The sequence below is a fragment of the Vicia villosa genome, linkage group LG4, assembly GCF_029867415.1.
Source record: "Vicia villosa cultivar HV-30 ecotype Madison, WI linkage group LG4, Vvil1.0, whole genome shotgun sequence".
NCBI classification, from domain to species: domain Eukaryota; kingdom Viridiplantae; phylum Streptophyta; class Magnoliopsida; order Fabales; family Fabaceae; genus Vicia; species Vicia villosa.
In genome coordinates this window covers 73,680,201-73,752,289 of record NC_081183.1, presented here as the reverse complement: position 1 = coordinate 73,752,289, position 72,089 = coordinate 73,680,201, and the positions used below count along the sequence as shown (strand labels likewise).

The following is a 72,089-nucleotide window of genomic DNA, read 5'->3' as shown; positions in this document are numbered from 1 at the left end:
GAGATAGTTGTTACTTTATGTGATCTTGAAATGTATTTTCCTCCCTCGTTTTTTGACATAATGGTTCATCTAGTCGTTCATCTTGTGAAAGAGACACAACTGTGCGGACCAGCTTATATGAGATGGATGTACCCTGCTGAACGTTATATGAAAATATTAAAAGGGTACGTGAAAAACAGAAGTCGACCGGAGGGTTGTATTGCCGAGCGATACGTTGCTGAAGAAGCGGTTGAGTTTTGTACTGAATATCTGTCAAATGTTCAATCAATTGGACTCCCCAAATCTCATATTGTCGAAAAAAAAGAAGGAAAAAGGCTAATTGGAAATAAAGTTGTGACAGTATCAATGGTCGAACGGGATCAAGTGCACTTGTATGTTCTGCACAATGAGATTGAGGTTGAGCCGTTTGTTGAAATGCACAAAGTTGTTCTCCGAGATTTAAATCCAAATAGAAATGAGAACTGGATAGTACGAGAGCACAATCGAAGTTTCATACCGTGGTTTAGAGATCATATTTATTCAAAGTATCGTTCAGATCCTGCTTCAGTAACAGAAAGGTTGAGATGTTTAGCCTATGGTCCATCTGTAATTGTACTTTCTTATAGCGCATACGCAATTAATGGATACACATTTTATACCAAAGAACAGGATGATAAAAGTACTATGCAAAATAGTGGTGTTACCTTGGTAGCTGAAGCTATGCACATATCAAGTGCGAATGACTTAAATCCGAAATTTGCAAATTTGTCATATTTTGGGGTTATCGAGCGCATTTTGGTGTTTGATTACGCGAAGTTTCAGATTCCTGTATTTGGTTGCAAGTGGGTTGAAAATAATAGTGGCGTACGAATGGATAAGTCAGGATTTTTGCAAGTGGATCTCAATAGGGTAGGGTACAAAGATGAGCCTTTCATTCTAGCCTCTCAAGCTAAACAAGTGTTCTATGTCAATGATCCGACAAGTACGAAATGGTCTATAGTGCTTTTATCTAACAAAATAGTTGATGAAAAAATTGAAGATCAAGGTGATATTGGTGTTGGCATTGAATCTTGTACAAGACACGATCAAAATGAGAATGAATCTTGTATTAGAAATGATCATAATGAGGGTATTTGGATCAATCCAACCGTCCGCATTGTTAAGAGACGCGTAGTACACAAACCTACCAAGAAAAGAAAGAGACGTTAGTGATAAAGGTAATAGTATACATAGTCCGACTAATTTGTTTTATTCAATTTGGTGCATATTCTCGTTTTGTACATAACTTTTGAACCATGTATCCGCTTGTTGACTTCTTTACATGTAACTATACTATTTTGACGATTCCGGAGCTGCTCATGCACTTATCTTTACATTTCGGGACTATTTTTTTATCGGTTTTGCTTCTGCCCGTAATCAAAAGTCGGGCTTAGGGTCTGAATTTCGGAAAACCGACTTTGTTTTTGAGTCCGTGGCGACGTTTTACCATAGCCATGTAAATTTCGTTCAATTCCGATAACTTTCTTTTTTTACGCTTATTTTGATTTGTACCGATTTCGTTTCCGATTTACTTGTACATGCATGGTTTGACTTCCATTTGACTTGTATAGATTGTTAGCTTATTAATAGTGTACTAATGTGCTTTAGTTTGTTTGATACAGGTTCAATGGCTTCAGATAGAGATGCTCCACCTGAAAACCCACCTGAAAACTTACAAGAAAACTCACAAGAAAGAGTTGCTTCGGATACAAATGCTCCACCTGATACTGAAGCAAAAGAGGTTGCACGAGGCATCACTATTATGAGGGGAATCATACGACATAGAGACCAAGGATTAGTATACCGATTGGAATGGAATTCTGATAAACAACCAATTGGTCCTAATTCTGCAAAGTTGACAAGTTATATTGGTACACTTGTCCGTATGCATATTCCGGTCTCCATAGCTACCTGGAAATCGAAAACGAAAAATTTAGAATTGGAGGAGAAAAAACAAGCGATTTGGGAAGAGCTTCAGGTATATATCATATATGGTTAATTGTTGTTATTATCTTGACGATAAATTGTTTAAATTATTTATACTAACACACTATGCGTACGTTTTTTTGCAGAGGACTTTTGAGATACCAGATGAACGTAAAAGCTACATACTTAGTTTGGCCGGCAAGAGATATAGAGGGTGGAAAAGTTTTTTGACAAACACCTATCTTAAGGATAAAGATGGAAAATTTCTTGAAGATGCACCGGGACGGCCAACAAAGTATGCGACCTTCATTGATGAAGCAGATTGGGCTGAGTTTGTAAAGCAAAGAGATGAAGCTTTTCAGAAAAAGAGTGCCACGAATAGGGAGAGAGCATCCAAACCCGCGTATCCATACAAAAAAGGGCGTTTGGGATATGCACGCTTAGAGGATAAAATTGTAAGTAAATAGAAATTCGATTTAATTAATTGTCTACATGTGCATGTTTTAATTGACGATTTTATCGTTTGTGTCAATGCATAGTTGGAGGAGACTAAAAGTGAGGAAGCTTCACTTCTTGTACATGTGTTGTGGAAGGAAGCTCGTGTGGGCAAGAATCACGCTGTCGATCCCGATGTTCAGAGAGTTTATACTGAATGTGTAAGTATAATACTGTGTCTTTAATTAAATCAAATGTTTTTTAATATATAAATGACTTTTTATCTCCACTAATAATTATTTAAATGTAAATGAATTACAGGAGACCTTGTCGCAATCGGCATCCACCGGTGAGGAGAGCGTACTTAGTAGAGTACTAGATGCTCCCGAGTATCCCGGTCGGGTGAGGGGTAAGGGTCATGGTGTGACTCCAACCTCTTTTTATAAGAGTTCTAGGAGAAGATCAAATCTTACCAATGAAGAAGTGTTGCAAAAGTTGCAGGAATTGCAAGCACAGGTCTCTGAATTGCAAAGAGATAAAGATATGTATATGAGAGAAAAGTGCAACACTTCATCGGTGAGAGAAACTAGTGATAAGGCTAGTATCAACTATCAAAAGAAATTTCCCGAGGTAATTATAAGTTTTTTTCCTTACAAACTGTTCTATTTTATTAATGATAATGACTTTATATTTACTTTTGGTTTAGGGCATTTCATCTTGCCAACTATACTTATCGGAACCGAATTATCGACTAGTTGGCAAGGGAAAAGTGCACAACACTTCGGGAGATTTACTTCACCACAGACCGCTCCCGGATGGACACCTGAAAGTATCGGTGGATGTTGTATTAGATCGTGATGCGATTCTACCGGTACCTGACATGGTCTCAGAGACGACATTGCTGCGAGATGCAATAGGATCGTTTGTTGCATGGCCCTCGGAGCTCATTACCATTAGTGATGAGGTAAATTGAAAACGATTATGAATCATTTAGTTTTCGAATGTCAATTCTAAACCGTTTATTAATTATGTTTTACATTTTATTTTTAGACTGCTCCTATAAAACCCGCAATTAAGGGTAAAGGGATTTTACAGGAGGAGGAGTCTGTTGCATCGCTAAAAGAGGTACATTTAAAGTGTTAATATATAATCTGAATCAAAATATGCATGATTTTATATTTTACCTAACTTATATGATTTTTAGGCATCCGCTCGGGAGTCACAACAAGTGACGCAGCAGGTTCGTAGCGTACCACCCAGTGGTCCTCCGAAGCAAGCGGCAAGAAAAGGCGGTGCTTTTGTGCCTCGATACCGGGCGACACTCGCAACAATGGTTGATATGTCCGATATGAAGGATGGTGCTTTACGGGAAATCGATATGGATGAAAGTGTCTTCGGTATTGAGTTCAAGTCACATATTACAATTGAAGACTTGCAAGAGATTTTTAACCATGATCAACTAGGCGTCAATAACATGCACTCATACATCCGGTAATATTCACTCATCCGATATATTATTTAATTAGTCCCACAATATAATTTATTTACACTTTTCAATGAAAAGAATCTAATGTTTATTATGTTTTTATTTAAGGTTGTTGTATGACAGAGTGTTGCGCGGGACTGCATTGTCTAACAGATTCCGGTTCGTGTCTTCCGCCCATTGCAGCGGAATGGAAATTGTTTCGGATCCGGAATCTGTTAGACAGCGCTTAGTCGATAGATTCATGTCCACCGGCAATACAGAATGTCTGCATCTTTGGGCGTATAATACCCGACCAGTAGGGTTAGTTTCTCATTCTTTATTCATCTAATCTCTGTTTCTTTAGTGTATAGCAATATTTTCATATAACCTATTGTTTTAATTTATAGAGCACACTGGTTGCTGCTTGCTATCAACCCGATAAGGGAAGTCGTGTATTATCTGAATTCGGTAAAGGGTGAATGGACCAATTATCCGGCCATGAAGGAAATCGTTGATTTGTAAGTGGGATCGTTCTAAATATATATTCGTGTATATTTATATATTTACTTATTTGTGGGATTGATCTAAACATATGCTTTTATATATTTGTTAATTAGATCAATACAAGTATTCCGTAGTCAACGGGACGCACAGGTATCCCGGACTAAATCAAACAACATCACCTGGATCGAAGTGCAGGTACATTACTTTTCACAAATTTGCTTATAATATTTATGCTACTTGGTAAAACAAGACAACTTATATAGAATCTTATTTGTTTTTCTATGTAGTGTCCGCTACAGCGTAACAGTTCAGACTGCGGATACTTTGTATTGAGGTTTATGAAAGAAATCATTCAGGCGAATCAATTAGAGATTCCTCCCACGGTATAAAGTTATAACTTAAGATAATTTCATATAATTTATTACATTTACCTAAATATATTATTCATATTATGTTTTTGTTTTATAGTACCTTGACGAATTCCGTGCTGCTGGGTACTCGAAGCTAAAGTTAGAAGAAATCAAAGAGGAATTGTGTCAATTTTATATTAAGCTATTTTTCATGCAGATTTGAACTATAATATTGTTGATTTTGTAATGATGTATATATATAATTTTGTAATGATGTATATATATAATTTTGGATATTATAATGGTATATATTAGTATATATATTGTCTTACTGATGGCTGAAATAATATAGTCGAAAATATATTACAGGTCGAAAATATATTACAGGTCGAAAATATTACAGGTCGAAAACATTACAGGTCGACTGGGAGGATTAAATTATAGGCTGCACATAAAAATACCTCATTTAGCAACTACAGCGCTTCTAAAAAGCGCTCTTAAAGGTCCACATACTAGAGCGCTTCTTAGTAAAAGCGCTGGCAAAGACCAGTAAAAAAGCAAAAAAAATTAAAAAATTACGCAGCATACAAAAGCGCTTTTGGAAAAGCGCTCTGGTAGGCCCCCCTATGAGAGCGCTTTTTCTGGAAAAAGCGCTCTCATAGGGGGGCCTACCAGAGCGCTTTTCCAAAAGCGCTTTTGTATGCTGCGTAATTTTTTAATTTTTTTTGCTTTTTTACTGGTCTTTGCCAGCGCTTTTACTAAGAAGCGCTCTTAAAGGGGGGTCTACCAGAGCGCTTTTTCCAGGAAAGCGCTCTTATAGGGGGTCCTACCAGAGCGCTTTTTCCAGGAAAGCGCTCTTAAAGGGGGGGTCTACCAGAGCGCTTTTAAAAGCGCTTTCGTAGCCTACGCCAGCGCTGGCTTTGGCAGCGCTTTAAAGCGCTGTTAAAGGCCAAAAAAAGCGCTGTGAAAGCCCTTGTACGGCGTAGTGGAAGGATCATCATTGACTTTTAAGGTTTTTGGTCAAAAAATGACTTTCAAAGATCAATATCATCAATATATGGATGTCAAAGTCATTTGGCCAAAGAAATTCAAAGAAATTCATCAAGGAGCGAAAAGTCGGGAATTAGGGTTTTTGAAGGCATGGTGAGATCTCAAAATTTCACCTACACAACTCAAAAAACTTCCAACATGAAAGTTGTAGATCTTGCAAAATAAAACAACATCTTACAAAGGAACTTTTTTCAAAAGATCAACCATTTATGAAGTTTTGGAAATTTGGAAGTTTAGGTCATAAACACTTAGAAATTTTTCTAAGTGTTTTAACCTAGTTTTCATCCAACTTTAGGCTCATTTTTCACAAATTTCCTAAATGATTCTGAAGAAGACATAAACTAATGATTTGAAGTAGATGTTTAGGGCTTTCCAAATTGTGTTCAACCTTCTCCAAATTCAATTTGAGCTAGGAGTTATGCTTGTTCAAAGTTGGCCTCATGAAGTAAAATTATAGGTCATGGACACTTTTGGACTTTGCAAATTTTGTGCAAATAACCTCTCTTATGGATGCTACACGACCCATAACACATCTGAAACCATGCCATGCATTCATTTTCACCATGCCATAAGGATTGAAGAAGATTCTAAAAACAAGAACATGTGATTATGTAATGATTACATTTGTGAATTTATGGCAAATTGATGAATCACCCAAGGAATCTTCTCACCAACCAATTAGAGCTCATTTCTGGCTCAGAATTGTCCCCTAAGATCAAGCAAAATCGAGGGCTAGGGGATTGATCAAATGGAATCAAAATTCTCATCATTGCATAAGAGATATTTGCAAAATTCCTTCATGGCTAAGAAAGCAAATCAACTTCACTAAGGAAGCTCACTCCTCTGCAGCTATACTGATCCATTTGCCTATAAATACAGATGCATTCCTCATTCAAAAACACACCAAAGCAACCATATTACTTGCTTTCTCCTTCTCTCCTCTTGTTCATTGTTTTTCAAAGTTCTTTGGCAAGAAGAATCGATTTCTTCAAACCAAAGCTTATCTTTGGGAAGTGAGCATTCTAACATCTCAAGGGAGGTCATTTGAGGTGATCCAAGCACCTGGATCACTTCTGTAGGTGGAGGAACACCATTGTTGCTCTCACTTTGAAGCACTTGCAGTTGGAGGTCCATGGAGTGATTCAGAAGGTTTCAAGGCAAGCCAATCATCCAGACACACTCCTCAGGTCATAGTGAAGCTAACCAGATGGCTGCAGCTCATCTGTAACTCAGGATTCAACAACCTCCATGTCCACTTGAAGCTCAAATCGAGGGAGGTCCATAGAACAATTCAGAAGGATTCAGGCTACAATAAGCATCCAGTTAGCATCATTGAGTCTCAGGGAAGCTATTGAGATCATTCATTCAAACCCAGGTGCTCTCAATCATCCTCACGATCTCCATTTTCAGAGGTAAGTTTCTGAACTTCACCTCTCTAATTTAAGCACCTTTTGTGAAATAGCTCGATTCTATCTTGTTCAGCATCATCAGAGGATTGAAAACCCTCTATCATCATCCATTTATCTTTCAGTATAGTCATTTAATTTAATTTTGAAATTTTAGGGTTCTTCACGTATTTTAGGTAATTCAGTAGATGTAGTTAATATAAATTCATGTTAGTTACATATTTGAAATCGTGAGAGAATTTAGAGCAAGTTTGGTCTTTACATCTTTGCAAATGGTTGAGAATTGAGAGAGTTCAGAAATTCAAAAATCCAAAAGCTAGAGGTTGAAGACAACAATGGTGGTGGCGCGCAAAATTCAAATCCAGGGCTAAAGTTTATTTTATTTTGAATGGTAGTTGTTTCATAAACGACTAAATCGTTATAGCCCAGTGGTAAAGAGTGTTTGTGTGTTGCGCGTGCCCAAGGTCTGGGGTTCGAATCCCCCTCGCCCCAGACCTTTTGATTTTATTTCTTTTTCTCCTCTATGCATTAGACAACATACATATTGCAATGGTTTCCCTTCTATAACACCATGCGCGCGTTGGCTGATTGGTGTGTGTTTTGATTGTTGGCTTCAAGGGCGTGGGTTCAAACCATGGTGAGGCCAAAACATTATTTTTTATCACTTTTCCTCTTCATTTTCTTCACAACTTTAACTAATTATTTAACTTATCAAATTAATTCATTTTGACTTCATTTTTTAAACACTTGTTGATTAATATATATATTTTATAAATAATCAAAAAAATCATAAAAATATTATTTATTTCATGTACTTTAATTAGGTTTAAAATAGTATGTTTTAAATGTTTTCTTAAATACTTTAAAATATATATATTCATTTTGTTTTAACCTAATTACTTTGTGAATAATGTTATGATAAAAACCCTATTTATTTAGGTCTTAATTAGGTATAGATTTCATCTTTGCCTTAATTAAGTTGACTTTTGTCAATCTACAAAATTGTTTTCAATTTCCGATTAAACAGATGATTAAGGTTTTCAAACAACAAAACCTTATATCATTTCAATCTTTTCTTCAACTATTTTCATAAACAGTAAATCATTTTTAAGTGGGCCTCTAATAGAGTGTAAGTCCCGAAAACCTTCTCTTCTTAGCTTGTTTTTCAAAACTGTATTTTCAAAATCTTCTTTCTGTTTTCAAAAACATTCTTCTGGTATTTGAAGGGCATTATTCCCGGTGAAACTCTTCAGATACCTATGTGACCTTTGTCCATCTTCACTTCTTCTGTTTTTCAAAAACCATTAACTGTTTATCATATACATTCAACTGTTATCAACAAAAACAACAAAAATTACTGTTGAGGCTCTGTACATACTTCTTCAATGGCCTCCACTCCATCCAGGTTAGGCTTTACAAGCTTTCAATTTACAGTCTTTATTTAAATTACTGTCAAATATAAACTGTGCATATATTAGTTTAGAACTACGTTTGAGTATAAACCTTAGGACAGTTAAACTATATATATATTATAGGAATATGACCTAGGATTGAGAATGTCTTCCCGGTGAAGGCTCTTTCCTAATTAGAGATCTGTAGTTCAAACCCCCAAGATGAATTATTCCCGGTGAAACATCTTGGCAAAAACCTTAGAATCCAAAAGTAATAGGACACATCCACCCAAAGAGGAATTATTCCCGGTGAAACCTCTTACCCATTTGCTTAGAGCCAAAATAAGTTCAAAACCACATAGCTTTCTCTTGTGCTATAACAAGGACCCTCGATTAGCCTCCTCTTGGGCTTTGTACAAGGACCCACAGGCTTCTTAAAAGCATTTCCAGCTTCCTCTTGAGCTTGTATACAAGGACCCATCAGGTTTCTTATAAACATAGGAACAGGTCTTTAGTCACCTTTTAGCCTACCCTGGTGAGTTTCTTCCAATTTAAACCAGACTTAAAACAAGCTAAGTTTGTCTCAATTTCACATTGAGTACATTTTTGGAATGAGAGACATGGACAGTCTCTGTCACCCTTATCTTCATCAATCCTCCTTAGTAGAGTCTAGGATCTATGTTTTGGTCATCCTCAGCATTGAGTCAGCCTTCATCTTGGGCTTTAAACAAAGAGTCTCCACTAGATAATCTTTCTGCCATCCACTTTTCAATCATAAAAACCCCTGGAAAGGGTTAGCCTCCACACATTCTTTCATTTTAACAAAAATCCCTGGAAAGGGTTAGCCTCCAAAGTCAATTAAAATCAATCCATCATTTCAATAAAAAACCCCTGGAAAGGGTTAGCCTCCAAAGTCAATTAATAAAAAGTCAAAAAAAATAAAGATTCATTTCTCTTAGGAGATAATTTCCCCAAAAGAGTCAAAACCCCTGGAAAGGGTCAGCCTCCAAAAACATGATAAAAGTCAGTCTTTTAATAGACAAATTCACCAGCTGAGTCAAAATCCCTGGAAAGGGTTAGCTTCCAAAGATAAACAGTCCTTTTAATCTCCAGTAGAGTTAAAACCAACAAAAACAGTTAGCCTCAACCTTGGGCTTCATACAAGGCACCAAACAATAAAACTCCCCTGTCAAGAGTCAGCCTCAACCTTGGGCATTGTACAAGGCAGATAATAGAGTCTCCCCAGTGAGTCCTTCATCACTCAGTAGTCACAACCTTGGGCTTTGTACAAGGCAGATAAACCATATCTTTCATGTGTCAAAGATTCCTAACACTTAGGATCTTTCCCCATATAGTCATCCATACTTAATTCATTTAAGAGTCCGCCACAACCTTGGGCTTTGTACAAGGCAGAAAATAATGTCTTCCCTAGCTAGAGTCAGCCACAACCTTGGGCTTTGTAAAAGGCACACAAATAGAGTCTCCCTAAGTAAAGTCAGCCTCAATTCTGGGCTTTGTACAGAACACAAAAATACCCTGTAATTAATCCCCAGTGGAGTCATCTCCCAGAGTCAATAATATTAATTAATCAATCAAAAAGCCTCAAGCTTGGGCCTCATACAAGCCAGCTAAAGTCAAATCTTTCATACAGTAGATAGACATAGTTTATCTCTATAAAGAGATATTTTTACTACTCTACCACATTCAAACAAACAAACATTTCAATTTCAATTTCAATCAAAGTCTCCCATTTAGGACTCTGAAAGACATGCTCTGGCACATCCCCAGACTTGTACACTTTCCCTAATTTGGACGAGCATCTTTCTTTCATTTAAGAGGCATCTGACTGGCATACTTGCACACACACAAGTAAGGTCCCCCTCTTGAATGAAATGAATCCAGTTATTCTGTCACTCCTTTAAATGTTTGTGGTAGAATAGTACAAATACCTCTCTGTAGAGATGATTTCATGTCTCTTTACTGTAAACAGAGATTTAATTCCAAGCTTCAACCTTGAGCTTCAAGCAAGGCACCAAAAACAATTAATTTCCCTAGTTAGTTCCCCGAACTACATTAAGCTCTGACTTCCACTAGGGATATGTAGGCATGAGGTTCACAAGGAATCTCAGCGAGCTAATAAAATACCAAAAATAGTCAGTCTGTCTGTCTGTCTGTCTTTTAAAATCAATTCAATTCCTTCTCCTAACACAAAGGAGAAACTTTCCCAATCATTAGCAGCAAACACAAACACAATGACACAGAGAAGGTTCCTGTAGAGTACTACAGATATGTAGGGTGTTTAAACACTTCCCTATGTATAACCGACCTCCCGGACTCCAGAATTTCTAGTCTAGGTGTAAATCCCCACACTTAGCAAACTCCTAGGGTTTAGTTGAGATCTTTTTTCCCCTTTCCTACTCGTAGGACAAATAAGAAAGTTCGTGTGATATCGTAGGAAGAACTGAAATAAAATTCATCCCACCACGGGCGCATTCTCCTTCCAAATTTCGCGTGAAGGGTTTAGCGTGCCGTCCTCCCAAGTGAAACGGGGAGGTAAAAGAAAACGACACCACAGCTTGGTAGCCCCCAGAATAGGTTGTTTGAACCGAACTGGGTAAACAATTTTGTGTGTTCTTTATTGTTTTTATGCGTTTCTGTGTTAACATTTTATGTTGTGATTTCGAGGATGTCATAACAACCAGTAATACATCCAGCGTGAGTTACTAGAATTTTCAATTGGCATCAGAGCACGCACCCTGCCTGTTTACATCTGGGTGAGATCTAGGGACAACAAAATATTGGTACTATGGAGAAGGAACTGTTAGTGTTTGGGAATAGATCACCCATCTTGGATTGCTCTAACTATGATTATTGGAAACCCCGTATGGTAGCAGTCATAAAGTCTATGGACAGCAAGGTCTAGAGAGCTGTGGAAAGCGGATGGAAACATCCCGAGAAGGTTATGGAAGATGGAACCATTGTTCTAATTCCTGAAGCACAATGGAACAAAACTGAAGAAGAACTAGCTTTGGGCAATTCTAAGGCCCTAAGTGCCTTGTTCAATGGAATTGACAAGAATATATTCAAGCTTGTGCAACACTGTAAACTACCTAAAGAACCTTCGGATATTCTCAAAATAGCACATGAGGGCACATCCAAGGTAAAGATGTCGAGACTTCAAATGTTTACCACTAAGTTTGAAAATCTGAAGATGAAAGAGGATGAAACTATTTATTAATTCTATATGAATGTCCTTGAGATTGCAAATAACTCAGGAGCCTTAGGAGAAAAAATGTCTGAAGAAAAATTGGTAAGAAAGATCCTCAGATCACTGCCTAAGCGATTTGATATGAAGGTGACGGCCATAGAGGAAGCCCAAGACATCAGCAACAAGAAGCTGGACGAACTCATTGGTTCTCTACAAACCTTTAAGTTAAGTATCTGTGAGTCTGTTGAAAAGAAAAACAAAAGCATAGATTTTGTTTCGAACACAGAAGATAATTCAAGAGAAAGCAATGGTGGAAGTAATGAAAATTTATCAGAAGCCATAGCCATGCTTGGAAAATAATTCAACAAATTTATTAAAAGGGTTGACCAAAAGTCCAGATCCAATGTCAAGAACACTTCCAATGACATCAGCAAGACCTATGATCCTAGCATAAGATTCAAAGCTGAAGAGAAGTCAAATCAAGGAAAAGGGGTTCAGTATCATGGATGTGAAGGATATGGACACATTATAGTTGAATGTCCTACCTATCTCAAAGAGCAAAGAAAAGGTATATTTGTCACCCGATCTGATGGAGACTCAGATAGTGATGCTGAAGAGGAATGTGTTGCTCTAACAAGTGTGTGTAAACTTGAATACAAATTCGGCAAAAAGGATCCTACCTTTGAAGAACTGGCTACCTCATATAATGATCTAAGAGTCAAGAGTATTGAATTATGGAGATTAAGGGAGAAGCAAAAGAAAAGTATAGAAGAACTGGAAGTTGAGAAGAAAGAACTTCTAGAAACCATAACATATCTTAACGGTGAAGTCAGCACACTCAAATTCAAACTAGATCAGATGTCAAGATCAATCAGAATGCTGAACAATGGGACTGACTCTCTGGAAAAGATTCTTGAACTTGGACAGGAAGTATGGAATATGTCGGGTTTAGGATTTATGAAAAAAACTGAACCCAATCTAGGGTGGAAAAGGTCAGAACCTAAAGCTCACCATGTCAATCAGACGTTAGTATCGATGTCACGACATCATGAAATGAGAAACTGGAACCAAACAAAGAAGAAATTTCAGAAATGGAGATACCACTATTGTGGAAGGTTTGGCCACCTAAAACCTGTTCTGCTACAAACTGTTTGTGTAACACCCCGTAAATTCTTATTTATCAATTTAATTAAGTTTTAAATTAAATTATTGGAGTTGAAATTTTATTGGAAATTATCTGGGAAATAATGAAATATTGGTTATTGGGCTTAGTGTAGTAGTTAGCAAAAGGGATGTGTTAACTATGTAAGCCTATTAAGACATTTTCTATTTTTTTCATAAAAATAAGGGAAATTGGAAAGGGAGGAAGGGAGAAGCAAGAAAGCCAAAGTCTGAGGAACAGAAGAGATACGTGAAAAGAAGAGGAACCAAAGAGGAAGAGGACCTTCGAAAATTCGACTCTGAGGTAAGGGGGGATTCTTCGGGTTAGTAATCCTTATGCAATTACGGGAAGTAGAATTGATTAGGATTGTTATTTAGTTCAATCGGATGTGTTGGGTTTTGGGGATTTTGTTAGGTTTTGATGAACCTTCATAGTTTTGCATGATTTTGATGATAACCATGATATATGTTGTTAATTGATGTTTAAAACTTGATTGAGTTGTGTTATAATGTGCAATTTAGTGTTGTTTGTATGTGATATTTGTTTGGGGACGAATTGGTTGAATGGGGAAAAGTGTTTTGCTGTAAAAAACTATGAAATTGCTGTTGCAGGTACGTAGGAACCGGTTCCTGTGTGGGAGGAATCGGGTTCCCCTTATAAAAAGCAGAGGCGTTGGAATTCTGGGTGCTGGGAATTGGTTCCCAGCTAGAGACAACCCGGTTCCCCATAGTAAAAACCAGAGGCGAGTTTTGGGACACAGCCAGGAACTGGGTTCCACATAGGGAGGAACCGGGTTCCACTGTGTGTTTTTGAAAAATTGTTTTTATTTTAAAAACCCATAACTTTTGATCCGAGCATCTGATTTATGTGGCATTTGGGGCGTTGTGAAGCTAATTAATAGCCCTATACGATGAATGGGTGAAATGGATGGGAATCCGAGTTTATATTTTGCTTAGATTATTTATTGGGTGATGTCTAATATGAATATGTGTGATATATATTTGAATGAGTGCTGAAACATGTGCATGCTTATTGGTGATGAATTGGTGATTGGTAATGAGACGATGTAATACATCGGATTGGTGATGTTGTAAGCATGTTATATGTTGCATTCATTCACATACATTTTGGTGATGGATCCCGGTGACGTTGTGGATCAAAATGGTGGGCATAATTCCCATTGTGAGGAATTTGTGTCGGTTGGACTGTATCTTGGTGATGAAAAGATCAGTTGGATGGGTTTAGCCCATGTATGGTACCACATGCATAGTATCAGTCCATTCATGTGCATAATAGCATGATATAACTAAATGATTGTGTAATGTGATAGGTGATACGTGTGAATTGGTGCTTTCTTATTTATAGTAAAACTTAATACATGTATGGTTGGGTGAATGATAATTGCTATGATATTTTATTACTTATGACTGTATAATGCTTACTAATTTCGAATGAAACTCACCCTTACATGTTGACATTTTTAGATTAAGGAGTAGCGGCATCTTGATTGGGTGAGGATAGCTCGTAGGCTAGTCCGTAGTTCGTGACGAGTCATGCTCTGGTTTGTAACACTGGGAACGATAGTCTTAGAGTTACTTGTGATACACTATTTTTCCGTTTTTGGATTATGTATCATTGATTTTGTTGGTGATGTTTCATAACATTGTTGGATGAGTTTCCGCTGTGCTGAATATGTGTTTTGATATTTGTGGATTATTCCTAATAAAGCATGACCAACGACTTGGAGTTTTCTTTATTTTATTAATTGTAACATCCTTGTTGTATGATTACTCTAATTTTTATTATATTTTCCGCGGGGGTTTAGAAGGGTGTTACAGTTTGGTTACCCCTGTCAATCAGACACGAATAATCTCAAGCAGCATAAACCTATCAAGAAACAACAATGGGTTTCCAAAGGTTCAACATTGATTTCTCACACCTCCTTGAGGATGTCAACCAAAGGAGACTGGTATTTTGATAGTGGATGTTCAAAACACATGACAAGAATGAAGAACTTGTTAGAAGAGGTCAAGCCGCATTCCACTAGCTATGTGACCTTTGGTGATGGAGCCAGGGGAGATATTAAAGGGTAGGAAAACTAGAACATTCAGGAGCCCCTCAACTAGACAGTGTTCTGTTGGTCAAAGGACTAGCTGCAAACTTGATCAGCATTAGTCAGCTGTGTGATCAAGGTCTAAGAGTCAAATTTACCAAAGATGAATGTGTGGTCACTAACGAAGAAAACGTAGAGATCACAAAGGGAGTGAGATTCAAAGACAACTATTACTTGTGGGAACCCAAAACAGCAAATCATTCATCCATATGTTCCATGGAAAAAGAAGAAAAAGAGGTGATACTGTGGCATCAAAAATCGGGTCATCTACATGTGAGAGGAATGAAAAAGATCATAAGCAAGGAAGCTGTGAGAGGAATTCTAAAAATACAGATTGATGAAGTTAAAGTGTGTGGAGAATGTCAGGTTGGCAAGCAAACCATGACTCCTCAACCAAGGATAGCTTCTATTTGATGTATAGAAGCTATCTGAAGTGATAGTTTGGTTAGTTTGTGTATGGCTTGTGTTTTGGAAGGTTAAGGCTTCAAGTGTCTCTTTAAGGGAGGTTTGAAAGTGAATTTTTGCTAAGGGTGGTTTGGGAGATGGAGGAGATGATGGTAAGCTTCTAAATGATGATTAAAAGTTATTTGAAACCTTGGTTGACACCTAGAATTGATAGAACTCAAATCACTAAAGAAATGCAAAGATGGAAAAATGGAGAATTTTAAGTGAGGGGTAACTTGGATAATTTTGGTGTGTTGAATGCCAAGAGCAATGCTCTCTATTTATAGGCATAAATTAGGTTTTGTGGAGGGAAAAATCTCAGAAATTGGAGATAACATGTGAGAGTTGTGCCACATTGCTTATTCATGAAGTTATGTGAAAATTGTAGTTCCAAGAGCAAAGTACAAGCTTAAACATGCTTTCATGAATTTATTATTTGCATGGAGAGGTTGCTTATGATGAATGAAGTGATTTTGATGCATAAGAAAAAATGTATTGGCTCAAGGAGAGTGGACTTTGCATAAAGCTATGCTTTTCTAAATTGGAAGTGGTGACTTTTGTACACTAATGACATGAAACTTGGTTAATGCTCAGAACACATGGATCATAGCTCAAAAGAGAGTGTAATCTTCTGAGTTTGGTGTCTTGAACAAGGTTGAGGGCATGCAATTTGAAGATTCCTTCATATTTGAATCAAATTCAAACCTTGTTCTTCATGTTCATACTTCAATTTCAAGTGCCATAGAGCTCTCTTTGCAAAATCATATCTCATAGCTCAAGTAATGAAATTCCATGGTCATGAAACCTTGTTGCAGAAAATAAGCTATCTTGATGACTCAAACAAGAGACAAAGCTTTGGATAATGATCTTGCACCATTTCTTTTTCAATTTAACTTTAAATGTAATAAAATTAAACCAAAAAAGAAATAAAAATGTTATGGGACTTAGGTTGGTCGTGGGAGGCCCTTAACATTGTTAGAATCATGTTTGGATCATGAAAACTTGGCCCCTTTTGGAAAAAAAAACATTTTTGATCAATGTTGGTTTCATGCATTTTCCCAAAATATAGCCAGCTTCAACAAGGCATAAATCCCTCAATTTTTATCATATGAAGGAGTTCTTGTACTTTTTAGAAACCTCAAGATGTCCTCTACAAGCTACTTTGAAAACTTCTTTTCATTTGGAGAAAATATTGATGTTATGGCCTTTGACAAAAAACCACTTTTTGTTGACTTTGAAAATGACTTGTAATTTCTGAGCTCATATTTCTCAAATGGTGAATCCAATGACCATGGGATCAATTCCATTTGAAAGATAATTGAATTTCCATCAAAACAAGCTTTGGTTGGAATTTTTTGAATGAACGAGGAGAGAGTTATGGCCGGTCAAAGTTCAGTTGACTTTTTAGGAGAAAACCCTAATTTTGAAACTTAGGGTTTTGTTGATTTTTGATCTTTCCTTGATGAATTATGATCAACCAATGATCAAATGATGAATCTTTCGACAAAATATGGATGTTGACAAAAATATTCATTTTTGACTGTCTGTTGACTTTTCGGTCAAACGGGTCGCCTGTTGACTGTTTGAGCTGCTGACTGTGCGTCTGAGTGAATTGAAGTTTGAAAATTTGTATGGTGGTACTTTGAGATATATGGAGGTCCATGAAATCCATTTGAGGTCTCAAAAAACTTGTTCTCCTGAAAAAAACAAAAACCCTAGTTAGGGACTGTTTGTGTAGGAGACAGTTAAGCGTACCTGATTTTTGTGCAGTGCTGAGTTTCTGCTGATCATGTGATTATCAGAAGACTTCTAGGACAAAAATCTTGGAAATTTGAAATGCAAAAGATTGATTTGATTGATGGTACAAAACACAGAGAATCGTACCGTCAGCGGGTTTGACTGTCAACTGACTGTTCAGGTATTAACGTAACAGTTAAAGTGAAAATTCAACAATTAAAGTTAATTTTTTCTTTTTGTTTTTTGTTGTGTTAATGGTGAAAATTTATTTACACGAGTTGTTAGAAAAACACAGACATAATAAATAAATAAAATATACTGTACGCGAACGAAATTACCGATAATAACCTTGAAAAATATTTAAGGCACAGAGAAATAAATATTTAATTAGCAGAAAACACACAAAATATTATCTGGATAATTAAACTACAGTACGACAGATAGTACGACATTTAATACTGACAGTACAAATATTACATAATATAATGAACAGTACGACAAATAAACGGTACATTATTTGAAAATAAAAGATACGACAAACTTTAAAAATGACGATTAATAACCCATGCTATAAATAATAACATATAGATGATCGGGAGTGTAAGCAACCCAGGTCCGCATTTTTCAAGACTATGCAGACAGAAAAAGGACATGATCACCACCACGACGGTGATGACCATAAGAAAACATGTATCCATCCACTTCGCCATTTTTGCCGGGGAAGAAGAGAAAATAAATATGAGGTAGAAATTTGAGAGATGGGTTGAAATTTGATGTGAGAATTTATGGAAAAAATGAGAGGTATTTATAGAGTGAAAAGAAGGATAGAGACGTTGGGGAATGAAGTGATTCCGTACAAAAAAGGAAAATTTGAGTGGTAGTAGGATTTGAAAGAAAGTGTATGGTAGGGTTTGAAAAAGAGAGATGTGTAGAATAAAGTTAGGATTTGATTTTGAAAGAAAGAGATTTGAAAAGAAAGGAAAAGATTTTGAAAATAATAGAATATAGTACAAAAATTAGTGGGAAACAAAAATAATAATTTACTCGTTACCAGTACAGTCTGAATCCCCGAACTTTGCGCCTGGAAAAAATTTAATTCTGTACCAATTGCGTCAGTACTATTTATCTGCAAATAAATCTCAAATAAACAGCGTGTGTGAAGTGTTAAACAGTAATTGGCGTTTGTGTAAGAATAAATTCAACAGCGAACCAAAATACCGTATAAGAAATATTCTAAAAACCGAGTATTCATAAAATCATGATATTTATGAAATAAAATCCAAGATTATATGAAACTCCCAATTTTTAGACAGAAGTCTGTTGCTTTCTTTCTGAAAAAGATGCGGGCAAATTTTGGGGTATAACATGTAGCATAATTCATTTGAGCTTCGTCCATAGTTCTACTAGCATAGTAAATGACGTGAAGTTTCTTATCCTTTCGTTGACCTAGAACAGCGCCTACGGCGTAATCACTTACGTCACACATTATTTCGAATGGTTCAGTCCAATCGGGGGGTTGCATAATGGGTGCGAAGATTAATTCTTCCTTAAGGGTTTTAAAGGCTTCTAAGCACTTGTCATCAAAGATAAAATCAGCGTCTTTCATTAATAATTCAGTTAAAGGTTTAGTTATCTTTGAGAAATCCTTGATAAAGCGTCGATAAAAACCAGCGTGTCCTAAGAAACTTCGTATTTCTCTTACGGTCTTTGGAGGTTGAAGATTTTCAATAACTTCTATTTTAGCTCTATCTACTTCAATTCCTCTGTTTGACACGATATGTCCTAAAACAATCCCTTCTTGTACCATAAAGTGACACTTTTCCCAATTTAAAACTAGGTTAACTTTCATGCAACGTTTTAGAACTTTTTCTAAATTCGCAAGACATCCCTCGAAACTTTTTCCACATACGGAGAAGTCGTCCATAAAGACTTCCATAATATTATCAAGGAAATCGGAGTATATTGCCATCATACATCTTTGAAATGTCGTAGGTGCCTTACATAATCCAAATGGCATTCGTCGGTAGGCAAAGGTTCCAAATGGGCAGGTAAAAGTTGTTTTCTCTTGGTCATCAAGATGGATTGGGATTTTGAAGAAACCAGAATAACCGTTTGATCAATTAATGGAAGGGGAAAATGGTCTTTTCGAGTGGCTTTATTTAATTTTCTATAGTCTATGCATATTCGGCAACCAGATTCAACTCGTTTGGTTATAGTTTCACCTTTCTGATTTTTTATCATTGTGACTCCTCCTTTTTTAGGTACTACATGAACTGGGCTAACCCATTTATTATCACATATGGGGTATATTATTCCAGCTTCAAAAAGTTTTAAAACTTCTTTCCTAACCACTTCGCTCGTGATCGCGTTAAGTCTCCTCTGGTGTTCTCTAGAGGTTTCCGAGTCTTCCTCAAGCATAATTCGATGCATACAAACAGAGGGACTAATTCCTTTGGGATCAGATATCTTATAGCCTAAAGCTGATGGATATTTCCTTAGGACTTCTAACAATTTTTCGGTTTCGATCGGTCCTAGGTCAGCATTGATTATTACAGGTCGTTCGAGTTCGGTGTCTATGAATTCATACTTTAGATTTTTAGGAAGCGTCTTGAGTTCGTCATTCAGTTTATTAGGAGAGGGTCTAGGATCAGGTTTTAATGCTAAACATCCGTTTAAGCTTAAGTTTTAGCTTTCTTCTTGCATGTTATCGTCGGGTGTTTCGGTTATAGGGATTTCTAGAATTTCAAGGTTTTCGAGTGGTTTAATTTTTGCTTCTTTGACGCATTCGTCAGTGATATCCATGAAACAGCAGGTGTCATCAATTGCGGGTGCTTTTAAGAAGTGAGATAGAATAAATTCAATCTTTTCTTCTCCTACTTCGAAGGTTATTTTCCCACGTTAACATCTATGACTGCACAAGCGGTTGCTGAGAATGGTCTTCCCAGTATGATTGGGATGTTGGAATCTTATTGAATATCCATGATGATAACATCAGTTGGGATGTAGAATTGACCTACTCGCACGGGAATATTTTTAAACATTCCTACAAGATACTTAATTGAACGGTCAGCTAGTTGAAGAGAAATCCTTGTTGATTTAAGCTCACCTAAGTTTTGTTTCTTACAGGTTGAAAGAGGCATCGAACTAACATTGGCTCCTAAATTGCATAAGGCTTTATCTATAATAGTTTTTCCTATTACACAAGGTATGGAGAAACTACCAGGATCTTTTGGTTTGGGAGGCATGTTATTTTGAATGATGGCACAACATTCTACGGTAAGCGTTAAGGTTTCGTTATCCTCGAGTTTCTTTTTGTTTGAAAGAATTTCTTTGAGAAATTTAGCATATGAAGGCATTTGAGTTATAGCTTTTGTGAAAGGTATGGTTATGTTTAACTGTTTCAGAAGTTCTACAAACTTCTTAAATTGCACTTCAATTTTAGATTTAGCTAACCTCTGAGGGTAAGAAACAAGTGGCTTATATGGTGGTGGTGGTACATATGGTTTTTCTTTTTCAGACTCCACTTCGGTGTTGTTTTCATTTATCTTTACGGGTTGGTCATCAGTTGATGTCTTTTTAGTTTCCTTTCGCTCTTGTTGTGACATGGGTGCGTTTTGAGTTCTAGGATCGATAGGTCCATCGTAGTTTATTCCACTTTGCAGTGTAATCGCATTAGCATGTCCTTTAGGATTAGGTTGTGGCTGAGCAGGAAACGTGCCAGCAGGGGCAGTAGTAGGTGCTTGTTGTTGAGCTACTTTGGAAATTTACGTTTCTAGCTTTTTTGTTATGTGTAGCTAAAGCGTCTACTTTGTTTGCTAGTTGTTTTAGTTGCTCACTATTGTGAATGTTTTGATTCAGGAAGTCCTTGTTAGTTTGTTGTTGGAAAGCTATAAAGTTTTCCATCATAATTTATAGATTCGACTTCCTAGGGGCATTTGGAGCAGCTATGGGTGCCTTTTGATAGCCGGGTGGGACAGCAGGTGCTTGTCCAAGTGCGTACAACGCATTGTTGTTCTTATACGAAAAGTTTGGATGATTCTTCCATCCAGGGTTGAACGTGTTTGAGTAAGGGTTTCCCTGAGCGTAATTTACTTGATCGGGTGGAACACCTGTTAGAAGTTAACATTCAGCAACGACATGTCCAGCTAATCCACATATCTCGCGGTTAGGAACTATAGCAGCCACGGTGGCTGCAGGAGTGATGGTTAAGTTCTCAATCTTTTGAGTTAAAGCGTCTACTTTGGCGTTAACGCGGTCTATACCACTTACTTTGTACATTCCTCCTTTGGTTTGAGATTTCTCTACTGCGGTTCGTTCTCCTCCCCATTGGTAATGGTTCTGTGCCATGTTTTCTATGAGGTTATATGCTTTATCATGAGGTTTGTCCATCAGAGCTCCTCCAACAGCGGTATTTATGGTCATTTTAGTGTTATATAATAGACCACCATAGAAAGTATGAATGATCAGCCATGGTTCAAGTCCATGATGAGGACATAGTCTTAGCATGTCTTTATATCGCTCCCAAGCTTCGAAGAGTGATTCGTTGTCTTTTTGGGTAAATCCGTTGATTTGACCTCTTAGCATAGCAGTTTTGCTAGGCGGGAAATATCTCGCTAAGAAAACTCTATTCAATTCATCCCAGGTTGTTATGGAGTTAGAGGGTAAGGATTGAAGCTATGCTCTAGCTCTATCTCTCAAGGAGAAGGGAAAAAGACGTAATTGAATAGCTTCGGGACTGACATTGTTAGCTTTCACAGTGTCGGCATATTGCACGAACACGGATAAATGAGATTAGGATCGTTTGCAGGGCTTCCAGAGAATTGGTTATGTTGGACAGCTTGTACCAATGAAGTTATCAAAATTGTTTGCCTCTATCGCAGGTGGTGCGATACTCGAGTGCGGTTCAACTCGTGAAGGAGCGGCATAGTCTCTAAGAGGACGAAGAGCAACCATCTATAACTTTTGGGTTGGTTGATCAGCAAAGATCAATTCCTGAGAAACTGGAATTGGTTCTACTTCGGGAAGATGATGAATTCGACGTCTTATGTTAATAAAACGTTCGATTTCGTTAATTTGTTGTATTAATTCCCCTCCTTGTAAACGAGTATTTGGCATACAATCGTTCAAAGAAAAGGAACAGAATTTCCCTAGTCTCTACGGTGAAACAGTGAGTTACGATATCGACTTAAATAGTCCCCAGCAACGATGCCAAAAACTTGATCGCGACTTTACGTGACTATAAATCTGATAACTGTAAGTGCATAGTCGTGTCGTGTAGTTTTAAAAGATATCGAATCCACAGGGACTATGAATTGATCTACCGTTATCTAAGGTTACTATGTAAAGCTAAGGCTACTAATACTTGGGTTGTTACTAACGGGAAAATTAAAATATTAATTCTAAGGATACAATAATAATCGGATATCTGTATGTATTTCGTCTAACTTAGGTGATCCGAAGGTCCATTGGCTATGAATCTTATTTAATTAAAAATCTCTATTAACTATGTCGTTTAAAATCCCTCCTCTCAAACTCTCGCTCTGTTGATTTAGACTACTATCCTAACTCGTAATGTACGCTCTCGCCATCCCATTAGATTTAGAAAAGCTTTTTAAAAACGTCATATTTAATAAAATGCTCGCTTCATGAAGATGTTACCTACTTAAATCTCCTAGTCTCAAACTCTCGCTCTGTTGACTCGGATCATGCTAGTATTCCCTAACGTATGCTCTCACTGTCCCGCGTCAGGTTTAAAAACACTTTTTGAAAATAAATAAATTCTAATTAGTTTTAATGAGCTTTCGCCATCCTTAAAACTAATGTTCTATGTCAACTATCCAGTTAAAGATCTCAAACTCTCGCTCTATTAATTTTAACCTTTATCAGTCCTAAAGTCTCAAACTCTCGCTCTGTTGATTTTAGAACTTTAGCAAATTAGATTAAACACAAAACCAGAAACATGTGATATTTAATAAAACATATTTAAGCCAACTTATTTCGGATCCCTACAGTTAACTTACTCTATATACCGATATCTTAATTAAATTAGTCAGACATATTGAAACGGTTAAACATGCATAAATTGGTTCGGTTCATAATAATAGGCATATTAGCAGGTGTCGCACCCTAAATTTTGACCTAAGTTTTTTCATCTGATTCACTCGCATTAGCAACGATCAATTCATCTGCATCCATATTAAGTTTTGACTTCGCGCGTTATGTCTTTTTTTTTTATTAGTATGAAATTCGAAGTCGATTCCTCATCGTTTCAATTAGTAATCATTTTAATTTTTGCATATTTTCATTGAGTTTTGCATTTTGAATTCATTTTCTATCATTTGTGTTTTCCTTTTTAATAAATTAACTTGCATTTTTTTCTTGAAATTTTTATTTAGATTGATTTAATAATTAAATTATTATCAATTTAATTTAAAAATTAAATGAAAACTATAGGATTCATACATTGTATTATATATATTAATTTTATTTTTTTAGCATTGTTACAAAGTCTATTAAATGAAGAGAAAATAATGCAACCATGAGGCCCATTTATTGAAAAGTACAACATGGCCCATTTAAAAAAAAAACAAATGAGAACAAAAAAAAATGTCTTCCTCTGTTTCAAGAACATAACCGCTCCACCATCACCATCAACTCTGCAGACTCAGTCCAAAATTGCACATAGGATTCCATAGCATACACCAAAAGTACCATAACCAAAAACCTGTATAAAAAAAGCCATGATTCAGTATACCAGATTAGTTCAAAGCTATTCAAATCTCCCCCGTAAAATTATTTTATCCTACCTATAAAGGGCCTGTTTGTTCTATTTTTATAGTGTTACCAAATTTTGTGAAAAAATTTTTTACAAAGAAACTTTTTATAAAAGATTCAAATGAAAATTTTGTTTGAATAATTATTTTTAAAATGTGATTTTATGTATTTCATCTATTTATGGGGGAAAATTTTGGATATCAAAATTTTAAAAAATCACTTAATTTTGAAGCTATTTCAAATAGATTTTCATAAAAATCATTTTTGAAATACAACTTTTTAAAAAAACTAAGATTTTGACTAAGTTTTGGTCTTCAATTATGCATGTTTATGTTATAGGATGTCAAATTAAGAGTTTCATTTTAGAAAAAACGAATAAAAAAAACTTGTAATATTTTAAAAAACAGTTTTAGAAAATCTATTTTAAAAAATACAAAAAAAAAAATCATTTTTTTAAAGCTGAAACAAACTGGCCCAAAAGCAGAAGGTCAGCAACAGAAAAAGGGGGGAGAAGAACACGAAACCGCTTCCCAAAAGGAGCCACGAACGAAAAAACCTTAAAAAAACTCTGCCCATTTGAATACAAACCTCCGCTCAAAATCTGTGCAGAATACAAACCGCAACAACCATTAAAACACCTTCATTCAAAACCGTAGCTTCCACTCACCACATCTCAAACACACTCACGACCATCATTCACTCAACAGAACCAACACAACAAAAATCAACCATCACCGAGCCACCAACAGAAAAACACACACAAGCAGTAGCAAAAGCAGAGAGAGACGAAGAAGAGAAAAGAATAATATTATTGCATGATATATTGTATGCCTGCTGTCGTGGGTCCAAAAAATGATCGCCACGAAATGTAACAAACAGAATCGCCACCAAATTTCATTTATTCCAAAGGGAAAGGGAAAATATTGATAAAACCCTCGAAATGAAAGCAATGAATAAGATGGTCTTCGTAACCAAATTCGGGTTCGTGAGTCGGTTAAGCAAGGGGAAGGTATTAGCACCCCTCACCTCCATCGTACTCGATGGGACCCATTTAGTTGTTTCGCAATCGAGGGTTAGCTTAAGTCTACGTTTATTTAATTAAGAGAAAAGAACATGTTTTTAGGTTTTATTAGGGAGAAAAAAGAAAAGATTTTTTATTATTATGCTCGCCAAGATGTTTTTGTCTTGTGCCTACATATCTTCAATGGAAGAATCGGAGCGATTGTAGTTCGAAAGAACTACGAATTTGTTGATTGATTTTAGGATGGATGTTTGCGGATGTTTAGTAAAGTGTTTGAGCATAGGTGTTCACCTAGCGCATCCTTTACCCAAGGTATTCAACAGGAGCGAGTCCCATTGTCTCTCTTTCCACCATCATTTTTCGGAAATTGCAATCATGTAATGAAATCGTCAGGGACCGATTTCGGGGTTTAGGGTTTTTGCTTTGTGTTTATGTTCATTTCTTTTTGTATTGCTCTGGGCATTGTTGTCATGGTTTGAACCGATAACCACTGAGATATCGAGGGAGCGAATGCGAAATCGTGTGAGATCGAGCGAGAGAAGAGATCGATTTTTGTTTGTGAACTTTCGTTGGTAAAAGCGATGACGAGCAGAGAGAGTAACCGTGATAATTGCGAGAGAGATGAGAGACCAATGAGTTAGTTGCTTCAATCGTTTTTTTTTCTCCAGAAAAATATCGTGAACGAGAGATGGGCAGATAGAGGCAATGTTGTTGGTTGGCAGTTTAGGGTTTTGAGGTCTCTTGGGCCTAACCCGGTCCATTTCAATCAATATCGTCTTATTTTTTGCTAATTCAAATAAAAAAGACTAATGGGTTCTCACCCTCAAGCCCAAGTCTCTCTTTCCACCATCCTTTTTAATTCTTTTATGTTTTCTCTCTTTTTTAATTAATTAACTAATCTTTCAAAATCTCAAAAAAACAATTTTCATTCAATAAAACACTCAATCCAACATCGAGTCCATTTCAAATATTATCATAAAAAACTTCAAAAAAAATCAATTCAAACTAATTATTTCATTTTTCGCCCAAGCGCGAAGTCTTTTCTCGCCCAAGTGCAAATTTCACCCAAGTGTGAATCTCATTTCAAAGTTTGTCTTCTTCGCCCAAGTGCGATTAGACCCATTTCATAAACCCTAAAACGCTTGATCCAACGTCAAGTTGTTAATCTTCTTTCTTAAGTAATCAAAGTGATTAAGTGACAAGGGGTGAACACCTCTTGAACACCTTTGATCCTTTGAATCAAACATAAAAAATTATTTCTTAATTAAATCAAAGTGATTAAGTGACAAGGGGTGAATACCTTTGATCCTTTGAATCAAACATAAAAAATTATTTCTGAATTAAATCAAAGTGATTAAGTGACAAGGGGTGAACACCTCTTGAATACCTTCGATCCTTTGAATCAAACATTAAAAGTTCTTTCTTAATTAAATCAAAGCGATTAAGTGACAATGGGTGAACACCTCTTGAATACCTTCGATCCTTTGAATCAAACATTAAAAGTTCTTTCTTAATTAAATCAAAGTGATTAAGTGACAAGGGGTGAACACCTCTTGAATACCTTCGATCCTTTGAATCAAACATTAAAAGTTCTTTTTTAATCAAACCAAGAGATCAAGTGACAAGGGGTGAACACCTCTTGAATACCTCGATCACTTGAATCAAAATACATTAATGCAAACTTGGACAACAAGTGACAATGGGACTCGCTCCTGTTGAATACCTTGGGTAAAGGATGCGCTAGGTGAACACCTATGCTCAAACACTTTACTAAACATCCGCAAACATCCATCCTAAAATCAATCAACAAATTCGCAGTTCTTTCGAACTACAATCGCTCTGATTCTTCCATTGAAGATATGTAGGCACAAGACAAAAACGTCTTGGCGAGCATAATAATAAAAAATCTTTTCTTTTTTCTCCCTAATAAAACCTAAAAAACATGTTCTTTTCTCTTAATTAAATAAACGTAGACTTAAGCTAACCCTCGATTGCGAAACAACTAAATGGGTCCCATCGAGTACGATGGAGGTGAGGGGTGCTAATACCTTCCCCTTGCTTAACCGACTCCCGAACCCGAATTTGGTTACGAAGACCATCTTATTCATTGCTTTCATTTCGAGGGTTTTATCAATATTTTCCCTTTCCCTTTGGAATAAATGAAATTTGGTGGCGATTCTGTTTGTTACATTTCGTGGCGATCATTTTTTGGACCCACGACAGCAGGCATACAATATATCATGCAATAATAATTAAAACAGTAAATAGAAACCTGAATAATAAAATCTGAATTATTTAAACTTGGAATCTTCGAGTACTTGAACTTCCACCACAGATCGGTTGGATCGTTCTTCAGAAAATTATTCGGCGTAAAATAGTAAAGCAAGGAATAAAAAAAACTAAATCTAACGTAAGGTTAGATTTATTGAAAGTTCACAACAATTTCCGGTGTAGAAATTTCTGTGAGAAAAGAATAACGGAGAATCAAATTGCAAAGACAATAATGTATTCAGAAGATAAAATTGGCAGAGTTTCTTTGTAGAAATTCGAACCCGTTTCAAGTACTTTGCCTCTGGTATTTATAGGAATAGGTTTGCAAAGTACTCTCCACTTTCAGTCTTTCACGTTCCTCCTTTTTCTCCTTAAAGTGCGCGTTCACGTGACCAGAAAAGAGACGTTATGGAAAAGTGGCTTGAGATGTGCGTCTCAAGTGCCTACAATCTAGGAGACGGGCGTCTCCTTTTGAGTGGGTCATGTTACGTGGAAAGGGGAGTGGGAGACAGACGTATTCCTCCACACTTCACGCCCAAGACGGGCGTCTTCTCTTCCTTGGATGGGCCACGTGCTCACCCTTTTGGGCTGGGCCAACTGTTCTTTGCACTTCCATCCTTTACTAATGCTTCACCTTCATCTTTTACTTGTCTTTTAAATTGATATTTCTCTATTTCTTCTTCTTTTGACAAATAGTTTTCAACACGGACATAATACCTGAAACATCGCAAATACCCGCATAACACCATAATAAAACAATATAATTAAATAAAAATGCTAATAATATTTATGGAATTTAAGCTAAATATATGATATGAATTCGTGTTATCATCTATCTATCCTGAACATGTTTTTAAATTAAAGAAATATTTATATGGTTTAAAACAAGCTATCAGAGCTTGGTTTGAGCGACTTAGTTCATTTCTTCTAGATAAAAGTTTAACAAGAGGGAAAGTTGATACATCACTCTTTCGAAAATCATTCAAAAATGATATCTTAATCTGTCAAATATACGTGGATGATATTATCTTTGGAACTTCTAATATCTCTCTTGGAAAAGAATTTGCTAAGTCTATGCAGGAAGAATTTGAAATGAGCATGATGGGTGAACTTAAATTCTTTATGGGAATTCAAATAAACCAAACTTCTGAACGCACTTACATTCATCAAGCAAAATATGTCAAAGAACTTCTGAAGAAATTCAAATTATCAGAAAGTAAAGGAAAAACCCCAATGCATCCTACTTGCATTTTAGGCAAAAAAGAGGTAAGTAAGAAGGTAGATCAAAATCTCTACAGAGGTATGATTGGATCATTACTCTACCTAACTGCATCTAGGCCCGATATTCTGTTTAGTGTGTGTTTATGTGCAAGATTCCAATCAGATCCTAGAAAACTCACACTTGACAGCTGTCAAGAGAATTCTAAGGTATATGAAAGGTACTACTAATGTTGGATTATGTTACAGAAAATCCAGAGAGTTTAACTTAGTAGGTTATTGTGATGCGGACTTTGCTGGAGATAGAATTTAACATAAAAGTACATCTGGAAGTTGTCAGTTCTAGGAAATAATTCTATCTCCTGGTATAGCAAAAAGCAAGCTCCCACTGCACTATCAACTACAGAAACAAAATATGTTGTTGATGCCAGATGTAGCACTCAAATGCTTTGGATGAAGAGTCAATTAGAAGATTATCATATCTATGAGCATAAGATTCCCATTTTTTGTGACAACACTTCTGCAATATGCCTTTCCAAAAATCCTATTCTTCACTCTAAAGCTAAACACATAGAAATTAAGCATCATTTCATTAGAGACTATATTCAGAAAGGGATATTAATCTTAAAATTTACTGACACAGACCATCAATTGGCTGATATTTTCACAAAACCTCTTTCTGAAGATAGATTCAAGTTCATTCTAAAGAACATTATTATGGATTTGTATCCTGAATGAAATCTTGGTTAAATTCTGAAGTGCAAGTTGAACTATCTACAAGTTTATCATCTAGAAATATCTGACCCCTTGGATCAGAAGTTTGTTTTCTAAGATGAGTCTGAAGTTCACCATATAAAACTGCCAATTCACGTAAACCTGAGATTGTTGAGCACATGTTCAAAGTCTAAAAGGTCGCGCGTGCAAAACAAAATGAGTAATAAGTCTTGGTAATTGTTGCTTTAATTTCTCTACGTTATCCCTAATATGTTTTTAATCATAACGCTACTATTTCCTAGGTCATTCCAGTATTTCTCTCCTCGTACATTTTCATTTAGCTTTGTAGCGGTGAAATTGGTGAGACTATAGTCATGGGAAGACTTAGCTCATTTTAAACAGAGTCGCCACTGCGCTTTATTGTTTGCAAAATGGAATGGTGAAAGAGCGTAGAAAACCCACAGAAGTTTTTAAAATCAAAACTAATAAACTTATCAGAGTTCTGGCTATGGAGGGTTTGTTATACAAGGGGAAGGTTTTAAGCACCCCTCATATCCATGGTACTCCATGAGAACCTTTTTGTTTTTGTGTTATTATATTTTGTTTGTAAATACCTTTTTTTGTGAAAAAAATATGTGAAAAACTTGTTTGAAATAGAGTGTGGGGATGGGAAGAGAAGTTTTTGAAAGTGAGCTCGATAAGATATGGCATCTTAGGCCTACATACCCCTTAAGTGCAATAGGGAAGTCAGAGCTTTTGTAGTTCCTCTTTTTAAAAAAAGGGAAAAAAAGTGGGGCCAAAGTGGTCAAAATCTTTTGGATGTGAGCTTTAAAATACTCACATGTTTTTAAAAGAGGGTTAAGCTTTAAAATACTTAACAAGTTTAAAAGGGAATTAAGCTTTAAAATACCTAATAAGTTTTAAAAGTGTTAAGCTTTAAAATACTTAATGAAGTTTAAATCAAATCAAAGGAGGACAAAGCTTTAAAATACAAGGTCAATGGGTTAAGAGAAGTTTCACCAGGAATAATTCATCTCTTAACACCAAGGTTTAAAAAACAAGATCAATGGATCATGAACAATTTCACCAGGAATAATTCTATTTTTAATACCAAGGTTTCAAAACAAAAGGGTTTTGGTTAAGCTTTAACAATAATAAACGATAAGCAAGTGAAAAGTGAAGGTGTTTTGCATGTTGGCTGCATTATTGGTAAAACATACCTGGTTAATTGTGTTTATGCAGGTTGCATATATGTGTGGAGCTAATACAGGTTTTGTAGTGAATGTCATGATCGATGTCATGATATCCATGTGTAACAGCAGGAGCTGTTATTGTTTATTAATTGTGTTTCCTGATTTATCCTTTTTATCAGTTTAGGAAACTTTTTATTGAGTGCTGCATATTTCAACCAGAAGATCCTACTGACAACACATTGTGTAACAGACAGTTGGCGTGTGAATTAGGTTAACTTTGTTAACCCTAATGTGTTTCTAAAAAAGCCAAAGGCCCAAGGCTGCTTATAAAAAGACCTGCAATCCTAATTTGGAACGCGGACAGAAGATTGTATTTTGTGAAGAACGGTTGTTGTGTAACTGTCTCTTGTGATCCACGCTATTATCTATGATGATTGCATTAGAATTAGTTTGTGTTTTAGTTGTGTCACTCTAAGCTTTTAAGCACGAGTGTGTGTCTCTTGATTGAAGCTTTTAAGCTGATCAAGGTATGTTTTTGATGTGTGTCTTCTATCTGTAATTGTTTATTGTGTATGTGTTATCACTAATTTGATTGAGGGGGAGTGTAATGGAGATACACCATATCTAGGTAGAACCTAGTAGAAGGGTCATTAGGTAGTGATTAAGTGAGGAGTTGTAAACTGGGAGTTTAGCTCTGAATTGATACTGCTAATAGTGGACTTCATCCCTGGCTTGGTAGCCCGCAGAATAAGTTGTTTGAACCGAACTGGGTAAACAATTCTGTGTGTTCTTTATTGTTTTATGTTGTTTGTTATTATTGTCTGTGTTGCGTAATTGTGGATGTCATAACATCCAGTTTGACATTGAGCGTGTGTTACTAGAATTTTCAATTGGCATCAGAGCAGGCGCCCTGCCTGTTTACATCTGGGTGAGATCTAGGGATAATAAAATTCTGGTACTATGGAGAAGGAACTGTTAGTGTTTGGAAACAGACCACCTATCCTGGATGGCTCTAACTATGACTACTGGAAACCTCGTATGGTACCAGTCATTAAGTCAGTGAACAACAAGGCCTGGAGAGCTGTTGAAAGTGGATGGAAACATCCTGAGAAAATTATGGAAGATGGAACCACTGTTCTAATTCCAGAAGCTCAATGGAGAAAATCTGAAGAAGAGTTAGCGTTGCGCAATTCCAAGGCCCTAAGTTCAATATTCAATGTGTCGCCTCGGTTTTTGTGGGATGCGAACTGACTCTTCTTTTTTTATTTTTTGCATTGTGAAAATCAGAGAGTCACCACCGACTTTTATTTTATCCAATTAAGGAAAGGTTTATAAAAGAAACAAAAAAAGACCTTAAAGAGATTTTGGGTTCGGGGGTAGGTTATACAAAGGGAAGGTGTTAGCACCCTTTGTATCCATGGTTATCCATGGGCTCTTAATTGCTTAGCTCACTTGTTTGAATCGTTTGTTTTGCTTGAAATGCTTGTATGTGGTTTTAAATATTTTTGTAAAGAATTAACTTTGTAATGATCCTTGTGCGGATGTATACAAAGTATTTATCTTTCGAAAGATGTTTTGATGGTTTGAAAATAAGATTTTTAACTTCGTAATGATTCTTGTTTGGATATATACAAAGTGTAGTCTTTTGAAAGTTTGTTTTGGAAAAACAGTGATGTGTGAGAACTTTTGTTGTTTTTGATTTTTTTCTTTTATTTGAGATAGCAATTAGGAGGTATACCCTAAGTTTGTAAGGTTCTTTCTCATTTCTTTAGAAAATTTTCCTTGACTAGATACAGACAGAAGTTTGAATTCGTATTTGAAATAGTAGGATTGATTTTGAAAAGAGTAACAAAGGGATTACCCTAAGAGGTTCAAGTGTGATTGTGTTTTGTTTTCAGATATGTTATCTTTGATATTAGTGATCTAGCGCTTCAATTATTATTCTTGACATACACGCAGTTTTATATGTACAGGAATTAAAGTGCGGGAATGTAAAATGCGGAAAGTAAATCTACGCTATTACATCGATTGTGCGAGAAATGTAAACTACGCTATTTACATGAATTTGGCAACCTATACACTTATTTATGAATTTAAATGGCAACAAGATAAAGGGAAAATATTTTTGGATTTTTTGGATTGGTTGATTTAATTAAAATTAAGGCATAATTAATTTAATTAAAAGGTCAAGAATTAGAAATAAAATTTAAACCTAAAAAATTAAGTCTAAAAAATGTCCAAATTGTTTGTTAATTAATTTTAAAATAAAATTAATTTTTTATGATTTTTTGAAATTGTTTTTTTTTTTAAATCATTAAGTTAATTACACATAATTATGCAAATAATTATACATATAAATTAAACTTAAAGGAAAAAATATTCTAATCATGTACAAAATTAGTTTAGAATATATAAACTTAATTTAATAAAAAGAAAATATTTTTTACTGATTTTTGATAGGTTAGAAATAATTAAAAGGAAAATATATGAATATATATTGATTAATTAAACAAAATATTTTAATTATTAAGAAAAAAAATATTTTTGTGTCAAAAATTAATATAATATTTTATCAACCTAAAAATATTTTTGCATAATTTTTTTTTTATTTTTAAAACTATTTTAAAATAATTTTACAAAGAAAATTAAATAAAATAGAAAATATATTTAAATCTGTGATCCTGTGTGGTTAATCTATAAAGGAACATGGTGCGCTTGCGTTTAAGAGCGTGTGATAATGACACTGTGACGATCCAAGGGCCATGATTTAAAGCGCATGGTAGTCTGGGGAAAAGATAAAGCATTGGATTTGTGTGGTGACCCAAGTCAGACTGGGCCCACTACATCTTCCATGGACCAATGGAAATGGAAAGAGGAAGAGTTGAAATATTGACCAGCTAGCCAAACGATGCCACGCGAGCGGAGAGATGGGTCAATTTTGACCGGAGAACCACGCTTGGACGCGTGGTCGTCTTCAACCTCCGTCTCCTTCAGCTTTTTCTTCATGCAAATTGTGGCGGTTTTAACCGCCGTATTTTCCTTCGCAGAACCGCCATATTTCTCCCACGTTCAAAACCTGCAAAAATGGAATCAAACAAAAAACAAAACAGCCCAGATCCACTTAATTTTATCTCCAGAACATGAATATGGGGTTAGTTTTTTCATTTGGCCACGTTAAGTGTGAAAACGAAAAGGTTGAAGCTTTGAGCTTCAACCATGGCACACAATGGTTCAGGGCTTTAGGCTCACATGTGATACGTCAAACCTACTCCATATGATCTCAGGAAGCTAACAAAGTCATTAGTTTTCATTCAAACATGCTTATAATGGAAATATTAGAAGTTGAAAATATGCATGAATATGTTACTTTTGAAACATGAGTTCTATGAACATCTAGCCATGAGTAATGATCCAAACTTACTATATTATGTCTTAGAAGATGATTTGGATAATTAGATTGAATTGATAATAGCTGGAAACAAGAAAACGAAAATTACAATATTTTGATATTTTTTGAGTTTTTTGCAAATGTTTTGGCTATTATCTTTGTGGATTTTTCGTGTCCTCTCTTGATGCTGAAGGATTCATGCTATTTATAGGCAAGATTGAGTGCTGATAACTTAAGCAACCAAGCTTTTCTTGCATACTTGAGTGTTTTTGAATTTTTTTTATTTTTTATTAATAAAACCTTTGAAAAACTTGGCCAAGGCTTCAATTTTCTTCACCCCTCTTGCCATAGGTCTTCAGTACCTCTTTGCTCCATCATTTGAATCAATCTTGGCAACTCATGCTAAAGACAAAGCCTTGGATAATTATCTTGAATAATTTCTTTTTTAATTTAACTTTAAATGAAATAAAATTAAATCAAAAAAGAAATAAAAGTGTCATGGGCCTCAGATTGGTCGTGGGTGGCCTTAAGCATCCTTAGGAACATTTTTGGATCACAAATGCTTAGGCCCATTTGGAAAAAAACAAATTTGGTCAATGTTGGTTTCATGCATTTTCCCAAAAAATGGCCAACTTCAACAAGGCATAACTCCCTCAATTTTGATCATATGAAGGAGTTCTTGTACTTTTTAGAAACCTCAATATGTCCTCTACAAGCTACTTTGGAAGCTTTTTTGCATTTGGAGACGTTATCTTGATGTTACGGGCTTTGACAAAAAATGCTTTTTGTTGACTTTGAAAATGACCTATAATGTCTTGGCTCATATCTCCCAAATGGTAAATCCAAAGACCATGGGACCAATTCCATTTGAAAGATAATTGAATTTCCTTCAAAATGAGATTTGGTTGGAATTTTTCGGATGAACGAGGAGAGAGTTATGGTCGGTCAAAGTGCAGTTGACTTTTTAGGAGAAAACCCTAATTTTGAAACTTGGAGTTTTGTCGATTTCTGAACTTTTCTTGATGAATTTTTATCAACCATTGATCAAATGATGGATCTTTTGACAAAATATGGATGTTGACAAAAAATTGCATTTTTGACTGTCTGGTGACTTTTCGGTCAAACTGGTCGTCTGTTGAGTATTTGAGCTGTTCACTGTGCGTCCGAGCGAATCGAAGTTTGAAAATTTGTCTGGTGGTACTTTGAGACATATGGAGATCCATGAAATCCATTTGAGGTCTCAAAAACCCGTTCTCCTGAAAAAAAACAAAAAACCCTAGTTAGGGACTGTTTGTGTAGGAGATAGTTAGGCGTACCTGATTTTTTGGCAGTGTTGAGTCTCTACTGATCTTGTGATTATCAGAAGACTTATAGAACAAAAATCTTGGAAATTTGAAATGTGAAAGATTGATTTGACTGACGGTACAAACACGGAGAATTGCGCTGTCAGCGGGTTTGACTGGTAACTGGCTGTCCGGGTATTAACGTAACAGTTAAAGTGAAAACATAACAGTTAAAGTTAATTTTTCTTTTCTTTTGTTGTGTTAATGGTGAAAAATTATTTACATGGTTTGTTAGAAAAACACAAACATAATAAATAAATAAAATATACTATACGCGAACGAAATTACTGATAATAATATTGAAAAGGATTTAATGCACAGAAATAAAAATTTAACTAGCAATAAACACGCATAATGTTATCTTACTAATTAAACGGCGGTACAACAGATAGTATAATATTTAATGCTGACAGTTCAAATATTACATAAAAAATATAAAGAACAGTACAACAAATATAATGAACGGTACATTATTTGAAAGCGACAGATACGACAAACTTTAAGTATGACGATTAAAAACCCATGCTATAAACAACAGAATATAGATATACGGGAGTGTAAACATCCTAGGTCCGCATTTTTCAGGACTATGTAGACAGAAAAAGGACATGATCACCACAAAAACAGTGATGACCACAAGAAAAAACGTATCCACCCACTTTGCCATTTTTGTCGGGGAAGAAGAGGAAATGATTAGGAGATAATATGCTAGGAATTTGGGAGATGAGTGAAATTTGATGTGAGAATTTGTGGAAAAAATGAGGGGTATCTATAGAGTAAAAAGAGGGATGGAGACGTTGGGGAATGAAGTGGTACCGTAAAAGGAAAGTTTCAATGATAGTAGAATAAAGTTAGGATTTGATTTGAAAGAAAGAGATTTGAAAAGAAAGAAAGAGATTTTGAAAAGAAAGAAAGAGATTGGGAAAAAGAATATAGTATAAAAAATTAATGAGAAACAAAAACCAATAATAACTTAATTGTTACTAGTATGATCTGAAACCCCGGACTCTGTGCCTGCAAAATTTAATTATGTACCAACTGTGTCAGTATCATTTATCTGAAAATAAATCTCAAATAAACAGTATATGAAGTGATAAACAGTATTTGGCGTTTGTGTAAGAATAAATTCAACAGCGAACAAAAATACCGTACAAAAAACATTCTAAAAACTGAGTATTCATAAAATCAGGATATTTATGAAATAAAATCCAAGATTATATAAAACTCCCAATTTTTAGACAGAAGTCTGTTGCCTTCTTTTTTTGAAAAAAAATGCGGGCAAATTTTGGGGTATAACAGTTGCCCCTATTCAATCTTCTTAAACCTGAAGAGACCGATTGGAATCTGAAGGTAGAAGATGATTGAATATTTAGATGCCCTGAAAATTTGCACTTACCTCCACCAGAAGTAATGCTGGAATTTGCATTTAATGCGGCTTGAGAAATATTGTTGGCGGATCAAAACATTACCTGAGATGGGCTTTCAGATGCCATCTAGTGAATGTGTTGATAGTTTGTTCATCAGAATGAATCCATTGATTATATCTTGATAAAGGATTTAAACCCCTGTGTTGACCGTTACAGAACCATCCGAGGTTACCGCTTTAAATCTTGGAGGTTGATTGTTACAGAACTGTCCAAAGTTTCCGCTTTAGATTTTGAATGTTGATCGTTACAGAACCGTCCGAGGTGTCCGCTTTAGATCTTGAAGATTGATTGCTTTAAGGAACCGTCTGAGGTATCGACTTAGATCTGAAGTTAGATCATTAAGGAACCGTCCAAGGTATCGACTTTGATCTGAAGGTAGATCATTAAGGAACCGTCCAAGGTATTGACTTAGATCTTGAAGGTAGATCATTAAGGAACCGTCCAAGGTATCGACTTAGATCTGAAGGATTTGAAGTTGTTTATTCGACTGTGGTATAGCCTGGAAATGTCATAATGAGTCACCATTAGACCGTATCTGCTTTGCTTGTTTAGAGTTTATAAGTGGTTTGGAAAGAAAGAGCTCTTCAGAATGAATCTTTGGTTCGATTATATCTGAGAGGAATGCTTGTCTGGACAAAACCCGGGAGAATACTGCATGTGATTGAGAATAACTTGCTGAGGATATTCGTCCACTTGAAAAACCAAGTTAGTGACATGCAATGTCATGATGCATGTAATGTATATGTTGAGATTCTCAAACTAAATGAGAACCGTGCATGTTATGTATGCGTTTGTCATGAAACATTATATGCTATGTATGAATATGCATATGATGCATGGACATGATTTATGGAGTTTAGAGCGTATCAAACTTTTGGTTGGGAAAATAAATCCCTTCTTGTTATTTTGGAAACGATGACATTATGACCGTTGATGATCTTTGCTATCTCGTTCGACTACACTCAGCTGGGGAAACTTCCTTATGGACTAGGATGCTCTATTGAAGGATCTTTGACTACCGCTTGGGGATGAAGGTAACTTGAAGGTTCTGATTTTGACGCACCTGACTGGGAATAAGAGAGATGTGTAATCCTCCGATGCACTATTTGATCAAGGCTTGGTGTGGAGGATCCAACCTTCTGGGGATAGTGATCTTGAACAGCCCTACTGGGGAATAAGGAGTATGAACAAACATCCGATGTAATAGATAGGGCCCCTCGAATCATATTGTTGGAGAGGGAAATCTCATCGAGGATTCTGCTGAGAAATGTATATCTGTTGGGGAAGTGTTTCTTCTGATGCCCGTACCCAGTGTCGGTGATGAAACATTCCGTCGGGGAATTAATTGGGCCTTGCTTATCCGGAGATAACTCCTTGAAGATTGCTTTGTGGGGGATATTCCCATGCTGCTCGTTTCGGGATGATGTCCAAATGATTGGGACATTACCTGAATGTTATTCATATTTTTTTTTTATAAACATCAATCATATTCAAATGCATACAATGATCTAAGGATCAAGAGTGCTGAAATATGGAGGATAAAGGAGAAACAAAATAAAGTTATAGAAGAACTGGAAGTCGAGAAAAGAGAACTTCTAGCAACCGTAGCACATCTCAATGGTGAAATCAACATCTTCAACTACAAACTAGATCAGATGTCACGATCAATTAGAATGTTGGACAATGGAACTGACTCCTTTGAAAAGATTCTTGAAATTGGTCAAAAAGGAGGAAATCGGTCTAGATTAGGATTTGGGAATGAATCTAATCTAGGGTCAGAAGAGTCAGAATCAGAAACTCTTCCTGGTAAGCAGATGTCAACATCGATGTCACGACATCATGATACGAGGAATTGGAACCAAACAAAAGGGAAATTTCAGGAATGGAGATGCCACTACTGTGGGAGATCTGGCCACCTGAAAACGATTCTGCTATGAATTGATTGGGTACCCGTGGCAAAAATATACAAGAAATCTCAACCAGCACAACATTCTCACGAAACAACGATGGGTTGCTAAATGTTCTGCTTTAATTTCTCATACCTCCTTGAGGGTGTCAACCAAATGAGACTGGTACTTTGACAGTGGATGTTCAAAACACATGACAGGAATGAAAAACTTGTTGGAAGAAATCAAGCCACATTCCACCAGCTATGTAACCTTTGGTGATGGAGTCAGAGGAGAGATTAAAAGGGTAGGAAAACTAGAGCATGCAGGAGCACCTCAACTAGACAGTGTTCTACTAGTCAAAGGTCTAGCTGCAAACTTGATCAGCATTAGTCAGCTATGTGACCAAGGCTTAAAAGTCAGATTTACCAAAGATGAATGTGTGGTCACTAATGAAGAAGATGTAGAGATCATGAAGGGAGTAAGATCCAAAGACAATTGCTACTTGTGGGAACCCAAAATAGCAATTCATTCATCAATATGCACCATGGCAAAAGAGGAAAAAGAAGTTAGACTCTGGCATCAAAAACTGGGACATCTGCATTTGAGAGGAATGAAAAAGATCATAAACAAAGAAGCTGTGAGAGGAATACCTAGGCTACAGATTGATGAAGGCAAAGTTTGTGGAGAATGTCAGGTTGGCAAGAAAACCAGGACCTCTCACCCAAGGGTCAGTCAACTCACCACCTCTAAAACTCTGGAACTATTGCATATGGATCTAATGGGACCAATGCAAGTGGAAAGTCTTGGAGGAAAACGATATGCTTATGTAGTAGTTGATGATTTCTCCAGATATACATGGATAAGCATCATTAAAGAAAAATCCGATGTATTTGATGTCTTTAAAGAGCTCTGCACTAGACTATAAAGAGAAAAGGAAAGCACTGTCATCAGAATCAAAAGTGATCATGGAAAAGAATTTGAGAATGCCTGATTTGCTGAATTCTGCTCAACTGAAGGAATTAGTCATGAGTTCTCCTCCCCTATTACACCCCACCAAAACAGAGTAGTAGAAAGGAAAAACAAGACTATTCAAGAATCATCCAGAGCAATGATTCATGCTAAGAAACTTCCCATGTATTTTTGGGCTGAGGCTATGAACACAGCCTGCTATGTCCATAACAGAGTTACTCTAAGAAAAGGAACCTCCTCAACTCTGTATGAACACTGGAGAGGAAAGAAACCATGTGTCAAGTACTTTCATGTTTTTGGAAGCAAGTGCTATATCCTAACAGATCGAGACCAAGGGAGAAAAATGGACTCCAAAAGTGATGAAGGCATATTCTTGGGATATTCAACAAACAGCAGGGCTTATAGAGTGTTCAACATCAGAACACAAGTGATGATGGAATCCATCAATGTGGTCGTTGATGATCAACATGGAGAATTCAATGTCACAGAGAATGTTGAGACATTCATTGAAATTCAGGCTAAACAGACAAACCAACCTGAAGTAGGCAATGAAACTCCTTCAGAACCAAAACCAGAGCCAATAAGCAAAGATCCATCTATTAGAATTCAGAAAGATCACCCCAAGGAACTGATCATAGGAGATCTCAACAGTGGAATAATGACCAGGTCAAAAGGAACGATAGCTAATTCTTGCTTTGTGTCCAAAGTTGAACCAAAAAGTGTAAAGGAAGCCCTGACAGATGAGTTTTGGATCAATTCCATGCAAGAGGAACTTGCACAGTTCAAAAGAAATGAAGTATGGGAACTGGTACCCAGACTAGAAGGGACAAATATCATAGGTACAAAATGGATATACAAGAACAAGACGGATGAATAAGGAGTCATAACAAGAAACAAGGCCAGGTTAATGGCTCAAGGATAAACTCAAGTGGAAGGAGTAGACTTTGATGAGACTTGTGCTCCTGTAGCAAGACTTGAGTCAATCAGACTTCTACTAGGAGTAGCTTGCATTCTAAAGTTCAAACTTTATCAGGTGGATGTAAAAAGTGCATTTCTAAGTGGATATCTGAACGAAGAAGTTTATGTAGAACAACCTAAAGGGTTTGCTGATCCAAACTTGCCTGATCATGTATACAAACTGAGAAAAGCTCGCTATGGGTTGAAACAAGCTCCAAGAGCTTGGTATGAAAGATTAACTGAGTTTCTGACCACAAATGGATATAAGAAAGGCGGAATAGACAAAACCCTCTTTGTCAAAAATACAGATGGAAGAATCATGATTGCTCAGATATATGTGGATGACATAGTGTTTGGAGGAATGTCATATACAATGGTAAAACACTTTGTTGGTCAAATGCAGACTTAGTTTTAAATGAGTATGGTTGGGGAACTGACTTACTTTCTTGGTCTTCAAATCAAGCAAATGGAAGACTCCACATTCATGTCTCAAAGCAAATATGCCAAGAATATAGTAAAGAAATTTGGTATGGACAATGTGAGTCACAAAAGAACTCCTGCACCAACTCATCAAAAACTATCTAAAGATGAAGGAGACATAAGTGTTAACCAGTGTCTGTACAAAAGCATGATTGGTAGCCTGTTATATCTGACATCCATCAGATCAGATATTACATTTGCAGTTGGAGTGTGTGCCAGATATCAAGTAGAGTCAAAGGCAAGTCACTTAAATCAAGTCAAGAGAATTCTTAAATATGTAAATGGGACTTCAGACTATGGCTTAATGTACACCAACGGTAGCAACCCTGTCTTGACTGGATACTGTGATGCTGACTGGGCTGGAAGTGCTGATGACAGAAAAAGCACATCTAGAGGATGTTTCTTTCTAGGTAGCAACCTTATATCGTGGTTCAGCAAGAAACAAAATTGTGTCTCCTTGTCCACTGCTGAAGTAGAGTACATAGCAGCTGGTAGTAGTTGTTCACAATTGGTCTGGATGAAACAAATGTTGATTGAGTTCAATGTTCCTCGGGATGTCATGACTTTATATTGTGATAATCTCAATGCTATCAATATATCCAAAAATCCAATTCAACATAGCAGAACCAAACATATTGATATCATACACCATTTTATCAGAGAGCTTGTAGAAGACAAGGTAATTTTCCTAGAGCACATAAACACTGAACTTCAGCTAGCTGACATCTTCACAAAAGCTCTTGATGCTACACAATTTGAGAACTTGCGAAGCAAGTTGGGACTCTGCATCCTTGAAGAACCACAGAGTCAACAACAACAACAACAACAACAAAAAATAATAAAAAAATAAAAAAAACAAAATATACAGGTGGAGAAGACACTTCTTTTGGCTTAGGCAACATTTATGGCCAAATAGGGGGAGAAGTATTATGTGTCAGCACCCCAGAACAACAAGAATGATGGTTGTTTGTGATCAACAATTCTATTTGCTTATCTTTGTGTTGATCTGTTTGTGCTTGTGCTACTCTTGTGGCTTAAGCTTGTGCTACTCTTGTGCACTGTCTGTTTTTGTCTGAGCACTGTGTGCATACTGGCGATGTATGTTGTTTGTTTGTATTAGCTTGTGTTTTTTTTATTATCTGCTGCAAGTGTTTCTCTGGTATGGTGTGACAGGATGTTTTATCCAAAAATTTTCCAAAGGGGGAGATTGAAGGTGTTTTGCATGTTGGCTGCATTATTGGTAAAACATACCTGGTTAATTGTGTTTATGCAGGTTGCATATATGTGTGGAGATAATACAGGTTTTGAAGTGAATGTCATGATCGATGTCATGACATCTATGTGTGACAGCAGGAGTTGTTATTGTTTATTAATTGTGTTTCCTGATTTATCCTTTTTATCAGTTTAGGAAACTTTTTATTGAGTGCTACATATTTCATCCAGAAGATCCTACTGACAGCATATTCTGTAACAGACAGTTGGCGTGTGAATTAGGTTAACTTTGTTAACCCTAATGTGTGTCTAAAAAAGCCCAAGGCCCAAGACTACTATAAAAAAACCTGCAACCCTAATTTGGAATGCAGACAGAAGATTGTATTTTTTGAAGAACAGTTGTTCTGTAACTGTCTCTTGTGATCCACGCTATTATCTATGATGATTGCGTTGGAATTAGTTTGTGTTTTAGTTGTGTCACTCTAAGCTTTTAAGCACGAGTGTGTGTCTCTTGATTGAAGCTTTTAAGCAGATCAAGATGTGTTTTTGAAGTGTGTCTTCTATCTGTGATTGAGGGGGAGTGGAATGGAGATATTCCATATCTAGGTAGAACCTAGGTAGAAGGGTCATTGGGTAGTGATTAAGTGAGGAGTTGTAAAATAGGTGTTTAGCTTTGAATTGATACTACTAATAGTGGACATCATCCTTGGCTTGGTAGCCCCCAGAGTAGGTTGTTTGAACCGAACTGGGTAAACAATTATGTGTATTCTTTATTGTTTTATGTTGTTTGTTATTATTGTTTGTGCTGCGTAATTGTGGGTGTCATAACATCCCGTTTGACATCGAGTGTGTGTTACTAGAATTTTCAAAAAGCTTTAAAATACTTAGCAAAAACATAAAAGAGATTGGAAAAGAATTTAAGTACCTTGACAATTTAGTCAATATCATTCCCATCCTTTGGATAAAACATCAAGCTTAAACAATTAACAATAAATACCTCGTGTATGTACAAGAACAAACAAGTGAGTGTTAACAAGCAAGAGATGGATGTATCTAAGCCCTTGGATTTAAATCATGTATGAATGATGAATGATTAATGTGATGATTAAACATTGGGTTAGACAAAACAATAACAAGCACAAATCACATGGATATAAAATCAACAAGTATGTACAAGACAAGGTTTAACATTTAAGTACAAAGCATGGATTAGAAAATCAACAATTATGTACAAGCACAAATAAAACATGGATGAATAAAGATCAACATGGTGCAGATTTTTTGGTTTAGGGTTTTAAACCTAGGGTTTTGATTTAGGTATTCTAAAGAAATACCTAGACCAAATTGATTTTAATTGTTAAATACCAAATTCTTTAAGAGAATTGGTCTAAGGGTACATGAGAAAGTCAATGACATTCATTCCTAACCCTAAACAAGTATTAACAAACATTCATAAAGTTCTATAGAAGAAACAATCAAAATAAAACAATTTTTATTTGATTTTTCAAACATAAAAGAATATATTTTTGATTAATTTTTAAATAATGACGAATAAAATATTTTTGGGATTTTTTAAAATGGTATTAAAATAGACAAAGTAAATAAATCACAAAAAAAAGAAGGGATTAAAAATGTTAAATCTACTATGTTTTATGATTTTTGAAAGTTTAATAAAAAGAGTAAATAAGCAAGTGATTAAAAAGAAGGGTTTTGGCCCTAGAAGGGTTTGAACCCAAGACCTTCATTTTGCCATTCAAAACACTAGGGCTGGAAATGAGTCGAGTTGAGTCGAACTCGCCTCAGCTCAGTTCGACTCGTTAAGAATTGGCCGAGTTCGAGTTCGAGTTCGAGTTCGTGACGAACTTTTTTTTCAGCTCAAACTCGACTCGCTAAGAATTGGCCGAGTTTGAGTTCGAGTTCGAGTTTATCTCGAACTTTTTTTTCAGGTCAAACTCGACCTGTTAGAAGTTCACGAAAATCTCGATTCAACTTGTTAGGTTTATCTTGTTAGGTTCAACTCGCTTATTTCACAAACTTAAAAGTAATTTTTTAAAGTCTATATATATATATATATATATATATATATATATATATATATATATATATATATATATATATATATTTGACATTTTAAATTAATATTTTTTAATTAATAAATATAGAAATAAAATAAAAGTTATAAGATTAAAATTTATACGATGTTAATTTTATTTGTATAATTATTTGTAGAAATATTTTTCTCACTAGAGAATATAAATTACCAATTAAAACCGTTAGATTAAGATAAAATATGATACTAAGATTTAGAGCAAATATACAATCGAGTTGACTCATGAACCTAACGAGTCGAACCATGTATAGTTCAAGTTCAGCTCATTTAGTTAACGAACTTAGTTTTTAGCTCATACTCAGCTCATTTGGTTCATGAACCTAGTTCAACGATTTAATTTTCGAACCGAGTTTCGAACTATTCTCGAGTTAGTTTGGTTCATTGCCAGCCCTACAAAACACTAACCAACCTTGCTGCACGCATGTGGTGATTATAGGGTGCAATCAATTCAAAATATGTGAAACATGTGAAAATGCAAAAATAAAACAAAAGTCTGGGGCGAGGGGGATTCGAACCCCATACTTTATGGTCATGAAATGTGAAGCGCTTTGCCAAATGAGCTGTAACAATGTAGTCGTTACTGAATCAACTTCAATTTTTTTTATTTTAATCAAGCGCATAAATTCAAATTTTCCATCAAAATCATCATCTTCTTCTTCTTCGTTGAAACAAAGCAAGAACAACAATGGTGACAAATTCAAACATCACCAATATTTAATCAATTTTAACAAAATAAAACATCAATGTGATCAGCATAACACCACGAACATAACCATGCAATTAACAATCATTCATTCATCTTCTAATAAGAGAATTTCTGGAAAAACAAGAAGAACCCTAAAACCTAAATTTAAAATTAAATGATGGATTTTAACAATAAAGCCCTAAAAGTTTAGGGCTATCATTCCTTACATGATTCCAAACAGAATGGTATCAAAATATGCAAGAAAAAATGGTTATATGAATAAACTCAAATTCAAGAAACTCACCTCTGAAAATGAGTTCGCGTAGCTCAATTTAGAGGACCTGGGAGTGAACCTCAGGGAAGCTTTTGCAATGCTCAAAAGTTCTTGGAAATGCTTGCAATTAAGAACACGATTTCACCTTGAACCTGAAAAAGTTATGGTTAGTGTGCTATGAAAATGGTGTCATAGATCAAATGAAGATGCTTGGATAGCTTCTATAAAATGTTTAGAAGCTATCTAAACCATAAAGCCTCAAAACACACGAGCGGAATTGGATTTTGCAAGTTTGAGTTCAAAGGTTCTTTAATGGAGTTTTGAAATGGTGATTTCTGGTTTCTAGGCCTTTAATATGTGTTTAGGTGTTATGGACAGTTTCTATATGTGATATAGAAGCTATGTGAAAGGTTATTTGAGTGGCTAAGTGTTTGGTTTGTGATTTGGCTTGTAATGAGATTAAAGAAAGCTTTAATGGAGGTTAAAAAGTGATTTTTGGTTTGGAAATGATTGGAAGGCTAAGGAAGGTATATACACATTCTAAATGATGCTTAGAAGTTGTCTAAACCACTAGTTGACACTCAGAACTCTTAGAACAAGAATTCACTATAAAAGTGAAAAGGTTAAGAAATAGAGAATTTCAAGTGTAGGTGGACTTGGAGAATTCTGGTGTAATTGATGCAATAAGCAATGCCCTCTATTTATAGGCAAGAATTAGGGTTTGTGGGAGGGAAATACTCAGAATTTTGAAACTCCCATCTGACCTTGTACCATGTTGCTTCTTTGTGAAGAAATGAGAAAGTTATGGTTTTAGTGGATGGTACAATGCTTTAGGCATGCTTGCAAGGACTTTGATTTGATCTTAGAGGCTAGCTTGTGGGATCAAATTGCTTTTGGTGCATAAGAGACATTATAGTGGCTCAAGGAGAGTGGACTTTGTGCATAAAGCCTCTTTATCAAAATGGGAGTGTGATCTTTATGCCATTAATGAAACGATCACTTGGATAATGTCTTAAACACTTGGATTATAGCTCAAAAGCAAGGGTAATCTTCTAATTATGGTGCTTTGAACAAGTTATATGGGCTGCAAGAAAAGAATCTTTGAATTTGAAATGTTTTTGGTTCATAAATTTTTCATTCTCTTCATGTTCTTCTTCATTTTCAAGTGTTCATGGTCCCTTATTGTCAAAATCATATCTCCATGATCAAGCCATGAAATTTCATGCTACTTAGCTCTTTGTAAAGCACTTGATACATACTTAGCTCTTTGGATCATTGAGAAAAATGGCCATAAAGTTAAGAAAAAATCCAAGTAAAACACTTGAAAATTTTTCCAAGTCTTTTGAAAGTTATCTTCTTAGTTCTATATCTCTCAAAATAATCACTTTTTGAAAAAATTTCCAATGTGATAAGTTGTTTGTTTTGCGAAGATATACAACTTTCATGTTGGGATATTTTTGAGTTGTGTAGGTGAAATTTTGAGATCCATGAATTAGGTCAAAATGCACTTAAAAACACTAATTTGACTTTTTTATTCTTGATGACTTATTTGAATTTTATTTGATCAAATGTTTTCAATATCCATATGATGATGATTTGGATCCTTAAAAGTCCATAGTTGACTATTTTTCTCAAAAGTCAAATGTTGACTTACACAGTTCACTTTTTCCAAATGAAATGCAGTTTTGTGATTTTCAAATGAATCAAGATCTCCTCTTCAAATGAATGATATTGATGGAATATAATGTTTATTTGGATTCCCTTAAATCATATTTTGAGCCTTGGAACTATCTCTAGATTAAAAGTCAACCCTCTAGTGAAATTAGATCAAAACCCTAATTGGAGCTTCTGATGAACTTGAAGGTGATTGATCTTATATTGAACCATCTTTGGGCCTTGACATTGATTGGAGAACTCTTAGAATCATGGAAGAATGATGAGTTCCTTTGTGGGCCTCAAAACCCTAGTTTGCTCAATTTCTCCTTGATTAGTCTCCTGTCTTAGGACACAAGCAACAAACAACAGTTTTTTTTTGTATTTTTGGTTAATAATAAATGCATGATGATTATGATGACAATGATGATCCTAGTATTTAGACTATGGTTGGATATCAATGGAAAAAATTGGGGTGCAACAGATGCCCCTATTTAAGTTCCTGATACCTGATGAGGGGAAGGTGGAATCTTCGTCTCAACACGGTAGGAGGGACTTAAATATAAAAGATAGCACAATTTTGGACCCTGAGAGCCCACATGCATGATATGAAAGCAACATATATATATATATATATATATATATATATATATATATTGATTTTTTTTATTTTCATAAGGAAGGAAACAAATCTATTGGGAACATATGATAGACAGCCCCCGACACTTCGAAAATGAGCGACGAAACAGCCTTTGGTAAACTCAAGATTTTTACAATACAAGATTAAAAGGGGTTCCAGATTCTCTCAGAACAAAAGGTGTCAATTACAGATTCTCTCGCAATGATAATGATACGTTATGGATTCGCATATAACACAACATCAAGCTATGGATTCTCACATAACAAGGTTGAAAGGGGTTATGGATTCTCTCAGAACAAAAGGGGTCAATTACGGATTCTCTCGGAATGACAAAGACATGTTATGGATTCGCACATAACACAACACCAAGCTATGGATTCTCACACAACAAGGTTACTTCTTCTCCTTGGGCTGCTTTCATATGCTGGGGAAGGAAATCAACGGGCTTTCTTAATGAACTGTCTCGATGCTGGAGAGACTAACCATTCATAAGGGATAAAAAAATTCAACATGAACTGTCCCGACGCTGGAGGGACTAACCATTCATAATAATATTTAACATATCATTCATAAATATCTTCAACATGAACTGTCTCGACGCTGGAGAGACCACCCATTCATAAATATCTTCAACATGAAATGTCTCGACGCTGGAGAGACTAACCATTCATAAATATCTTCAACATGAACTGTCTCGACGTTGGAGAGACTAACCATTCATAAATAACTTTAGGTTCTTCAATAGACTGTCTTCATGATCTATTGTGAATCTTCTATTGTGACTTGTCTTCTTGCACCAAGAGACTAATCACTTGCGAAATTAGGTTCTTCAACAAATTTTCTTCATCATTTTGAGAAGGCCAACCATCTACTGTGAAACTTCTATTAGTCCCAAACTTCTTTGCTGGAAATATTTTTCTTGCTCCTTAGAGACTGTCATCTTCGTTCAAGAAGGAAATTGGGGACACACAAGCTGCTCAAATAAAGAGACCATTACTTGTTGTCAGGTAATAACTGCATAAATAATTACTGGGGATATAAATCCAACTTTCTGGGGGGACCATGACTAGGTTCGTTTGAAAATATCAAGTATTTAATTGTGCAAAATAAATGCACTCTGAGAATCCAGGATTCGCTGATCCAATTAATCATATCTGTTGGAGACAAAGTTCAAACTAAAACGGAGTTGGAATGAAACACCAAACAAGACACTTCCCATTGAGGAACAAGCTCGAAATGGAGGTGGTTCACCATATTTACAGACAGGTGAACAAGTTGAAACAGGATTTTCCCATGAGGAACAAACTCTCTGGGGAAACATAAAAATTACGGGTCTTTTTGCCCAAAGCTGACGCTTAAATGGAAGGAGTAAAGACATTCCTTGGGGGAATAATAAGCTTATCATATCAACAAGATGCAAATTATGTGCATGAATATATGATGCAAGAATGCATGAGTGCATAATTGAGTGTTATGTGCATACTGACCAAACAGACATATAATAAGATGACCACACTGGGAAATGACAACACCAGGGTATATACTCGCTTGATTGTCAATAATATCTTCTGTTGTAGGGATGAAAATCTTTCAGGGGAAGAGAATACTCTTCTTCATTATCAAAGGATTCATTCCGAGAAGAAAACCCGTTGAAAAAGGGGAATACATTCTGAGAAGAAAACTCGTCTTCGGCTGGAGAGAACTTGTGTCAAGACCTAGCTTCTTTGTAGGAGTGAAACCTGTCGGTGCTTTCGCTTCTTGTTTCGAGAACCAACTTTCCTGGGGATCTTAGGTCATCATTCTCCTTTGTATTCAAGAATCTTAAGAAAACATCCTATCTTTTATTTTGAAAAACAACTTTTGACTTTGTTTCAAATCTATTAATGTTTAAAACAAAATTTTGCAAGATAGAATAAAATAAGAATTCCAAGAGATGAGATAAGGCTAAAATTTTCATTAATGAAATGGTAGTCTGCGGACGGCAAGACTCTATGGATTACAAAAGTATGAAATGGTAACTCTTTCAGGAAAGGGTACATTGAAATACAATGATCACTAGTCTCCCTATCAACTTTGAATATCACGCGTATGTTGACGTCGGTTGAGAGTCTTTATAAAATCTTCAGGATGGTCAGGTGATATCGTATGTGGTTACTTGCCAAATTCCCTAATTTTTTCATGAATTGACTTTGCAGGTTTTCAATTCATCGGTATGCTTTTATTTTCTTTTTATTGTCTATAATTTTTTCCTAGACCGCCCTTTCTGGTTTTTAGTCCACCGAGACGCTCATTTTTGCCTAAGTCTCTCTTTCGGGTTTTCAACTTAGTGAGCTTCTTTCTTTTTTATTTCTTTAGGCGAAGTATTTCTTGACCATATCGGTATTCACATGACGTGGGAATTCTTCACCATCCATAGTTGTAAGAGTCAAAGCACCGCTTGAGAAGGCTTTCTTAAAAACATATGGGCCTTCATAATTGGGAGTCCATTTTCCCTTGGGATTTGGTTTAAGAGGTAACATCTTCTTAAGCACGAGATCGCCTTCCTTGAATCTTCGAGGTCTGACTTTCTTGTCAAAGGCTCTCTTCATTCTTTCTTAGTAAAGCTGACCGTGACATAATGCGGTCATTCTTATCTCTTAAATAAGATTCAACTAATCATATCTATCTTGACACCGTCCGACTTCTGATAACTTGGATTCCATTAGGATCCTTAAGGAGGGAATCTCAACCTCTATCGGGAGTACGGCTTCCATGCCATATACTAAAGAAAAAGGGGTTGCCCGGTCGAAGTGCAAACTGTAGTACGGTACCCATGCAGAGCAAGAGGGAGCATTTCATGTCAGTCCTTGTAAGTTACAACCATCTTCTGGACAATCTTTTTGATATTTTTGTTAGCTGCTTCTACTGCTCCATTCATCTTGGGACGGGAGGGAGAGGAATCGTGATGCTCAATCTTGAACTCACCACACAACTCTTTCATCATCTTGTTATTCAGATTGGAACCATTATCAGTAATGATTATGTTTGGTACGTCATAGCGACAGGTGAGATTGTTCTTGATAAATCTTACCACCACTTGTCGAGTAATAATGGCGTAAGAGGTAGCTTCGACTCATTTGATAAAGTAATCAATGGCAACCAGGATGAAACGATATCCATTTGAAGCCTTAGGTTCAATAATTCCAATCATATCAATTCCCCACATAGAGAAAGGCCATGGAGAGGAGATAACATTGTGAAGCGTCGGAGGCACATGGATCTTATCAGCATAGATTTGGAATTTATGGCACTTCTTCACATATTTTTAACAGTCAGATTCCATTGTCATTCAATAGTAACCCACTCTTAGTATCTTTCTTGTCATCGCATGTCCATTGGCATGAGTGCCAAAAGATCCTTCATGAATTTCTGGCATTAATTGGTTTGCTTCGTATCTATCCATGCATCTAAGCAATACCATGTCAAAATTCCTTTTGTAGAGCACATCTCCAGTTAAAAAGAAATTACTAGACAATCTTCTCAAAGTTCTTCTGTCTTTGCTAAATGCCCCAGGTGGGTACTCTTGTTTTTGTAAGAAGATTTTGATGTCATAAAACCACGGCTTGTCATTAGTGACAACTTCAGCAGCGAATACATGAGTCGGCCTATCCAGGCGCGTGATTGTAATTTGAGGAGCTTCATTTGGAGACTTAACTTGATACATGGAAGCTAGAGTTTCCAATACATCTGCCATTTGATTTTCCTCACGAGGTATGTGATGGAATTCAACTTTGTTGAAGAAGGTTAGCAGTCTTTGGGTATAATCTCTGTAAGGAAATAAACCAGGATGACGGGTTCCCATTCTCCTTTGATCTGATTAATAACTAGAGCAGAATCTCCATATACATCCATAATCTTGATTCTAAGATCAATGGCTTCTTCTAGTCCCATGATACAAGCTTCGTACTCTGCCATATTGTTGGTGAAGTCGAACGTTGGTCTTGCAGTGAATGGTACATGAGAACCTTGTGGCATAACAATGACTGCCCCAATTCCTCTACCATAAGCATTAACAACTCCATCAAATATAAAACCCCAACGGGACTCAGGATCAGGTCCTTCTCCATGTAATGGTTCTTCATAATCTTTTTATTTTAAATACATGATTTCTTCGTCAGAGAAATCATCTTGTAAAGATTGATCATCATCAATAGGTTGGGAGGCCAAATGATCGGCTAAAAAACTTCCTTTGATGGCTTTTTGGGCACGATATTGGATGCCGTACTCTGATAATAACATCTTCCAGCGGGTAATTCTTCTTGTCAACGCAGGATTTTCAAACAAGTATTTGATTGGATCCATTTTGGATATGAGATATGTCGTATGAGTCAACATGTACTGCCTTAGCCGTCGAGCATCCCATACAAGAGTGCAGCAAGTTTTCTCAAGCAGTGAATATCTTGTTTCATAGTCGGTATACTTTTTGCTCAAGTAATAAATGGCATACTCTTTTCGACCAGACTCGTCTTGCTGACCCATGACACATCCCATAGAATCTTCAAGTATGGTTAAATACATGATCAAAGGTCTCCTTTCCACTGGATGGCTTAAGATTGGAGGTTCCAGCAGGTATTCTTTGATATCCTCAAAAGCTTTCTGACATTCTTCTGTCCATTTACACTCTTGGTTTTTGCAGAGAAGCTTAAAGATTGGTCCACAAGTTGCAGTCATGTGAGAGATAAATCTGGAGATGTAATTCAATCGTCCAAGAAATCCTTTGACTTGTTTTTCTGTTTTTGGAGGAGGCATTTCTTGAATGGCTTTTACTTTGTCGGGGTCAACCTCAATACCTCTTTGGCTGACGATGAAACCCAGTAGCTTTCCAGAGCGGACACCAAATGTGCATTTACTTAGGTTTAAAAGCAGCTTGTATTTTCTCAAACGTTGGAACAACTTCAGTAGGTACCCCACATGTTCTTCCTCTGATGCAGACTTGGCAATCATGTCATCCAGATAAACTTCAATTTCTTTGTGAATCATATCATGGAAGAGAGTCGTCAGGGCTCTTTGATCAGTTTCTCCAGCATTCTTTAAACCAAATGGCATCACACAGTAACAAAACGTGCCCCAGGGTGTGATAAAAGCTGTTTTCTCCATATCTTCAGGTGCCATCATGATCTGATTGTAACCTGAGAATCCAACCATAAATGAGAAGACTTTAAACTTAGCAGTGCTATCCACCAGCATGTCAATGTGGGGTAGCGGGAAATCATCTTTTGGACTTGCTCTATTTAAATCTCTATAATCAACACACATTCTGACTTTTCCATCCTTCTTGGGAACGGGAAAGATGTTGGCCAATCATTTAGGATATTCTGATGTGACGAGGATCCCAAAGTTGATTTTCTTTTGTACCTCTTCTTTGATCTTGTCTGCCATATCTGAGCGAGTTCTTCTTAACTTATGCTTAACAGGCGGACATTATGGGTTTAACGGTAATTTATGCTCTACAATAGTGGTATCAAACCCATGCATATCTTGATAGCTCCAAGCAAAGACATCCACATATTCTCTCAACAAATTAAGCATTTTCTCCTAGACGTTTGTTTCTAACAATGCCCCAATTCGCACTTCTCTTTTCTCTTCTTCAGTACCTAAATTGATCACTTCCAATGGCTTTTTGTGCGGTTCAATGATCTTTTCCTCGTGCTCAAGCAGACGGGTGATCTCTTCAGGGATCTCTTCACTACTCTCTTCTTCAGCTTCGTACACAGGGTATTCAAAGTTGGGAGAGGGCCTAGGATCATTGTTTTCAGTGGGTTTATCAAGAGATAATCTGCACATGATTTATGTTTTGCTTTTTAGGAACAAATAAAAGAAAAGGTATATGTGCAAATTTGAAAAACAGTTTTGATTGATTTTTATGGGTTTTTTAGATGTTACCATTTTTAGAAAAGGATAAACAATAAACAAAAGGGAGGCAAAAATTTCTTTTTATTAATGATTTGAAACAAAGCCCTACATAAGCTCACTTTTTTCTTGGGCAGAACAAAAGGAATTATTTTAAACATCCTGACACATTACTCTTTCGCCTTGGGCAGAGGGAAAGGTTTTTTAAAAGATAGAAAAGTACTTAGACTCGTGAATAACAGAAGAGATGATGATGGAAGTCCAGTTGGAGTTGTCCTCTCTACGCGTCACGAAGCTTGAACATTCTGGAACATCTTCAATGATAGCAGCTATGTCTTATTTATCCGGGTTGATGTAGCCAGCACTTTGAAAGGTCTCATGCAGAGTCTTGTTGCAGCTTCCATACTCAGGTTCTTTTCCTTTTGATTTCTGAGATGTGAATCCTAGACCACATTTGTTCTTGTTGGTGGGAAGTTCAATAACTTGTCCCCAGCCTTCATAAGATCCTTGGGCAACCACTTATTAGGCATCTTTCCAGGATGAAATAGACGCACTCGCTTTCTTTCCGTATTCAGGTTTGACAATTTCCAAAGCTTGGAATTGAGCTTCAAACTATTCAATATTGGGGATAGAAGATAAATGACTCACGAACATAGTTTGATCTCCATAAACAGTAATCAACTTGTCTGTCACAACAAACTTCAGCATCTGGGGGAAAGTGGAGGTAACAGCTCCAGCACTATGGATCCAGGGTCTTCCCAACAAACTGCTGTAAGCGGGGTAGATATCCATTATTTGAAAAGTGATTTCAAAATCATGAGGTCTGATGCGGATAGGAAGATCAATCTCTCCAATCACAGTTCTCTTTGAACCATCAAAAGCTTTCCCAACGATTCCATTCAACCTTATAGTTACTCCTTGATAGGACAGTCTTTCTAAGGTGCTTCTTGGCATGACATTCAAGGATGAACCAATATCAACTAGTACATTCGTCAGGGTATCTTCTCCACATTTCATGTAGATGTGTAGGGCATGAATGTGCTCCAGTCCTTCTGGGGGAAGTTCTTCTTTGATAAAGCTTAATACATTGTTGACAGTGATGTTGGAAACAACATTATCAAACTGCTCAAGGGTTGCATCTTGTTCAATGTAGGCTTGCTTCAGAACTTTCATTAGTGCATTCCGGTGAGCTTTTGAGTGTACCAATAAGGCCAACAGGGATATCTTTGATTGTGTCTGAAGGAGTTGGTCAACCACCTTGTAGTCATTTTTCCCTTTAATACTTGTCCGTATTTTAATTCAAACAGTCGTCTGTGTCATTGGTACTCGTCAGTATCTTCTTTCGATACTCGTCTGTATTGATCCAAACGCTCGTCTGTGTTATCCTTTTGGGACTCGTCTGTGCCTTCTTTCGATACTCGTCTGTATTACGCTCGCATGTGTTTTTCTTTTTGATGCTCGTCTGTATCCTCCTTCGACACTCGTCTGTGATATCTTATCTCTCCGCCAAACATGTATCTTTCAATTACTGTTTCATTCGACAATCATTTCCGTTGAGAACCTTGTATCGGCACCGTTAACACGTTACAAGCTACACCCATTCAAATCCAATTACTCACTGTAAATCATTCCACCAGAAAAACAAAAATTTTCTCTTTCCCAAGCAGATATCAAAACAAAAAAATAAAGACAACAATCACACCATCATTTGAGGACAAATTTCGGGTCTTGGGTATTTAATCTTTTCTACATTGAATGTTCGAAAGGCTAAAGCCAATCTCACTTTCAAGTTTAAGAAGATTAAACAGGGGCAGCTGTCATACCCCAAATTTGTCCTACCCATTACCTGGCTTAGACTTTTGCATTCATCTGCATCTCTCCATTAGGTCATCTAACACTTTGCATTCATTCATCAAATAAACATCTAAAGCATGGGATCTAGGGTTTCACAATATCCAGGGTCTCTACACTATGCAGACTTATTCAACAGAGGTGTTCATTATTCATGGATTAAAGTACTCTCTATATGCTTGGGATTATCAGATAAGTCTTGAGGCGTGGGCCTTATGATCATCAGAGACTTTTGCTCAGCATTTGGATTATATTCATTAAAGTGGTCAGGTTATCACTTATGGTATGAGTCATTCGCTCTGAGATTTAATTTAAGGACTTGGATTGAAGTATAGAGATTTCAAGTGGATTTAGTCAAGGGCAGATTGTGGTTAGAGGATTTGTGTTTATATTTGAGGAGCAAAAGAAGTTCCAAGTTTCATCTTAATGCAAGCCTTTTGGAAGCAATTTGCTAAGAACTTTGACCTTGGGTCAAAGTCAACTATGGCATATTGACCTTTTTGTCTCAAGTCCATTTTGAACAATTCAGTTCCATCATATCATACTTGTTGGTATCTATTTAAGGTTTTGGAGATCAAAAGAGAATTCTTGAATTTTGAACAAAGAGGAGGGAAATGCATTCTTGAATTTAAAGAGATAGCAAAATGGAGGGAAGAACATATTCAAAGGCTATCTAAAGAAGGAAGAAAATTTCATTACTTCATCACATCATATCAAATATTGTTACAAAAAGAAGAACCATTTCATTGCCAAACCGTTTCATTACAATTTCATGAACCATGTCTATTATTCATTACATCCCAACAATCCATTCAAGAATACATTCTAATATCCTCTACAAAAAATAAAAACAAAGTTACAAGAGTTTTATTCAATTAAACTCCAAGATACACAAAAGTACATCAAAAACTAGGTCCATACCATTTCAATCCGAAATCCCATTACAAATCCAAATGTCTCAAATACCAAAATACAAAAAGGATTCACAAAACTACATAAAAATTTCAGGACTTTGACCATGATTCCTGAATCTACCAAGACTTGAAGTCACTAAGTCACTCTTCCGTTTTTGCATTGACCAAAACCTTGTCTTCATGATTCTTTGAACACCCTTCCACCATCCAGCCAAGTTCAAGCTTAAATCCTGCATCCGTAATTATCAACCTTAAAAATCAGCATCATAAGCTTACTTTGCACATTCAAATTACCTACACATTAACCATTTCATCACTCATAATCCATACCTTTTGTACAAACAGTAAACCAAACACCATTTTAACTAAAAAACCATCATACTAACCTAATCCAGTTCAGGCCAAAATCAGTTCCATACACACACAATTCACTTAACCAGCCTACATTCAAACAATCAATACATTCAAAGCAAAACCAATTTACAAATCCTAACTACTTTGCAACTGACCCTTAACAACATTTAACAGAAAAAACCAGTCCCTACGCCAAGCCACATCAAAGCAAACAAAGACCCCTGCAATACATTCACCCTAACCGTATATTCAAATAAACTTCAAATCTAACAGTTAATCCCATCCTAACATTCTAATACCACAGATTCACATACCATAGTAACCACATACCATGACAATCCCACACATTCATGAGCATGTGCATACTTTCATACAATGTAACCCTGCTGCCACAAAACCTGCATACGAAAAAATCATCACCATTCAATTCAAAAGAGAACTAAAGAACCAGAGCAAATTCAAACCAAATAACCTGCATATCACACAAAAATGCCACATTCAAATTCCAGCCATACTATCACATAAACTCCCACTTCCCAATCCCCAAATTTTCTATCAATTACTAACTAACAGCATTGTTTTCATAACCTCTTAACTAACTGTCAACTCAATTTCAATCAACCCCTAACTGTCTATAACTAAACCTAGCATTCCAGTTAACTAATTCTTAACAGCTACTTAACAAACTCCAATAGAATTCAGTCCTAACAAACTAACTGCTAACAGTTTGTAACAACCTAACCACCTCTCAACTAACTTCAAAACAGCTATAACAGAGTCTAACTAACTCCTAACTAACAGATAACAGAAAAGAGGAGAAGAGTTCAAGAGAAAAATCAGAGAAAACCAACCTGAGAATTGGTTCTATAAATCAGAACTTGGCTTCACTTCCTCAGGTCTGGACTTTGTTTTCCTTCACTTCTTCACGCACCATTCAACCTTTCATCATCTTCATCAATCACACACTCATTCACCACCACCATAACCACCTCCTTCATCCTTCCCTCCCTGAATCCTCTCTTCTCCCTCAATTCTCTCCATATCCATCTCCCTCACTCTGCAATTCCCTCACCCTCTCACTAGAGCTCACCTTCCATTGTTGTTAGAGTTTCAACCTCTGAAATTCTAATCAACAGAGCTAAACCTCAGAATTCACATTCTTCTACATCTCTCAGACTCATATTCTCAAATCTTCACTCACAAAAAAAATCTGAAAGTTCAATCTTCAAGAAACCTTCAAACACCGCCATAGATCCTTCATCCTCAAACCACAATTACATTCAACATACACAATAAAAACGTAGCAGAAGTCAAAAGAAAGAGCAGAGGAAAATCATCAGAAATGGATGAAAATCGATAACAGAAAAGAGAGAATTAGAAAAGAACCTTGGAGCATAACCAAAAACGGCAAAACTCCAACCTTCAATCCTCACTTAAGGTCACAGCAACACGCATCGAGAGAGAAAAGAACTTGAGATGGGAAGCAGAGAAATGTGGTAACTTAGATTCAGTTCCTCGATCACGGTGTCGAAGGAGCTCCGATCGGAGGTGATAACTCGTGATTCCGGCCGCCACCCTTATGTTCGCCTGAGAAAGAAAAGAGGTTGAGATTGATAACGATGGAGAGAGGAGCATACGCGCCGCCGCCGTCTTCGATCGTAAGAGAGACAAAGAGGAAGCACCGCCGTTCGCAGAGAGGAGAAAGGAGAGAAGTCTGAGGAAACGAGTTTCTCATTCTCGTGTAAGTCCAATAGCCACATAACTTTACCCTAATTCCTATTTCAATTATTATTTATTCAATTATTATTTATTCAATTTTAATGTATTAGCATTTCATCATCACATTAAATTGGCATAAGATTAGTGTGATTAAGTTGATTAGTGATGTGATTAATTGGTCATTGATTAGAAATTATGATGATAAATCTGAATAATCAAAAGTGGAATAAAATCTTAATAATTGAGTTGGTTTGAGTGTTGCTGGGCTTTGTCTACGAAATTGCGATCTACACCCCCTAAGCCCGATCATACCTCCTTTTTGTGTGCTAGTAGAAAACTGAACAACAAAATAGGGCCGCCTTGGGCCTCGTTCTGATGGGCCTGCGCCCAATTTCAATTTCACCCCCTGTCTCACACTTAGTTGATTAGTCTTAGGCCTTTTTTTACTTAGTTATTTTACTATGTTTTTAGATAATAAAAAAAAAACATTTAAAATCACAACTTTTGTTCAAGTTTTAGGTGATAAAAAATGACATAAAAAAGGTCCATAAAAAATACTAGTTTAGGCTTAGTAGCATTTAGGTTTTTTGTCTCCTTTTTGCTTGATTTAGAATTCATTTCTCTTTCATAAAAATGCCATAAAAATAGTAGTATTTTAGGTTAATTTTGCACTAACGCTTGAATCATTTCCTTTATGATTTTGTACCATTTTCATGTTATTTTTTTGTATAATTTTTGTGTGACTTTGTTGCTTCACTTTGGCCATATTTTTGGCCTATTTTGATACCATTTGCGTGCTCCTTTTAGAGTATTTTCCTTACCACGTTAACATTAGGATTTCCCCTCGTACAATAACAACATTAGATTAGAAAATAGGTCTAGTTCCCTTTCTCATCTTCTTTTTTCTTTTCAACTTTTAAAATACTTGATAAATACCGACAAGGATCATACCGCTATTATTTTTCATAGTAGGAAAGAAATGATTGGGGCATAGGCCCCGATGTATGTTCTTTTCTACTTAGCGGAAAAGAAATGATTGAGGTGTGAGGCCTCAGTGTATTTCTTAACCGCTATTTAGAGAAACGATTGTGGCGTAGGCCTCGATGTGCATTCTCTAAATATTCAAAAAAGGCGTATTTTTTAACCTCTATTTAGAGAAACGATTGTGGCGTAGGCCTCGATGTGCGTTCTCTAAATGTTTTTTTAAAAAAACTCTTTTTGGTATGATCTGAGTCACAAATAAATTCCCTTAAAAAAAACACCAATCAAAAACACTTAAAACAACTAATCAATGGTCAGACTTAAAAAAAGTAAGGAAGTGATGCGAAGCCTTGTAGTGGGTTTTGTCATCATGGAATTACCCTAAAAGACACAAACCAATCATTTTTTTTTCTTTTGCCTCGTGGGCACCTAAGGGCACTGTTATTTCCGCTCGATCGCATCGTAGGTCGTCCCTTATGCAAGAGCGCGAACGTTAACTCCGCCCAACTAAAAAACACAAAAACAAATAGAAAATCTTGAGCCGAACTACGGCGCTCTGATTCCTGAAAAGGATACGTAGGCATCAAGTCGCGGGGCTTGAACGAGCACATTTGTAAATATTTCCTTCTTTTCCCCGTATTTCTTTTGCATTCATTCGCATGTAGACATAGACATAGTATACACCCTTTAGATAGAAACAAACATAGGTGGATACCATCGAGTACGATGGGCGTGAGGGGTGCTAATACCTTCTCCTCGCGTAACCGACTCCCGTACCTAGATTCTCTGGTCGCAAGACCTTGTTCCTTCCTTTGTTAGGTTTTCTGGTATTCCTTTCCCTTATGGGATAAATATATTAGTGGTGACTCTGTTCATTTTTCGCGAGCGTGCGACAGCTGGCGACTCTGCTGGGGATGTGATAGACCTGTGTTGATCCATTCTTAGCGAGTCGATCCTAGCCTTCGTTTGTTTTCTTTTCTTTGGGTGTTTTTCTTTGTTTGTTTATATGTGTTGCATTCATTTATTTTATGTTTACATATCATGTTTATTTTCCTGCTTGCATATCATGTCTACTTTCCGCATTCTGGACTATATTATGGGTCCCCGTCGGGGCCACATATTTTCTCTGTTTTCAGGCTGGGTGGGATGTTTCTATGAGGTAAAAGGCCCAATACCCAGGCCAGAGTTGACACATAGGACACCTAGGATAGAGTGGATAGTCATGACGCCGATGAGATGTTAGGTCTTGTATAGTGCGATCATGAGACCCTCGCCCAGTCGAGGTCCAAATGGGGTATCATTGTTGGCATGTAGATGCAACAATGGTGGTACCTCAGGAGGACTGATAACGCTGGTTGCCATTTTGACTTACCCTGGCCTAGATTCACCCGTGAGTGGGGAGGGATATACATGACAGTTACTGTTGGTGACTCAGGTTCTGTTGGTGACTATTCAGTTCTATTGGTGACTATTGTTCCTATGGTTATGAGATACCTATGTCGGACCTTTGATCTCGTGACATCCGACCTATATCTATTATTCAGAGGATTGTACAGTGGTTACTAAGATTATATGGATCTTGATCCCCTACTTTTGCATTGCATAACATCATTGCTTTATCTACTTCATTTTTGGGGTATCCTAAAGTCTGTTTCCAAAAAGGGAAAAAAAAGAAAGGACAAAAAAAAGAAGAAAAGAAAAGATATTCTATACAAAATAAAGCCTTGATTTCAAAAAAGAGATAAAAAAAGAAAATGGAAGTGTATGAAAAGACTTTAGGATCTCTCATAAATGAAACATGCATTCATACTATCATGCATTTCATGGTTCTATCAGAGACTTATGGGACCCTTTCTACTCAGATTTCAAGATCAACAACAAATTTGACTTCTCACTGTCATGTGCGTGAAAGTTAACAATAGAACAACTTCGTGGGGTTTTGACTGAGATAAGAACAGAAATGGATACTAACATGAATCATTGTATGGAGGTTATTCAAGCCTTTTCTCTTTGACAAGAAGAATTGAGATAAGTTCCCCAAAGGCCAAATGCAAATGCTAATCTCACCTATGAGAAGGTCGTATAAATCAGAATGTTTGAAATAATGTTGAGATTCCTATCATTGTTAATGAGGAGACACATCATGAGAACAATTTGGAAATTGAAGTCTGCAAGTTTCCAATTATTGAAATTGACAAAAGGTTCCACCTCCTGGAGAAAAGATTGAAAGCCATAAAAAAGGTCGTGACTCCGCTGATTCAGATGTTGTTGGTTTGTGCCTAATGCCTGATATCAAGAAATGCAAGGATCATCCACTCTCACTCCTAATGATGGATATTGAAGATAAATTGGTAACCATCTCTTTTACATGTGTGGAAGTTGCTTGGGGCTCCCGATTGAGGGATAAGCAAGACATATTCGTATCTTGAGCTTTGCATCATTTGCATTGCTCAAATCCCTTAAAGCATTACAAATTCTTGTGCAACTTTGCTAGAATCTTCTTCCGTGTGGTAATCAAGAGTGTTCTACATAACGCTTCTCATTCTCAAGTTGATTCCCCATTTGTCGGAATTTCAATTGGTTAAGATTCGTGTATTGGGTCTTATTCACCACAAAAGATCTCTTCAAATTGATAACCGTACAAGGTTCTTCTATTTAAGATGGAGATTACTACTCTAGCAACTATACTTGGGGCTCCCGATTGGGGGATAAGCAAGACGTACTCTTATCTTGAGTATTGCATCACTCGTATTGCTCGAATCCCTAAAGTAAGGCAAAATTTACAACTCTTGGGTATCTTCGTTGGAATTCTCTTTTGAAGTAATCTGAAGTGTTTGGAAGAAACACCTGACAATGCTAAGTGTCTACCATGCTGGAGTACAAAACCATTCGACCGAGGATTTTGTGTCGTTCACTCCAAGAGGTTCGTGCATAAATTGAAGCCCCTATGAGGTCTCAAAATTGCAGAAAGTATTCGAGAGCAATAAGTCCAGACGGAGTCAAGTCTCCTCAACAATGGCAGCCATTCAGTTCTTCATTGCATTCTCATTCGTAACATTTCATTGTTTGTTTAAGCATTTATAGCATGTAAAAACTTGTTAATTTCTGAATGAAAATCATAATACACTGTTTATGTTTGTCTTGAAGTAATCCATTCGTTTTCACTCATAAAATGTTTTTGGCATTACGATACCAACTTTACTAATTGCTTGCTTAGGCAAAAAGTTGAGGGAGGATGATGAAAAATAAAAATGCAAAATCTCTAACCATGTGTTTTTGAATAAAACCCTACTGAGGATGTACAGACATTATTTCAAATCCCCAAACACCGGAGATATAAGGGAGATAGACCCTCGTCAACCCCTTTGAGCCTTGAAGTAGGAGTTTCTTTTCTAATCATAAAAACCCTTATTTTAACCCTGGGGCAGGGTAGTGTTCATTTAACTTAATCGAGTGTTCAAAACTCACTAAAAGGATATGCATCTAAGGGTACAATAATGGTTATCCTTCAAAAGGTTGAAGAATGTCAAAACCGCAATGGTTATCTTTATTCCGTCAAAAGATCCCCAAAAAAGGATCAAAACCACAAAGGTTATTCCTCATCAATCAAGGACTCAGGCAGTCACAATCACTTTCAACAAATCAGAGATTCAAGATCACACAACCTTGTTAAAAAAAAAAGGAGAAAAAGAAGAGCCCGCTAAGTCAACAACTTGAAGACAAGTGACTTAGGCAAAAGTTAGGGCATCCCGCTGGACTCCAAAATAAAATTCAAAAGAATTTGTCCAGGCAAAATTTAGGGAAATAAAAAAGGAAAAAGCAAAGCAGAAGCGAAAAACAAGGATTACAAAATAAACGTCCTCATCAAAAGAACACAGTCGTGTGATCAGACACCAAAGACGAAAGGTGAGTGACTGCCATGTCCGAAAAACCTCATTGATTCTTCAACCATTTCAAAATTCCTTGTGAGGGATGAACGCTCGTATCAAGCTAAGTTGAACTTAGGACTGAAGAACATCACGAAGGGGGTGGGTACAAATAATTTTGAGCCTAAAAATCCTTTGTTTTCTAAAAATCGTGTACCCGGCCAAATTACAACCCTTAAAAGTCCTAATTGAAGTAGGGTTTATTTCGAAAGCGCACTCCGATGAGATAGCGTTTAACTGACTCCCAATGAAGTGAGACTCATATCCATGTTGGTATCGTATGCTTGCTTTATCTTCCATATGCAAAAATCGAGGTTGTGAAAACTAGTGATCCATTCACGAGAGGTCGCAACCTCATTTCAATAAAAGTTTCTTTAAACTTCAAGACTAACATAGGTTTTGCATTAGAATCATCATTCTTATAATTAACATTCTTTTGCATACAAAATATTTGCTTAACACAACGAAGTTACCGTGATGAGAATCAGTGAGTAACTTGATCATGTCAAAGTACAAGAGACTTGAGAACTCCGAGGAGTAAAAGCTAATCATTTCAAATATTGACCGTCGAGGGGGCAGATTCTCTAAAAACTCCGTTGGGCATGAACAGTTAATGCTTTCCTTGATTACCTTAAGGGGAAGAGTTAGAAGACTTCGTTGAGCGTGGTAAAGTTGTTTCCATGTTTGTTTGACTTCAAAACAAAGAAAGCTTGAGGATTCTAGTAAGACGTACCTAATCAGGGGCAATTGAATCGAGGTTTGACCTCTCAAATTCAGCATATCAGGGGCAATCATGTCGATAAATCTCTTCAAGCTTCGATCAATCTGGGGCAATCAAGTCGAGGAATCTTTCTTGAGTTCAACCAATCTGGAGCAGTTACGTCGAGATTCGATGAATCTCTCCAAGGATCCTTAAGGGCAAATTCCTTCGTAGGTCGCGAAGCTTGGAGCACAATCTTCTGAGCTATATTGACTCTCCCCGACCATAGGAGTTTATTTCTCCTAGAAATTTGGTCTCTCCCCAAGCATAGGAGTTTATTTCTCCTAGGAGTTGTTCTACTTCCCTAACCAAGGCTCCTCACTTGGATTTCTCATCCCCGACATGGTGAATCGAGGGAATCTCCTCAAGCTGAAAATCCCCCAAGCAGTGGCATATGGAGAAAAGTCAGAAGTTATTCCACAAGTCAACAACCGGAAGGGTAAAACCTGCAAGTCAAAGTCCAATATCTATTGGCATCTCTACATAATTCTTAAAACTAAGGGGACTCTCCCTAGTGTTTACCTCTCTAATGCCTTTATTTGGCACTCTGCATATAGTATTCACTGCATATAACATTGCATCCTCAAAAGCGTAGCATATCCGTCAAAGCGGATCATTACGCGATAGAAAAATTCAAACATGCATACAAAGCATAAGCCAGATAATACTAATCAGCACTCAAATAAGACAACGATACTTCCCCACATAAAAAGTTGTCCTTACAAACTCCGATTGATATCTGCTACTACATTACAAATCTCCTTATACCACGGTGCCGATACCTGGTATCCTCAATCTCCAGAAGAAGTCTCGTTTTTCTCTCCAGTGTGGATCAGACACAATGTCTTTCTTCGTCAGAATCGTTGTCTCCGAGGTTATTTCCCGTATGCTGCGTGCAGATTAGAGTGTGAATGAGGGTGGGCATTCAACCCATCTCATTTTTCAATCGTTTGAATAACCATACTTGGTGTGTGGCAATTCGAACGATTGCCACTCTTGAAGAGTTACACCCTGCCTTTTGGCCTGAGGGATTAATGTAGTTCTTATGCTTCACAAGCATCGATATCCCGTGATTCTTCAGTATGTACTACTCTTTTGGGTCGAGTCTAGTCGTCACTAGTCTCCGTGGTCCCTTTCCCTCGTACGGGCAAACTTTTAGGTCCAACCCCCGTGTTGTGAATCCTTCGCCTTCCGTCCTGGAAAATCATTTCAAGACTAAATCCCAATACCCAGTAAGTCCATATACCAAGCTTCTCAAACACTCGTATGTGTCATTCCTCCGATACTCGTCTGTATCTTCTTTCGATACTCGTATGTACTTGTTCAAGCACTCGTCTGTGTTATTCCTTGATGCTCGTCTGTATCTTCTTTCGATACTCGTCTTTATTGATTCAACACTCGTCTGTGTTATTCTCTCAACACTCGTCTGTGGTTTTCTTGATGCTCGTCTGTATCTTCTTTCGATACTCGTCTGTATTGATTCAACACTCGTCTGTGTTATTCTTTCAACACTCGTCTGTGTTATTCCTTGATGCTCGTCTGTATCTTCTTTCGATACTCGTCTGTATTGATTCAACACTCGTCTGTGTTATTCTTTCAACACTCGTCTGTGGTATTCCTTGATGCTCATCTGTATCTTCTTTCGATACTCGTCTGTATTGATTCAACACTCGTCTGTGTTATTCTTTCAACACTCGTCTGTGGTATTCCTTGATGCTCGTCTGTATCTTTTTCCATACTCGTCTGTATTTATTCAACACTCGTCTGTGTTATTCTTTCAACACTCGTCTGTGTTATTCCTTGATGCTCGTTTGTATCTCCTTTCGGTGCTCGTCTGTGTTGATTCAACATTCGTCTGTGTTATCCTTAGTGTTATACCCCAAAATTTGCCCGCATCTTTTTTCAAGAAAACTCCAATCTGAAAATTAAGAGTCTCATATAATCATGGATTTTTATTTCAACAAATATCCTGACATATGAAATACTTAGTTTTTAGAATTTTTCTTATACAGTAATTTGGCTTGCAGTTGAATTTATTCTTACGCAAACGCCAAATACTGTTTATTACTTCACACATGCTATTTATTTATTTACAGATAAATAGTCCTGACACAATTGGTACAGAGTTAAATCTTTTTGCAGGCGCAGAATCAGGAAACTCAGACTGTACTGGTAACAGTCAGTCGACAGTCAAACTGCTGGCAGTACAATTCTCAGTGTTTTGTACCATCAATCAAATCAATCTTTTACAATTCAAAATTCCAAGATTTTTGTTCTAGAAGTCTTCTGAATATCACGCGATTAGCAGAGACTCAACACTGCACAAAAATCAGGTACGCTTAACTATCTCCTACACAAACAGTCCCTGACTAGGGTTTTCTTGTTTTTACAGGAGAAACAAGTTTTTGAGACCTCAAATGGATTTCATGCACATCCATATATCTCAAAGTACCATCATACAAATTTTTAAACTTCAATTCACTCAGACGCACCGTCAGCAGCTCAAACAGTCAACAGACGACCCGTTTGACTAAAAAGTCAACAGACAGTCAAAAATGAATTTTTTTGTCAACATCCATATTTTGTCAAAGGATTCATCATGTGATCATTGGATGATCATAATTCATCAAGGAAAGATCAAAAATCAACAAAACCCTAAGATTCAAAATTAGGGTTTTTGCCTGAAAAGTCAACTCAACTTTGACTGGTCATAACTCTCTCATCCTTCATCCAAAAAATTCAAACCAAAGCTCATTTTGAAGGAAATTCAATTATCTTTCAAATGCAATTGATCCCATGGTCATTGCATTCACCATTTGAAAAATATGACCAAAGACATTACAGGTCATTTTCAAAGTCAACAAAAAGACACTTTTTCAAAAGGACACACAAGGAGCATCAAAAATCATTTTGACATGAGACCAAAGACATTGGTTAGAGGACTCTTTGAGGTTTCCAAAAAGTGCAAGAACTCCTTCATATGACAAAAATTGAGGGATTTACACCTTGTTGAAGTTGGCTAAATTTTGGAAAATGCATAAAACCAACATTGCTCAAAAATGCATTTTTTTTCCAAATGGGGCCAAGTTTTCATGGTTCAAATATGTTTGCCATGTTATTATGGGCCTCCCACGACCAAGACAAGGCCCACACCATTTTTATCCATTTTTGGCTTAATTTTATCTTATTTTAAGATTAAATAAAAAGGAAAATGGATGGATAATGGATAGCTTACAATCTAAGCATGACTCATCAAGGAATCTTCAATTTTCTGCAGCCAAATGAAGTACAAGGAAAGGGAAGTAAAGAAGAGCAAGACTTGGTCAAGTTTTCAAAGATTTTTAATATTTAAAAATCAAAGTTTCAACAAAGCTCATCAATGCTTTTAGCTTAGTTTTTAAGCACCATGTAGCTTATAAATTAGGTAGCATACTTCATCAATGTAAGGGAGACACGAAATAGAGCAAAGATATAGCAAAAACTCACTTCATATTTCAAAAATAATCAAAGAAACTTCAAAATTCGTATTTAAATTTGCAGCTAGTTTCAAAGCAAACTAAGTCCATAAATCACTTCCTGGAACTTATTTGAGCAAGTTCAGATCCATAACCAAGTTCATAGGGGCCTGAAACTCGAGTTCTTTCACTCTCCGATTTGGTAACTTTCATTGATTTCAAACCCTCATTTTGTGTCTTGTTATCATGTCTCATGGTTATGGTTGAGTTTATACTGATCATTAGATCAGGTTTGAACCCTAGCATGAGAGTTCTAACGTCCAGAATGTAAGGTGCCATTGTCAACCGTGAGTTTATGTTTCTCTTCGAATCTCTTAACACAAGCACTTTCAGTCCAAACTAACCTCACCATTGGATTCCCAGACCTCGATTTAGGGGGGTAGGGTCTTCATTTGGTGTTTAAACTAACTATTTTGCAGGTTTTGAAAACTACCTCGCCGGAGAAGACAACCGGAAAACACTATTCCGGCGGTCAGCAAGGCTAGGGCATGGTTGACTGCACGCGTGGCTTCCTCCCTCGCTCCTATTGGCTGGTCAATAAGTCTATGGCACGCGTGGCAAAACGTTATAACATGATTGGTTCTAGTTTAAAACGTGGACCCCACATAACTTAAATTCAGAAAAAATAAAAGAAACAAGTGGACTGGGCTTATACGAAATGCTTTCTACACCCCTGGTTTCTGGCCCAAATGCATCTCTTGAACTAAACTCAGTTCTTTTTCAGATTCACTTAATACACCCCACGCATATTTTAATTAATAATCTCTATACTTTGCATTTTAATTAAAATCAACAAATCACAAAACACCAAAAATATTTTATTTTTTAGTTTTAACCTGATAAAATATTTATTTATTTTTAGACATAAAAATATTAATATTTTTATTTAAATTAGGGCTATTTTGCATAATTAATTAGTTTATATTGATATATTTGCTTTTTAATTATTTCAACCAATCAAAAAAAATCATAAAAAAATTTGTTCTTCATATTAAATATTGTTTATATATTATAAACTAATTTTGTACATATTTTGAATAATTTTCTCTTTAAGTTTTAATTATTTGTATAATTATGTATTAATTAGCTTAATCAATTTCAAAAATTCCAAAAAAATTAGTTTTGTTTTAAAATTAATTGACAAATATTTTGTACATACTTTAAACTTAATTTCTAGGTTTAAATCTATTTTCATCTTTTTTCTTCATTTTAATTTAATTAATCATGCATTAATTATAATTAAAATCAATCATAAAAAATCCAAAAATATGTCTTTTATTTTTCTTGCACTTTAAATTCCTAGATAAATGTATAGGATGTCAAAATCATGTAAATAGGCTTAGTTTATATTTCCTGCACAATCGATGTAATAGCGTAGATTTACTTTCCGCACTTTACATTTCCGCATTTTAATTTCCAGCAAATATAAACTGCGTGTATGTCAAAGATAAAATTGAACCGTTAGATCACTAACTTCAAAGATAAAATATCTGAATCCAATCACAATCACACTTGCACCTCTTAAGGTAATCCCTTCTCATTCTTTTCAAAATCAAAGTCAAAATTCTACTGTTTCAAGTATAAAATCGAACCTTTTGTTTGTATCCGGTGAAAGGATAGATTTTTAAAGGAAATAGGATAAAGACCTTACAACTCAGGGTAGACCTCCTAGTTTGCTTGCTCAAATCAAAAAAAATTCTCATACACTGTTGTTTTTCAAAACAAAACTTTCCAAAAAGACAATATTTTGTATACATCCAAACACGGATCATTACAAAGTTAACGTTCTTTTCAAAACATCTTTCGAAAGATAAACAAACATTTTGTATACATCCGCACAAGGATCATTACAAAATCAATTTACAAAGGTATTTGAAACCACATATGAGCATTCTAAAGCAATTGAAAAGTGATCGAAAAACAAGTGAGCTAAGCAAACTTAAGAGCCCATGGATAACCAGGGATACAAAGGGTGCTAACACCTTCCCTTTGTATAACCTACCCCCTTACCCAGAATTTCTTAAAGGTCTTTTTTCTGTTTCTTTTATAAACCTTTCCTTAATTGGATAAAATAAAAGGTCGGTGGCGACTCTGTGAATTTTCAAAAATGCGAAAGCATAAGCGATAAAAAAGAGTCAGTTCACGTATCTCTCCCGCTCAGAGGTATGGCCCGAAAAACGGAGGTCCACACTTAGGTACTCGTCTGTATCTCCTTTCGATACTCGTTTGTATTTATTCAAACACTCGTCTGTGTCCTTCTTTTAATACTCGTCAGTATCTTCTTTCGATACTCGTCTATATTGTTCCAAACGCTCGTCTGTGTCACCCTTTTGATACTCGTCTGTATTTTGTTCAAACACTCATCTGTGATATTCTTTCGATACTCGTCTGTGTATTTTCCCTTTAATACTTGTCCGTATTTTGATTCAAACACTCGTCTGTGTCATTGGTACTCGTCAGTATCTTCTTTCGATACTCGTCTGTATTGATCCAAACGCTCGTCTGTGTTATCCTTTTGGGACTCGTCTGTGCCTTCTTTCGATACTCGTCTGTATTACGCTCGCATGTGTTTTTCTTTTTGATGCTCGTATGTATCCTCCTTCGACACTCGTCTGTGATATCTTATCTCTCCGCCAAACCTGTATCTTTCAATTACTGTTTCATTCGACAACCATTTCCGTTGAGAACCATGTATCGGCACCGTTAACACGTTACAAGCTACACCCATTCAAATCCAATTACTCACTGTAAATCATTCCACCAGAAAAACAAAAATTTTCTCTTTCCCAAGCAGATATCAAAACAAAAAAATAAAGACAACAATCACACCATCATTTGAGGACAAATTCCGGGTCTTGGGTATTTAATCTTTTCTACATTGAATGTTCGAAAGGCTAAAGCCAATCTCATTTTCAAGTTTAAGAAGATTAAACAAGGGCAGCTATCATACCCCAAATTTGTCCTATCCTTTACCTGGCTTAGACTTTTGCATTCATCTGCATCTCTCCATTAGGTCATCTAACACTTTGCATTCATTCATCAAATAAACATCTAAAGCATGGGATCTAGGGTTTCACAATATCCAGGGTCTCTACACTATGCAGACTTATTCAACAGAGGTGTTCATTATTCATGGATTAAAGTACTCTCTATATGCTTGGGATTATCAGATAAGTCTTGAGGCGTGGGCCTTATGATCATCAGAGACTTTTGCTCAGCATTTGGATTATATTCATTAAAGTGGTCAGGTTATCACTTATGGTATGAGTCATTCGCTCTGAGATTTAATTTAAGGACTTGGATTGAAGTATAGAGATTTCAAGTGGATTTAGTCAAGGGCAGATTGTGGTTAGAGGATTTGTGTTTATATTTGAGGAGCAAAAGAAGTTCCAAGTTTCATCTTAATGCAAGCCTTTTGGAAGCAATTTGCTAAGAACTTTGACCTTGGGTCAAAGTCAACTATGGCATATTGACCTTTTTGTCTCAAGTCCATTTTGAACAATTCAGTTCCATCATATCATACTTGTTGGTATCTATTTAAGGTTTTGGAGATCAAAAGAGAATTCTTGAATTTTGAACAAAGAGGAGGGAAATGCATTCTTGAATTTAAAGAGATAGCAAAATGGAGGGAAGAACATATTCAAAGGCTATCTAAAGAAGGAAGAAAATTTCATTACTTCATCACATCATATCAAATATTGTTACAAAAAGAAGAACCATTTCATTGCCAAACCGTTTCATTACAATTTCATGAACCATGTCTATTATTCATTACATCCCAACAATCCATTCAAGAATACATTCTAATATCCTCTACAAAAAAATAAAAACAAAGTTACAAGAGTTTTATTCAATTAAACTCCAAGATACACAAAAGTACATCAAAAACTAGGTCCATACCATTTCAATCCGAAATCCCATTACAAATCCAAATGTCTCAAATACCAAAATACAAAAAGGATTCACAAAACTACATAAAAATTTCAGGACTTTGACCATGATTCCTGAATCTACCAAGACTTGAAGTCACTAAGTCACTCTTCCGTTTTTGCATTGACCAAAACCTTGTCTTCATGATTCTTTGAACACCCTTCCACCATCCAGCCAAGTTCAAGCTTAAATCCTGCATCCGTAATTATCAACCTTAAAAATCAGCATCATAAGCTTACTTTGCACATTCAAATTACCTACACATTAACCATTTCATCACTCATAATCCATACCTTTTGTACAAACAGTAAACCAAACACCATTTTAACTAAAAAACCATCATACTAACCTAATCCAGTTCAGGCCAAAATCAGTTCCATACACACACAATTCACTTAACCAGCCTACATTCAAACAATCAATACATTCAAAGCAAAACCAATTTACAAATCCTAACTACTTTGCAACTGACCCTTAACAACATTTAACAGAAAAAACCAGTCCCTACGCCAAGCCACATCAAAGCAAACAAAGACCCCTGCAATACATTCACCCTAACCGTATATTCAAATAAACTTCAAATCTAACAGTTAATCCCATCCTAACATTCTAATACCACAGATTCACATACCATAGTAACCACATACCATGACAATCCCACACATTCATGAGCATGTGCATACTTTCATACAATGTAACCCTGCTGCCACAAAACCTGCATACGAAAAAATCATCACCATTCAATTCAAAAGAGAACTAAAGAACCAGAGCAAATTCAAACCAAATAACCTGCATATCACACAAAAATGCCACATTCAAATTC

General features: G+C 36.3%; 1 protein-coding gene, 2 long non-coding RNA genes and 1 other non-coding gene across 5 annotated transcripts in view; 1 reads left to right on the top strand and 3 right to left on the bottom strand.

The window, feature by feature from the left end:
* Window positions 1-21,686: 21,686 nt before the first annotated feature.
* Window positions 21,687-21,793, top strand: LOC131600849 (small nucleolar RNA R71). The gene has a single exon (XR_009283454.1). It is a non-coding gene; the product is annotated as a small nucleolar RNA R71 (small nucleolar RNA).
* Window positions 21,794-50,755: 28,962 nt separating this feature from the next.
* Window positions 50,756-52,137, bottom strand: LOC131597369 (uncharacterized). Its single transcript, XM_058870073.1, has 3 exons — window positions 51,569-52,137; window positions 51,374-51,463; window positions 50,756-51,233 (listed from the first exon to the last, which is right to left on the bottom strand). The coding sequence occupies exons 1-3, from the start codon at window positions 52,135-52,137 to the stop codon at window positions 50,756-50,758; spliced, it is 1,137 nt and encodes a 378-aa protein (XP_058726056.1).
* Window positions 52,138-55,887: 3,750 nt separating this feature from the next.
* On the bottom strand, window positions 55,888-58,207 carry LOC131594902 (uncharacterized). Its single transcript, XR_009281597.1, has 3 exons — window positions 57,287-58,207; window positions 56,766-56,833; window positions 55,888-56,311 (listed from the first exon to the last, which is right to left on the bottom strand). It is a non-coding gene; the product is annotated as an uncharacterized LOC131594902 (long non-coding RNA).
* A 12,953-nt stretch (window positions 58,208-71,160) lies between these two features.
* Window positions 71,161-72,089, bottom strand: part of LOC131594901 (uncharacterized) — a 2,200-nt gene continuing 1,271 nt past the window's right edge. For both annotated transcript variants that reach the window (XR_009281596.1, XR_009281595.1), the window contains 2 exons: window positions 71,914-71,981; window positions 71,161-71,459 (listed from right to left, as the gene is read on the bottom strand). This is a non-coding gene — a long non-coding RNA (uncharacterized LOC131594901). The remainder of the gene's footprint in view (window positions 71,460-71,913; window positions 71,982-72,089) is intronic.

Bases quoted from the DNA above. Each gene is read 5' to 3' on its own strand.
- LOC131597369 (XM_058870073.1), bottom strand. From the start codon at position 52,137: ATGACTGCAACTTGTGGACCAATCTTTAAGCTTCTCTGCAAAAACCAA. The intron at 51,464-51,568 runs GTATTTAAAATA...TGCTTATGGTAG, and splicing joins TTCTCTGACGAAGAAATCAT to AGGAATTGGGGCAGTCATTG. The intron at 51,234-51,373 runs GTACGAAGCTTG...ATTTCCTTACAG, and splicing joins TTCACCAACAATATGGCAGA to AGATTATACCCAAAGACTGC.